Source organism: Pecten maximus, chromosome 16, assembly GCF_902652985.1.
Source record: "Pecten maximus chromosome 16, xPecMax1.1, whole genome shotgun sequence".
Classification (NCBI taxonomy): Eukaryota; Metazoa; Mollusca; class Bivalvia; order Pectinida; family Pectinidae; genus Pecten; species Pecten maximus.
In genome coordinates, this window is record NC_047030.1 from 10,230,487 (window position 1) to 10,302,575 (window position 72,089).

A 72,089-nucleotide genomic window follows, 5' to 3' on the forward strand; every position below is an offset into this window, starting at 1 on the left:
CGAACAAATTCACTTAGACTTTGGTAAAAATATTTTAGGAGTTCGTAAATCTACAGCAAATGCAATGCTCTATTCTGAACTTGGTAGATTTCCTCTTCTCATTTTGCGCAAAATACAAATCTTCAAGTACTTGTGTAAATTGTTGAGGTCCAATAACTGTATATTAAGTGCATGTTATCAAGATATGTACATAGGCTGTGACTCAAATCCACATTGTAAAAATTGGGTAGCTTCAGTTAAACAGGACCTATGTGCCATTGGCTTGGCCGAGTACTGGCAGGCGCAGGGTAATTTTAATACTAGAACCTTTTTGGCCTTAGTAAAACAACGGCTATTAGACATTTTTAAGCAAGATTGTGAGTCTTTCTTTTTAACCTCGTCCAAATGCACATTGTATCAACATATTATTGACTATGTATGTCTACAACCTTACTTAAGTAAGCCTTTTCCTGTTAAATATAAAAAGGCAATTGTCAAAATACGTTTGTCTTCACATAACCTGTTACTTGAAACTGGGCGGCATAGACAAATTCCTCACAATTTAAGATTTTGTCCTTTCTGTAAAAATGACATAGAAGATGAATACCATTTCATTTTAAAATGTCCCTCCTTTAACGGTCTCAGAATAAATATATAAAGCCTCATTATCGGGTTAATCCCTCTGTCTATAAGTTAATAATTTTACTATCAGCGGGTAATGTTAAAGAATAACGTAATCTGGGCAAGTTTTTATACCAAGCATCGCTACTACGTTTTACTCTGTTGGCTTCTAGTAACTAGCAGTTTGATCCATACTATTCATTTCCTTATTGAGTCACACACACACACACACACACACACACATACATATATATACAAATATGTGCATGCTATAATGTCATATGTGCATTGCTCTACCCGAGCTGACTTGTATTATTTTTGTATTCTTGTAATTGTATTATTTCGATGTAATTCTCAAGATTAATAAAGAATTGAATATATCAATAAGGTTTAACACTTGAAAAGTCGGAAGTAGGGGATGAGCTTCGATTCACTTTGAATTTCAATTCAATCCGACTAAAATATCAAAAGCACACAAACGTCAGTAGACTACTGTATATTGGTTGTTAAGTTCATATCTTGACTTCTAGTTCCCTTAAATGCTTGTGGTAGACTTAAAACCTTTCCGAATAGAAAAGAAATACTTACAATAAATGCGAAACAAACTATATCAACCTGTATTTATCAGGCTTGTTGGCCCGGATAAGGGGCTCCGTGGGTCTTACTGTGCGATGTAACCAGAGTAACCCGGGGATATCTACGTGGTTAGACAGCTGACCTCACATTTTTGTCACGTGCGATCAGGGAATCGAACCCCGACCGCATAGATAAGGCAAGTGCTTTATCACTGTGCCATCCGGCCACCCACACCTATCTGTAATACCATACTTAAACATGATAACATATCGCCAGACACCAGCGAGCGTCTATGAACTGAGGATGGATGAGGTATAAGTTGATACATTTTTTAAAGATTCTATTATAACGATAACAAAAGGAGGATAGTGAAGAGACGGTGCCTACCTAAATGCTAAATGACCTCTGTATTATACCAAGCAGGGAGCAACGTGTGTCATCGTATTGTCACATCGAACGCTCAACTAAAGGTAAACTACGAAAAACGTTCAGAGGAAATTTCAGAACGAAAACGTTTTCCAAAAAAGAAGAATATAGATGACTCAAATTCAGTCGCCTCTTTCGAATCATGCAATAGAAAGAGTAGGTACAATGGAAGCACCTTACCGACAGGGAAATATCATTGTAAGACATTTGTTTTAATTAATTTGTTCAACAATAAAGCTTGATAACGTTAAGAGAGGCTTAACAATAGTTTCATTGGTGTTCCAAACACTTTAATTAGTTTTGTTGTGTAAAAAGAAAAAAGAAGCGAAAAGAAGCTTTAATGGAATGAATGGACCATAACCAACATTGACAGGCGTTGTAGTAAGGTGATATATTATCAAAAAAGGGATTCTTAATGTACAAACAGAGTGTCTATCATTTACACACATAATCCGATGTAATAAAACGGAAATAAACATTTAAACAAAATCTTAACGGTGAAATTTGTATAAACACACTGACCTAATATATAAACAGAATTTAGAAATGGGGATTCCGCCTGTAACACTAACACAATACATCAGTCATTTATTATGTATAAATAATCATACAATTTTACATTCGAAGAGAATCCATTGACTTATTTATTCTATTAATTTTGAATTTGTTGTGTGACGTTGATTAAGACAGAATCGTTACAGGATTGATGTGCATTGATATGATTTCAGTCTTAGTTAAAAGAGTATTTTACTCTATTTTAATCATTAATGGATGTATCATGCAATGCTTTTAATAAGTTACTAAGTATATTTTCGACAATCATATGACAAAACTCATTATCTGTGTTAATGTGTATACAAATTAATAGCAGTGTACGTAACCAGGTCATTACATGAACACATCACGTGATTTCTATTTCTAAATTAAACTGTGATGATTCAGTCATTCCCATATCTATAAACATATTACAGTCATTTCACGTGGTGTAGTTCCTAAGTATAGGCTTTATGTACTGAAATCGCATCCATGACTCTGAATTGATAAGCTCTTTGGTATTTTTTACATTTCCTTTTCATAAAACTATTGAGCGTCGAATTCTCTCTGGTGGTTTATTACACGTTCTTTCAGAATCATCATTTTAGCAATATTATTCGGAATTATTTCCGAAAATCGGTCACACTACTTAGGCAGTACTTGTGCGGTAAACATTCAGGTGTTCTCTATATGGTTTTTTCACTTGTCTTCTTCAATTTATACCCTAACAGTGTTACTGGTGCTAACCAATATATAACAGGCAAAATGAGCTGACTATCCCCAGATAAAATGTGTGGCACCTTACAATTGGCAGTCAAAGAAAGGACCTTAATGTTTGAAATACCGGAAACAATCGGTCCCAGTGTGTCGATTACGGATATCAACTCTGCGATAATTCAGTTTTCTAACTTAAGTTCGTCTACTGAGTATATTAAACCGGTATTTCTTATTAGTTTAAAGTAAAGGGTAAGGTGTCCTTGTTCTCATTATTTTCAAGACAAAGACATGGTATAATTCCCGCCCGAACTTTATTGAAGTCAGCATTTGTGATTTCTTTGCAGTTTCAGCTGTTCATGTTCGTGCACGAGCTGATGTCCCCTCTGGTACAATGTATGCCTCTTTAAGTAAATTACAACCATGTAGAATATTATCTGTAGAGTACGAGTACGAAATCGTAGAAGATAACACCTGTCTTGTACGTAAGACGCCAACGTAGACTTACACTGGGGAGTTTTGATTAGCATTATTATTACAGCGCTCTCTCGTACCACAAAGGTAATTAAAGAGAAATTATTGAATCGTGTATGAATTCTGTTGAACATTAAAATGTTGAAAAGTAATTATATTATTGAATGTTACCAGACTTTTCAAATTCTCTACCGGGATGTATGATTTCGTAACATTAAAAATATATAAATATAACTCAATATATTCAGGTGGACTTCAAGTCAATAATGGATCGCTACAAATGTAATATTTGATGTCGCTTCGTCTTGTTTTCGTTTCATACAGAGAACAAGGCCACAGCTGATTCTATTACTTCTGACTGCTAATGCCACTAACGACATTTTGTCGACTAAACGCAAATAAATGTGGAGACCTTTTGAACATGAACTCTTGAACTCACAATGGAAAAACATAACTCGTCCTCGACAAATCACACATACCTCCTCGCGTTTGGTTCCAAAGTAAAACTGGCCCATCAAAAATTCGTCCATATGTTGGGTTTAAAAGATAGGTAACACTTATAATAAAGCAGATGTATATATGATAGGTGCCGAAGACAGGCCCGGTACTATGTTATTATGCAATATGTGTTGTTGATCCGAAAATAAACATTGAATTTCTTGTCGTAGTTGAAGTGTGTTGAATATATGTAATATGCGTACAATTTGAATCTGTGTATTGTATACATTGTTATCCATGTATTCATATCATCAAATAGACGATTTGTCACTATGATCATGTCGGGGTATCGGGCCGACTATAACTGTGCCATTGAAACATTCTTTTTTAAGGACGTGGATGTGGCGCAGTGGTATGAGATGCCGGTATTTCTGGCTAGGCGATTTGGTGCTGTAGATCGTGAGTTCGAGGCCCGATAGGGTACAGTCGTAAAATCGTCTTTCTACGCCATCTGTGTTACTATATATAAGTAACAGTTAACAGGAAAAATGGCGGGCAAGTAGTTCGTAAAATGTAAATATTTGGCATCCACAGACTAATGAGTTGAGCATCGTCGTATTTATCCTGCAGTTTGTGGTATTCAAAATCCTAGCCAAAACTTCTACAAAGGTGTTAGTTATACTTCAGTTAAAATTGTGTGTCCAATGGGGCCGCGATAGCTCAGTCGATTAGTCGATAGTCGATAGTTAATGATTACTGAAATCATAATTATATGAAGAACTACATCATTAAAACGGACATCCCTGAAAAAATATAATCTATACAGATACCTCTAGAAGCTTGGGTACCCGCTACCTATACACTACTTATACAAAATAGGAAAGTGAAGTCAATTCTCCGTATACGTACCTTGCCGACGTGACGTGCTCAGTTATAGTTGTGTAATAATTAGATATATAAATTGAAAAAAAAAAAAAACATGTTATTTTGCTAATTACAAATGTCCTCACTGACCCGAGGGCAAAATGTTCATTTTCGAATCCAAGCCGACAGTTACGCACTCTTTGACGTCGATGTAGAAAAAATACCAATTATTAATGGTTGTTCCTTCGTGTGAAGTATGCGGCGTATCTTTGATCTTTCTGAGTTTATTTTTATTGTACCGATCAATTAATTTGTCAGAATGATTTATTATTAAGCTCATGGGTGGTCAGTGTTAAGGCGCTGCTGGGCCACTCCAGTAACAGTTAAAGAAAATAATAAGGCGCGGTAATTGATTCATCAGTTGGGAAACCAGCTAAAACATGAATAAGACTTTGCAAACGCAACAGCAACAAAAGGACACGTGCGACTATTAATTAATACATATGTCCCCATACAACTAACTGTCAACGTACCTGTTTTGGAAACTCAATTTTTAGGGTATTACCAAATTCTAATAAATCAGCACTGTGATTAATTGGCAAACACACACACATACACATCTTTTCTGTAGAATAGTATACGGAAAGTGTGATTAGCACAGTCACAATTTAACGTTATGTCTTCAGCGCAAAAATCGCGAAAATGAGATTTCCGACAAAAATGTGTACGAGTACAATACTGGACTTTGGGTTTGGTCGGGGATTTGTCCGCCACTGACAGGCAGTGTGAACGAAGGCCATCGCCCAGCATTGTTGAAAGATTTCAGCGAGAACTCTGACAAAATATTTAGCAAATCGTGTATTTTGAAGCAGATTGGTGCAATTATTATGCTGTTCACATTTCGGATGAAATGGCTACCGATTACTGAAATCTTGACATGAACAAATGTTTTGCTTAAAAGGGTTACTCTGGAAATGATCACCCGTATAAGGACATCTTGTATCCTCGAAAACTGATTAATTTCTACTTGTGGTCATACTTCAATATAATCACGTCAGCAAAGTGAGAAACCTGGTAATGACAATACAACACGAGTCATAGTCGTGATCGTCACAACAGAAACAAATACATGCAATCTTCGTTCGCAAACCCCAATTTAAAGTTGTTCATGTACTTTGCCTTTTCCTGCTCAAAATATGCCTCACGAAAACCTGTTCTGTAAATTTGTTCCTCAGTAGCGATAATTGTAACTATGCTATTCCAAACACACCTTTAAAATCAAATCAAACATACAGTGTAGCATGGAAGTACTGTAAATAAGATTGTAATATGGCTGGACTGTTTCCTTAATTTCATTGGCCAATTTCCTGTTTTCCTCACAAGGACCTTTCAATGAGTAGACCTGTTCGTTCTAAAAATAGCTCAGCTGGGGAAATTCCCCAGGCATTGCCGACCTGTTATAGGGACCACGGAACCAAATGATTTCCCATAGACGGTAATGTTAACGTTTATCACTGTACTGCTTAAATGGAGTTTTCAACACTGGTCCAGTAGCAATAATTTTGAAGTATGTCATCTCGGAAACCTCTAAATGGAATTATAAAAAAATCTACCAATTTGAACTTTTTTTATATGGGGGCGGCCATCTTGTATTGAAATCAGCACCAAAAATTCATCTAAATTAACAACAAAATACACACTTACTTACCTCCCCCTGACAAAAACAGGCTAGCAAAAAAATAACTGTTTTTCTATATATTTTACATCTATATGTATTGCCCGACCCACATATTAAAACTTTGGAAACTTCTCTCACCTTAATATCCAATCAGTAGGCCCCGATGTATTCACCTTCCTATTAAATCTTCTGCCCAAACGGGGAAAACCCACATTCTATTTTTGATTTGGTTCTGTGGTCCCTATAACACGAACAGGTCGGCAATCTTTGCCTCCAATCACGCAACGTGTTACTTTGAACAGCAGCCAATCACAATACGGGAAACAAAAGATTGTTCGGCATCACTTTGTTTACAAAATGGCAGACGAGATACCCCAACAACGTTTCGCTACAATAAACGAAGAGGATTTACCAGATATTTTGAAGAAAAAAGACTTCTAGAACATCTGGAAAAAAGGTGCAACAAAGCTATTTCTGCTATATTTAAGTGCCAAATGTCAGTCTGCATGCCGAATTTGAAAACTTTATTCAGCATGATTTGGACGGAAACCTTAGGATAGTTTTTTATGCATTTATTTTAGTTGGCCATATTACAAAACAGTTATTGCCTTTTGTGTTCGGTGTACACGAGACAATAAAAACCTGGTCAAGAGTCATGATGCCTCGATGAACAAACTCTTGACCAGGTCCGTATAGTCTCGTGTACACCTCCACAAAATGCAATAATTGTATAAAGCTGACCGCAATAGACATGTTGATTGTAGATAATGATACTTGTATGGTATTTGTAGTGATAAAATGAGGACTTTAATCACGCAGTGACATTTTGAAAAGTTTTCTGAGGCTATGTGAACGTTGCAGATTTTCTATTAAACAGTTGAAATCCCATTCATCGGCTATACATAAGCTCATAACTTTTATCTCATCCTTCATATACTGTTGACAAAGGGAAAGCATTACATAACATACGGTATTAATCTAGCATATAGAATGACGTATTAGTCTCCCTGACGACCTTAAGTGTATTTTGATTCTCAATAATAATTACATAATAGAATGGGTTCCATTACACCTGCATCAAGTTATTAACTTCTCCGTGCAATTTGACTGTTTTTCTATACTGTTTTTTTTTTTTTTTTTGTAACTGTACAAGAGCTTTCTGTTGTGTTATACGACCATCATACCACCATACGACGATCATCAGTTGTTCATAGGATCAAATGCTAACCGTTATCGATACACTAGCTCAAATTAAACAATGAAAACACAACTCTACTCCTCCATTTCCTGATCCAAATGTTAAGGCCACAAAATGATCGGTAATTGACCATTGAATATATGTATTTTTTTTCATCTTAACGACTTATGGTACTTTTTTTTTTAAACATACATAATACAAGGTGCACACACTATCAACTGTCAAGTGATTGTTTGGTTTGGTTTATTTTGTTTAACGTCCTATTAACAGCTAAGGTCAATTAAGGACGGCCTCCCGTGCGTGCGACATGCATGCGTGTATTGAGTGCGTAAGTGTGTTTTAGGAGGCTGCGGTATGTTCGTGTTAAATCTCCTTGTGCTAGGCCGGAACTTTTGCCGATTTATAGTGCTACCTCACTGAAGCATACTGCTGAAAGTGATTGTACAGACAGGATAGTCAGATACCATTTTACATACATACATTTTGTTTGCATGGTGAAATATACCATCATCAATAAACGGGACTGGAATCTGCAAACTTATCACTTTTGGTGGAAATGGTGTCCAACTGAAAGCACTCTTATATGCATGCGTAAATGATGACCGTGCCTTATACACACGTGCAAAGGTGTATTGCATGACCGCCTCGTATACACAATCACAAGCGATGCACACTTGCAAATAATATCGGTGAGTACTGAGATTGAGATAAACAAACATTTAAGAGGCTTTGATTTACAAGCGTTTAAGTGACAAAGATTAAAACAAGAAAATGCAGCAAAGCTGCTGGAAAGATTCATTAAAACTTCGAAGACATGTAAATCATGTAGTTGTTTTATGTATCACTAATGACTAATCTCATGAGATAGTTACTATTCGCGATTCAACATTTTAGTGTCCTACGTATACTCTGACTTCTTTAAGTGCATGTCCATCCTGTAATTACAGTTACTTTTTCTTGTTTGTTGAATCTGCGAAATACAAAGTATTCAAATTTTTATACGTTGCAAGCATATAAGTGTGTTATAGTTTAAAGATAAAAATATTAATTTCATATGATACAAAATTTCTTATTGGATTTATTATCCTTTTAAAATGACTAATCAATAGTGAAAGTAGTCAATCACCAAATTATCTCTCTTTAGAAGTATCTAAGTTCTAAATTGTGTGTTACCTTCATTTACTAAATATCAAGGATTCTAGCATGGTGCTGTTGTTCGATTCATGGAAAGCAATTCTCACAAGTAGATATAAATAATTCCTCCTTTCCTCACCAACTAATTTCATCAGCACAACCATTAAGCCATGAAACCAATCCATTTAATTAAAACTATTGAAAATTCTTTTCTACAATCATAAAACTTTCACTATCTAAATGTATAACCATCCATCAAAACTATATCATTATTTAAGGATGTAAGTTGCAAGACCAAAATTAGCTGATATAAACACTTATAAACGAACGTGCCTTTCAAATTGTTGCAAAACAAACTCTCTTCTCTCTACCGCAGAGCGTGTGCTTCCACTTGGCAACAATGACACCTTGTCGATTTCCGGCTTAATCTCGATCCAGATGTCCGACAGATATTTCTACTAAAATACTAAAGAAATTCAACTACGCATTTACATTTATTAGAAAATATCTTTTGCATGAGAATTATCTCGATTTTAGCACTTGAAATCAGTTTATTCATTTTTGTATTCATAAAACCCGCGAGATCTTGAAAACTGCGATTTCCGGTTTACAGTTACTTCCGTTACCTTCGGCCGATCTTTGCCGCGCGCGCTTCGCGCGCTGAGGCTTTAAAAAAAAAGCGTTACAGAGATAACAGTTTACAAACTTTAAAGGGACAAACATAAAAAATGATAAAGCGACTGATATTTCCAAACGTTTAAGCGACAAAGATCGATAAAAAAAAGTTTCTAATGAACCCTTGTTTACAAGCGTTTAAGCAACTAAGATTGAGAAAAAAAGTTCCAGATAGTGACTGATATACACGAGTTTAAACGACAAACATTAAGAAATAAGTGTTACAGTAACCCTAATTTACAAGCATTTAAGAGACAGCCATTGAAAAATAAGCGTCACAAAGATCCTGCTTGACAAGCCTTTAAGTGACAAAGAAAAAATTAAGCATCCTAGTGTTCTCCAAGATGTGAAAAAAAGTATGCATTAAAAAGCGTAACACCCCTGCGCCCGTATAAATGATCGAAGTTAACCTCCTAATACCTATTGTTTCGTACATGTCAACAATAAAGGATCGGTACATAGTAGTAAGAGTATAAGTAGTACAATTAAAACTCGACACGATTCGTGTTCATTTGAGGGCGGTCGTGTTGACGTTCCGCATGGCTTTCAGAAGGTCCACTAGATATATTGAGGTCATGCTCATTGACTAAGTATGACACACCTCACTGCACAGATACTAGGCAAGACTCCCAACTCTACGGACAATATATTGATGGTAGTACTTGGTTTGAAGTAGCAATGGCATAGCGCATTAAACGATATACGTGGACTTGGCATTTGCTGCCAACCTGAATGGGAACATGGTCGCTAAATGGTAGCTAAAATCCAAGGAAGTTGCACACATTTGAAGCATGTGGAACCGTTTAACTGAATCAACTTACCTTACTGAGATCACAAGCCGCAGCATCTGGTTAGTTTTATAAATAAATCCTATAAATATATCAGATAGTATATTACCCTACTCCTACTATATCAACAAGGTGTGACTTAATAATTGGAGAGTGAGCTTCGAATCATTTTGAATTTCAGTTCCGTCCGACTAAAATAACAAACGCACACATTCTTCAGTAACGTACATTGGTTTAGAATGCTTACTTATCATCGCATAGTATACTTTTGTCGCGGTACTATGATTCAAAGATAAGCAAAAGGACCAAAAGCGATCGAGCTAGCGGACGATGCATCGACTGTGGAACGGAAGTAGAACATTCTTCGCAGAATAGTTTTATAACGGGCAGTCTGATTAAATATAGTTACAATTGTCTATAAAGCTGTCGACCAATTAAACCTTCGCATGAAGGTGCTGGTTAAGCGGAGTTGTAAAGATTGGTGTTGTCTAGTGGATCCGCTGGTGATGGTGCGAGTTGTCTTGCATGTCCGTTTGTGAAGGTGCCAGTGGATTAGCGGATTCGTGAATGTGCGGGTTACCTAGCTTGTCTTTGGAGATTATAGTGGGCTGTTGGGTCCGTTTGTGAAGGTGCGGATTGTGTCGCGGATTCGTTTGTGAATGTACCGGTTGCATTGCAGGTTTGTGAAGATACCGGTGGTCTAGAGGATCCGTGTGTGTGTTGAGGAAGCACTGAGATGTTGCTGTTGTTTCCCCCTTGTTCTGTCGTGTTACCTGTTGGCTTTCTTTTCCAATTATATGCGATCAAAACATTTCATTTATGAACATTTAGTTCAATAGTAAAATAAAATCGTGGTTAATCTGTTAATATCTCTGTAAGGTTTGTCAATTAATTACCGACCCGTGAAATGTTAAAATGCAGTTGTCCAGTCTTCTCTTCTGGGGAATTACAACCCTTTATACATATAACGGGACTATGGGACGGCGCTTTGGGAACTCGTGTCAAGTTCCTGTGTCTCGACATGTACAACATATGAATTGAGAAAATAGCTTCACTTCCGTTGTCGACGCCATTGTCATTTTAGTCTCTATTATTATCTCATTCATACCAATATGACACTCTCATATTAGCAACCTTCAATACAGTCTATACGGACTGGTGTCCCTAGCCGGGGCACTAGTTACGTTCAAAGGAAACGTCAACGTTGTTGATATGCAAGAGAAAGAGATATAGAACTGCATTGTGTGTACAGGGATACAGGCACGCCTCTACCCAGAAACAAAATCTATTTCCATAACGATATTATAGGATTACTTATAAAGTATCTTATCAAAATTAATCTTATTTACAATTCTTATGGAATCTTATGAAGACTAATGTGCATTTATATGTAATGGTTTCATGGCTTTTATTACAGTTCCGTGTATATCATTCCACTCCGACTCCATGCCTTTCACTTATATCAACTCCTAAATGATGCCCGACTATTAGAATAATAATAATTCTTACACAAAATCGATAAAAGGAGTCTAAAATATATGAAGAAAAATATATGTGCATGAAGACCCTTAAACGCACCAGGATAATAAGACTGGGTCTTCCGTCGACATTTAACACAAAATTTCGAGAGGAATGAAATATTGTCGAAGACGCTTTCTCCTCTGAAACACCAAGGGACATCTACATCTAAAACCATTTCATTTTTTTTTTTTACTTCAAAACGAAAGCTTTTTAACTTGCGTTGTCAGCTTTATAACTATTTATTATTTTCTGGAAAATGTTTTTGGTTAAACATATCATTACTGCTCTACATTATTTCCGTTACCTGATTATGGTGATGTGTGATATACATAAATATCAAATCAGACAAGTGCTATGTGACCGGGTGTATTTTGTAGACAAATCTCGGACAGCTTGTGGAACTCACACACGTATAATATTATATGTTAACAGAAATATCACAGAAATAGTCGATTTGATATATAAAGCATGCGAATGACATTACTTAGGAAGGAAAGATTCAGATGAGCGAGTAATTGGACTCGCGTATCTACCAGGAACCAATTCTGTATTAACACACAATAACTACAGTCTTCAGAGAGAATAATTTGTTCACTACATGTCGCCCTACCCTCGGGCAGACGCATTTATTTGCCTGTGATATCCTGGAAGTGATTAGTTTGTCGTACAATAATGACCTATGACCTTGATTCTAAAAATACATCCGCCAACATCATCACTCTAACAAACGCTGGTATGTCCAGTCCAATGTCCTGAATCTTATTAGTTTTTACCACACATATTGGAAAAGGTTGTCTACCCCTTATTAGAGGTGTTTTTCGATGACCGCAACAGACAATTTACATAATGAACGGTTTTTTAAATCCATTCTGATGTACATTCAGGATCAGTGTGGTTAGGCCAAGAGGTTGGATAATAAAACGACCTTCGTCTAATGCATTAATGCACAGCATTCTTTCTTTCAGAATAAGTATTCAGTTGAATGAATTGGAATATTCATAAACATTTCGTTACCATGAAGACCATGAAAAAATCTGAAGTCAGGATACAGCCGATAAAGGAATTAATCATACACACAATGAATCGAATTTCCTCAACCCCGTCGTCAATGTCGTTGAAGTTTTGAAATTCAAAATAACTATCAGGAAAATAACAGTCATGTTGTCAAGCTAACTGTTCCTCGAACCCACATCTAGTAGGATTAATGGCGCGTAAATCTAATTCCTTTCATTCGTATGTAATTCGCTTGTTTGGTATAACCCGAGAGGTCCCGAGAGACCCCGAGAGATGGTTGCTGACGCGTCCCGGCTTAAAAATCACTTCTCTTGTTGAAGCTGCCTAATAGGCTGGAGCAAATGAGCAGCCAACAACGGACGATGTGCAGGCCATTGGTGATTAATTGTATGGCAGTCTGACCGATGTTGACTGACGCTACTACATCACAGTCCCGCTAGCTTCCTTAGATACAATGGAGTGGAAACCTACCGGTGTCGAGTGGACATTGAGTGGACAATTGACCAGGAGAAAGGGGGTTCGTTTACGGATCTGGTCTTATTGAAAAGATAATGTTTAATTATTTGTCTGCCGACGATATATCCTTACGTACCTGATAAATGTACAGAACTATCTCGATTAAGTCACGTGAGAAGATACCGACCTATCAACATTGTGTAAAACTGCAGCTACACACAGTGCTAGTGTTTGAGTCTTGATCCAAGAGTCTTGAAGCTTGTGGTGACAGTATAAATACAGATTACACCACGAGTGTTTTGGGGGTTTTAGTTAGTATGGTATTTATTTCACTTTAATTACTTATTGTTAAAGCCTCTCTGTGTTGTTATTGATAAAACTGCATAATCTCCGATGGGTTTATCTTCATTTAATTTCCGTCAGGCCTGGTCAGTTACATCAACAATTCGTAAGTAAAGTATGTAAAAACATCTAAGAATAGAATATGAAGCGCGCGTCTAGTTACATATCACCTGATGCTAAACAGAAAAAAAGCATTGGTTTGTTTATCAAATGCCGAGATATTTCCCTGCATTGTGTGCAACGGATGAGGAGAACGAACAGTTTCTGATACCGCGACAGATCTAGATTCCGTAGCAGTATGTTCATCGTGTTACAACCTGGACAAGACTGTACGACGTCTAAGCGATTCCTTGTGACGTCAACAAAAGATAACATGACATGAAGCACGCGCGGGTCAATGTTCAAAATCTCAACCAATCAAAAGACCGGAAGTCCATATACCACCGGTTGTATATGCATTTAAAAAAAATGTAATTGGCGGCAAGTTTACAACACAGTGGCCCGAGAGAGGAATAGAACATATTATGATGGAAGTCTGGATACCCATGTAGATCGTGTGAGCATGCATATGTTATTCGATCCTGATAACTGTTCTGCCTTACACACAGAACATTCAAACTTATGCTTAACTCCACTGGAAATTTCGAAAAACAAATTCCTCCTACTATTTACTTTATATTAGGTCTTCAATTTTCATTTTTCATGTTTTCCTCCACAGAAGACAACTGTTTATTCGCCTCCTACAAATGTATATATACGTGGCAACAATTACTTGCCTTCTAAGGCATAAAATTAATAGAACATTTATGTCTTATTGGCCACTCCTTAGTGATGGTAAAGGCTGATGAAAGCTTAATTAGTATGCCTTCACCTAATGGCAATATACTGCGTTCCTGCATTAGTTCAAAACTGTGTCTTATCAACTAGTTGTTACAATTAACACTACGAGTGAATTTCGTTTTTACTTACACAATATTCTATTCAACTTGTAGTTAAATATTTAGCTGATGCAGCAGTCAGACAATGTTAGCATGATTAGTTTCATTTTTAGATAATATCCTTTGCTTAGTTGTCACGTTTTCCGATGTGGAATCCAAACTGTCATACTAATGACTTGAGAGTCTGTGTTTAATTTTAATTATTTCCGTCAAATGGCACACTTTCGGGGACCAAGATTAAACCATTCGTAAATCTGAATTAAATGGTAATTATAATTGATCAATAATCATTCAGAACAGTAAATAAACAGTCGTTTTTAAACAGAATGCACGTTTAATACAACAATGCACTATTACACGTAACAGTGTAATTTTGTATGTGACATTTTGCAGATATTTCCCGAGATTACATACCCCCACGTTTAACACATTATACGCTTCATCAATCGTACGTACAATCCAGTTGGTATTTACTCTATTTCGACAGCATATACTTCTTGTTTACACAAGTAAATTATAATGTTGACTTCAATCCGTTTGTATTTCTCCACTTATATTTTTTCAGATATGCGACAAAAACAAATAAAAAATTAACAACAGCAAGATAATATTATCCCCCTTATAAATAAAATCGAAATAATTGATAAATGAAAACAAAGTTTTAAGAAATATATATTTACACGGATACCCTTCAGAAGGAAGAGGTGTTCCGAAAAGGTTTGCCTCAGAGTTTATCCTATTCGTAACTCTCATGCTTTATCGAGCACATCCGTGTTGTAAACTATGTTATTTAAGGTCGCGTTCTCAAAGAAAAGAGCTTGGTTGGAGGCAACTATCAGACATATCAGCAATCTTCATACATGTATAAGTGTCGTACAAGGAAGTATGATCCTTTCCTATAATATTGCTGACTATGCAACTTTCTCGTGGTCGTAGATAGCCCAGGGCTTACCTCTATAGAAAATGTCTCTATGGAGTCGATATTATACTGTTTAGATAGTGTACTCATTGTGTAGGGAGCTCAATTAATCCCTACTAGTATTAGGTATTTTTTAATTTCTTACAAACGATCTAAATTTAATGATCCAATGGATTTAGTATATAACGCATCTATCTGAGATGCAAACTGGTCGAAATTAAAAAGGAATCATTGGTATCGATCTTACGCTTTGTTTTCTATAACAATGGAATGGGATGGAGACATCTCTGTAACATCTCAATGGTTTGATGGCTTGAACATCGCCCAGCTGTTACAGGGATTATCAGTGTCAGCTTTAATAATCCATATTTTTTGTTGATAACCGGATCATTATATAACTATGCTGAGATAAGTTTGAAAGTACAAATATTATGAATATTTTTGGTTTTGATGACTTGATACATTAAAGTAAGATATAACGCCACTCCTTTTATACCATATCAACACTTCCTGGTCCAGCTAAATCAGCCATTCCTCGGCAAAGTATCACCCTGCTCCACACCTACACGTTTCTGATTGAAATGGAAATAGACGCCGTGGATTTTAGATACGGTTTTATAGATATACACATATACGTACTTAGTGTGATTTGCATAGATATCAAGATTTCTCTTGTAAATTGTTGGTGAACTGGGCACAATACAATTATTTCCTCTTTTTTTAGAATTCTTGGGATCTCTATTTCCCATGGTATATGCCATTAATGACTATCGGTGGCATCAAAGTTTCCTGCATCTGAAAACCTAGCACACCTCGCATACCTATCATACCTACCATACCTATCATACCTATCATACCTATCATACCTATCATACCTACTATACCTATCATACCTACCAGACCGACGGGACCGAACAGACCGAGCAGACCGACTGAGACCGAGCAGACCGACCATGACCGACCAGACCGAGCAGACCGAGCAGACCGACCAGACCGAGCAGACCGAGCAGACCGACCAGACCGAGCAGACCGACCAGACCGAGCAGACGACCAGACCGACCAGACCGAGCAGACCGAGCAGACCGCCAGACCGACCAGACCGAGCAGACCGACCAGACCGAGCAGACCGACCAGACCGACCAGACCGAGCAGACCGAGCAGACCGACCAGAACGAGCAGACCGACCAGACCGACCAGACCGACCAGACCGAGCAGACCGAGCAGACCGAGCAGGCCGACCAGACCGAGCAGACGAGCAGACCGAGCAGAGCGACCAGACCGACCAGACCGAGCAGACCGACCAGACCGAGCAGACCGAGCAGACGACCAGACCGAGCAGACCGAGCAGACCGAGCAGACCGACCAGACCACAACCAGAACCGACCAGACCTACCAGAACGACCAGACCGAGCAGACCGACCAGACCGACCAGACCAGACCAGACGAGCATACCGACCAGACCGACAGACCGACACACCGACCAACCTACCAGACTACCAGACCGACAGACCGACCAACCGACCATGACCTAGCAGACAGAGCAGACCACCAGACGACCAAAAGAGAAACCGACGACAAGACTACCATACCTAGCAGACCGACATAACGACCAGACCGAGCAGACAGACATACAGACACCAGACCTAGCAGACAGACCACCTACCAGAGCATACCGACAAGACCACAGACCACAGAACCGACACAGACCGAGCAGACGACCAGACCGAGCACAGACCGAGCAGACGACAGACCACAACCGACCCGACCACCATACGACCAGATCGAAGACCGTACCAGAGACCAGACACCATGACACGAGCAAATAAACCGACCATACCTACAGACCTATCAGACCTGACCAACCGACATACCGACAGACGAAGACGACCAGACACAGACACAGACACGACCAGACCGAGCAGACCGACCAGACCGACCAGAACGACAAAACAAGACCACAAGAAGAGAGACCGAAAGCAAGAACCAAGAACGAGCCAGACCGACAGACCGACCAGAACCGAGCAGACGAACCAGACAGCAAGCAACGACGCAGAACCGACAGACGAACGAGAACCCGAGACAGACCAAGACCGAGCAAGACACAGAGCAAGACGACCAGACCGACCAACCACAGACCGACCAGACCAGCAACAGACCGAAGACCGAGCAGATCAGACCGACAGACACGAACACAACAGACCAGACCGAGAGACCGACAGAACCAGACCGAGAACCGAGCAGAACCGACAGACCGAGCAGACCGACCAGACGAGCGACGAGACCGACCAGCGACCGACCAGACCGAGAACGACAGACGAACGCAACCGACAGACGACCAGACCGACCAGCGAAAAAGAATAGACCGCGCACCAGACCACCAGACCGAGCAGACCGACCAGACCGACGCTAAAGACAGAACACAGACCGAGCAGACCGACCAGACCGACCAGCGACCGACAGACACGAGCAGACGACCAGACCGAGCAGACCGACCAACCGAGCAGACCGAGCAGACCGAGCAGACAGAGCAGACCGACCAGACCGAGACAGACCGAGCAGACCGACCAGCAACGACAGACGCGAGAGACCGACCAGACCGAGAAACCGACCAGACCGACAGACCGACCAGACGAGCAGACCGACCAAAACCGAGGACCGGAGAGACCGGCAGACCGACCAGACCGACCAGACCGAGCAGACCGACCAGACACCGACAGACGAGCAGACCGACCAGACCGAGCAGACACGACCAGACGCAGACCGACCGAGCAGACCGACCAGACCGAGCAGACCGACCGACCGAGCAGACCGACCAGACCGACCAGACCGACGAGACCACCAGACAGACCAGACCGAGCAGACCGAGCAGACCGACCAGACCGACCAGACCGAGCAGACCGAGCAGACGACCAGACCCGAGCAGACGGGAGCAGACCGACCAGACCGACCATGACCGAGCAGACCGAGCAGACCGAGCAGACCGACCAGACCGAGCAGAGCGAGCAGACCGACCGGACCGACCAGAACCGAGCAGACCGAGCAGACCGAGCAGACAGAGCAGACCGACCAGACCGAGGCAGACCGACCAGTACCGAGCTAGACCGAGCAGACCGACCAGACCGAGCACCGACCAGACCGAGCAGACCGACCAGAACCGAGCATACCGACCAGACCGAGCAGACCGAGCAGACCGACCAGACGACAAGACCGAGCAGACGACCAGACCGAGCAGACCGAGCAGACCGAGCAGCTCAGACCAGACCGACCAGACCGAGCAGACCGACCAGACCGAGCAGACGACCGGACCGAGCAGACCGACCAGACCGACCAGACCGACAGACCACCAGACAGACCAGACCGAGCAGACCGAGAGACCGACCAGACCGACCGACCGAGCAGACCGAGCAGACCGACCAGACCGACAGACCGAGCAGCCCGACCAGCACCAACCTACCAGACCCAACCACCAACCAGCGCCACCAGACCGACCAGACCGACCGACCATAACCGACCAACACAGACCGAGCAGACCGACCAACCAGACACCAGAGCAGACCACCAACCGAATCCACCAACCACTACCGACCAGACCGAGCAGACCGAGCAGACCGACCGACCCACCAGACCGACCAGACCAGCAGACCGACCAGACCGACCACCAGCAGACCACCATACCGAGCGACCGACCAGACCGAGCAGACCTAGCAGACACCGACCAACCGAGCAGACCTAGCAACCGACCCATACCCACAGACCGAGCTATATCCGACCACACTACCAATACCGAGAACCACCATACCTATCATACCTATCATACCTACCATACCTACCATACCTATCATACCTATCATACCTATCATACCTACCATACCTATCATACCTATCATACCTACCATACCTACCATACCTACCATACCTATCATACCTATCATACCTATCATACCTACCATACCTATCATACCTATCCATACCCACCATACCTACCATACATGCCATATCGTAACACATTGACCATATACTTCCGCCAGGATCCGTGTGTTAGAAATATTGTCTTGTTTACAGGTAAACTATCTACTATTGTCTGTGTTAAATCTACTTTGGTTTGACTTATTTAATAACAGCTTGATGATTAACTCCTTTTCTTATAACGAGTATTTAAAAAAAAAGGATTTAAAGCATGACGTGACGGAAAACCTCTCTCTCTACCAAGATTTCTTTGTAAGTTTAAAGAAAAGGCAATGTCACATAAAACAGACCTTGTTAGCTGTGCCAGTAATATATGATATCAATCATTTTATAAAAGTCATGCCTTATGCTGTTTTCAAATAAATGCACAGTTCAAAAGCAAGCTCCACGATACCGTTTTATGTGCGAGATTTAATGCCGACATAATGTTTGTGTCGATTTATCGACAATGATGGCCTACATCTCGCCCCGACCCCATTTTTAAAATTTAAAATACCAATTTCAATAGACAAATGCTTTTTAAGTGTATATTTTGAATATCATAAAACTAAATACAAACATAAACTGTGTATGTGTCTAAGCAGCAGTTGATGAAATTCGCATCATAAAGAAAATCTCCTTCTCTTGATTCCTGTATTTAGAGTACATACCTCTTATATATGATCGATTTGCCCTTTCTTATGAAGCTGCGTTTCTGCAATTTCTTATAAGTATGTTGGTTTTTGACTTTTGAAATATGAAGTGAGGATATTGGTTTCCTTTTCTGAGTCTAAAAATGAAAGGCGTGATTTGTTATTTACTAATAAGGGTCTATATAGATTCAGCTGCCATGGTATATTTTTCAAACCATTAAAGAAATATTAAACCTGTTGTCCTCTGTACTATTACACTGGTAGAAATAGGCGGTAAGCGTGGCATGCCGTGACCTACAGGACGAGAACGACTAAGGCCAGGACATGTATGACAGAGCTATTGGGATAGATAAATCTCGCTCCAAACACACTAATCTTCATAAGCACGCGTCCAGACGACTAAGACCAGCATACAAATACCCACACCGGACATGGACATAAAATTCCGGAATATCAGATGTACTGTGTAACCTACGTCGCTGACAGTCTCGGATAACAAGTCCTGGTAACGTAGGCGCCATTTTGTTTTCAATCCTCAAATTATTCCAAATAGGTGACATCATATGTTTCGAATACTGAAATGAAAATATCGAATTAGTGATTAGAAATAAAAAGGATTTAAAAGTAAAAAACAACGTTCAGAAAGATTCTATTTTCAAATATCAAATGGAATCAGACATGTTAAAACTCCAGATCGATCGGCAAGGCTATAAATATAAAGAAAATGTCATTAGTAACAGTTTTGTCGGTATTCTCCTGGTTTTGTTGGGGGTGAAAAGCAAACAAAAAATCATATTTTCTTTAACAAAACAATTGCAGATATTTGTTAGAAATGTTTATTCCACCCATGTATGTCGGGGAGACGAAACTGGACTACACCTTCCATCACTGGGCATTATTTGGTGTCGTCCGCTTTGGACATCAATGGGTTAACATATTCCCATTCTTTTTTACTTCTCATTAATTTTCCCTAACGCCACATCTGGCAAAATCAGATGTTGAACCACAGGGGCATGGCTAGTCTTACGTGTATACTAAAAGAAATAGTCAGAAATACCTATATGTAAAGTATTTCTGGATTTTTTTTTTTATGCAAGGCTAGACATGTCCCTATGGTTTGACCATTGTGATGAACTCTCACCAAAGCGGAGGATCCATAACACTGTTCCGTGGCTGACACAAACTTAACTTTAGAATAATAATACCGTTGACTGCCGAAGGCATTTGTCTCTGTTATGTGAGAATATGATATCATATTTCATTGTCCGAGTATGATAGTTCAGTGTGCTAGCACTTTATCACCCTAGAGAGAGTATGTGACGTTTATTGGAAGATGTAAGAAGACAGCAGTAGACGATAATTGGACGTAACGTGATCTAAGTTCTACCAGTTAATATGTATTACCCAGATAACAGCGGTAATTTATCCTGTTCAGGAATACATAGATATTTTGTTTATTGAAAGACGAAGTTAGTTTGATTACATCATGAGGCTTGAGTTAAGATATTCTAATAATTCAAACTCGCTCTCCAAAATACCAAGCTGGATGTTTACCATGGCCATGTAAATCATTATCGGATTAGATATGCCGTTATGACATCAAACATATAGCAGAGGAAATGATTGTAAGTGTTAGCAATGTAATTCGATACAAAACAAGGAAACAATGATGTGATAGATTTCATGACATCCTACCATTGCCTTACTTAATCACATGCTTTTACATCTCATTTCCGGCATTTTATATTTTAGATTAATTTCAAAGTTGAAATTCGTCTACTACTTGCTTAGTGTAAAGTACAAAATGTATTTTGGAATGAACATTTTTTCATGGTAGACCTTACATGCAACACAGCTTGTATATGTTTTTTTCTTTTTGAAATTATTGACAAATTCAAATACACATCATTTTCAGTTAAACTGGAATTTTAAGCGTCACTCTAGATGGTATGCATATGTACATAAATGTCATGACATAATTATGGAACAGACAGAAAGGCAACACCTTATATTTACCATTGTATGGCACTGCCACTATATAACCCTACCAATTCAGTTGCGAGTTCACCAGCTTATGAACTGCCAACTGAAATTTGAATTTGAAAATTTCAAAAAAAAATCGCACGACGAATAAAAAATCGCAGATGGTAAATATAAGCATTGAACGGCTTTCAGTTGGCATTCATAGTCATGAATGCCAACTGAAAGACGTTCAATGCTTAAATAAACACACGAACCGCATTCGAGTATTATATGTCCTTGTGTCAGTCAATTACAAATTCAACCAAGAAAGAAGATTGTATTCATTATAATGCTTTGATATTTAATCCAATATTCCAACTTATAGTATAGAAATCTTATAGTATAAGGACCTTGCCATGCTTTACCACCTTTCCACCTTGGTACAATGGTTTCAGCCGATTTTTGTTATTCACGATTTCATAATAAAGGCCCATGTTTCCGGTCCCTGTGACGAGTTCCACGCGACAAAGCAAAATATGTTTAGTCCGTTTCATTTATAGATAGGTAAATATAGTATTTACATTTTATTATTAGATAGTATCCACATGGACATTATTCCTTTGTCTTTTGAAAATCAATTTCAATCGAGTAAATACAGAATGGCATTCGTTCAGTGTAAAGTTAATAAGTAAACAAAATGAATTGTATATTGATAGATATGATAACAACCATATATATCTATGATTATAATAGACAAACTAACATTCTTTCAAATTTCTAGAATGGCTTTTTTATTTCTTTTCTTACTTGTGTTTTTAAATCCCACGAGTGCATAAGCAAGGAAAACTGTTGAAGCCTTCAGTCTGCGAATACGTGTTTGACATTATTAACTCTTTCGCAAAAACATACACTCGTTATTTACAAATGACTACAATCATTAGCACGTTTCATGTTGCAAGACTAATTCTAATTATTACTTAAATTATTTTTCAAGTATGTTGTGTTGATGTGATTAGAGATTCCTAGCACAGGTATATTAGTAGTCTCCCAGAGAATTATGTGTGCAATGTGATCAACAGTTATGTCACTTCACATTTAGCAAGTTTTACGTTTTGCTTGATTTGTCCCGAAAGTCAGCAGCTTACATTCCTCAAACTTGTTTTCTCTTATGGCTTAAATTACAATGGACCTAGGTATTGTTATTTTAGAACCTAATTAGTTGCAAATGTAACGTAATTTCACTTCTGTATCGTGTCTTCCTGATTAAAACATACCCTACTATATTAGTTCTAATAACTTATGTATGTTTGTCTTCTGAAAATTCTTTTAATATAGTAGTTGCACTTACACTGACATTGGTCGTAACAAGAAATAGGCGAATTCACTAACAGCTTAGAAAAATTGATAGGAACAAACGTTTATTTGGATAGAGCCATCATGAAATATTGGCGGACAACTGATGATGTTCAAGATGTTGTTATAGATGATGTCATAGATTTCATTGGAGATGATGTCAAAGATGATGTTATTGATGATGATATTGAAAATGTTATATTTAAGCATTGATGTGATTTCTTTTTAGTTTCATCGGGGTATGAAATTTTGTTTACCCCTATGAAACTAAAAAATAATTGACATCAACGCTTAAAATTAATTTTTGAAAAAATTTTCTAATTCAAAACATGTTTTATGTACAATTTTATTGGTTTTATATGGGATTCTTTTTCTCAAATCAATACGCAAGTCAATTGTATTGTGACTTCACATTTTTCGCGCCAATTTGTTCATAGTGGTATGAAAAAAAAATCTCAACCAATCAGAGAGCCGCATTCTGCGTACAAACAATGGAAAATTAATTATATGATGTTAATGATGATGTGATAGATGATGTTATAGATAATGATATTGAAAATGTTATATATGATGTTAAAGATGATTTGATAGATGGTGTTATAGATCATGTTATATATTATGTTAAAGATTTCATTTCAACATATTTGATTGTATAACATTTATACAAATGGGTAAGACAGCAGGCTAGGCTTATATGAGTCTTCCCTCATACAAACAGAACAATAGTAGAATTATACTCTAACAATTGAAAGTGAAGAAGTATAAGAAATATGTACATGTATATCAATCAAGTCAATGGAGATGAAACATCTTTTATGAATATAATGATTTTCATTGTCGAAGGGAGGTAGAACTAACAGTTAGTGAAAATGAAGAGGCGAGGCAGTAAGGTTATAGTATATATATCCTTTGTCAAATTGTGATAATGTTGTTTTAGAGTAACAAAAATTTTAACAGCTATTGCTTAGATACAGGATTGGCACCCAGTCTTAAATCCAGCAACGCTAACGTTTCAGGCATAAATGATGTTAAAGATGACGTCAAAGATGATACCATGGACAATATTATATGCTGTTGTAGAAGATGTTAGAGATGTTATAGATGATGTGATAGATTATGTTATAGACGTTATAGATGCTGTTATATATGATGTGTTTTTGTACATAATGCGTTTGCTTTTCCTCTCCTGTATAACAATACACATAAGCTATGTTTTGAACTATTGCACGGCTCAATGACTCAATTATTGAACACCTGTGACGCTTTGCAATTTGGTCACGTGCAATAGAAAATTGATTTGATGGTAATTTGAATTACCTCCCTTGTACCAGTTGCTAACACCGTTGACCTTTTGTTTTGCACCGGAAGTGACCTTTCGGTTTCATATCGTCGCGGTGTAAAAGAAACCCTCCCACCCTTTCCCATGTTTTAGAATAGTTTTCTGTGCTTGTTTTCTCTTTGTTCCAGACACCTTGGATTGTTGCTGATCACCATGTAGATGGTCATTTATGCTGATTAAGATGCACCTTTTGGAGAATTTACCTATCCACTTGTGGGGTTCCATCAGGATGGACAAAATGTTCAGTGCTCAATCAATTTCGGGACATTTAATTTGGTCTGTATACATTTGTGTCTGCTTCGCGCTATTTAACAAAAAAAAAAAAAAAAATAGCTCTTGGATTTGTTACCAGCTTAACAGCACCTGCGGTCCTTTGGGACTACATGTGGCAGGACTTCGCTAACATCGGTGCAGTGAATAATCATATATTATATTTCATTCACATATAAGTTTAAATAAATTGGCATAATATGGGATGATCATTGGATTCTCCTTGTTCACCAAATGTCTTAATTTTCAGTCAACTTGCATTGTCATTATATTTGTTTCTTGTACTGGTATTTATGCATATTGGGCCGTTATTGACGCCTTTGATTTATGTACTGTATGGGGCGTTATTAACGCCCTTTCTTGTGCAGGCCGTTATTGACGCCTCTTGAATTGTGGGGCGTTATTGACGCCCTTTCTTGTGCAGGCCGTTATTGACGCCTCTTGAATTGTGGGCCATAATTGACGCCCGTTTAAATTGGCAATACAAAAAATAAACACCGTGGCCATTACTATCAGTATTGTGTTTGTTGTTTTGTTTAATAATCACAACCAATCACATAGGTATAAATCTTTAGAAAGTGACACAGCCTTGAATTGACATAGACTGGCATCGCTGGTGTCATCGAGGAGAGAACGAATATCGTTTCTAAACCACGTATTTGTGAGGATTTAGGTTTCTGTTTTTACGTTTTGTTAGACAAGCAAACGGTGATATTTGGCGTTGGTAATGAGAAACATAATCGGTAGGTGACATTATAGCAGACATATTCAAAACTGTGAAAGGAGCCGACTTACGTAACCTCTAGGGAGGATATTATGTAAGTGGTTATATATGCTTACCCATGACTGTTCAGGGCTCAGCAGGTAGTTGAGATCACGGACCATCATATACTGATGTTAGATTTTCCGCTAGAAAGCAGGTGTTATACTCCAGCGATGACAAGATCAAACAGAAATACACCACTGTTATAACACGACAACAGCTGGACAGAGGGAAGCAAAATCAATGAAAGGTATACACTAATACGAAGACAATTGAGTTTGGACTGAATGGTCAGACAATAGATTAGCCCTATTCCAGAACTGTATTGCCTGACCTTCACACCACCAAATGTATGCTTAATTTACCTTGGAAGTACAAAGGCACGTTGATCTCTTCTTGTAAACTTTCCGTACTATAGAAGACCAATCCTTCATTCCCATGCCATCACAAGATAGTCTTTACCCTCATATCTCAGTACAAGAACCTTGAAACCTCTACAATAATGCATAATTACCACGACCAGACAATAGCTGTATTCCAATCCTCTATACCAACTCGTAACAACCCCACCTTAACACTTTAGTACCATTACATGACATATCCTCTGTGTCTCTGTGTAAAGGTAAGACAATCCCCCTTCTGCCACATATCAGTGCCACACCCAGAAATTCCCCTCGTACACGTAGCAGTACCACGAACAGAAAACTTCTATGTTACAGTCTACTGTAAGGACAAGATATATCCTACCTACCCACCCTAGAACAACGACTAGGTAATGTGTACCATCTGCATGTTTGGACAGTTAAATTGCTACATTCAAAAGTTAATGCCAACGACACGGAATCCATTTGGTCATACAATATTATCATTATCAACAATATTACTATTTCTCTACATTACACGTACAACAAGAAGACAATGTCTACCTACCCACCCGAGAACCCATTATCATTATCAACAATATTACCATTACCCTATATTACATGTACAACAAGAAGGCAATGCCTACCTACCAATCCGAGAACCCATTATCATTATCAACAATATTACTATTACCCTATATTACACGTACAATAAGAAGAAAATGCCTAACTACCCATCTGAGAACCATGACCAGGAAAATATTATAGTTAACGGACATAATTTAGCTGTAATCGTATTATGGCGCTGGAAGCATAACGCTAAATAATGATTGCACTAATTAACATTATATACACTATTTCTATAAAAAGATATTGTGGGTGTGCCAGTTCTTTATTACGCTTGTCTGACATTTGGTAATGCGAAAAAATGAAGTATAAGAGAACTAGTACATTTACAGTATTAATTAAATGATGGAAATTTGTGTACTTTTATAAACTGCAATATCACTACAACATTATTGTCTCAAAGCGGTTTACAAATCATTATCCGTTGTTATTGGGTATGTTTTAACCAGTCAATATCTCTCTCTACTCCCTAGAGAGCATACAGCCGGAGCTGCCATTTCGGCGCTTACAGCTTACGCACTACCTTTCTTGCACTACTCTACCTCGTACGCCTTTATAGCTAATTCGAATGGACTACAACAGAGGTATTGATTGTTACGTCATCAGTTTGCGTGAGAAAATTACGTCATTTTCTCACAAATATATGACGTTGCACTCACAAACGAATGACACAACAATCAATACTTCCTAAGAAGAGCAGACAACTCTGCATTAGGCAACGACATAATATATCCCACCTTAAGAATACATGTAACCTTAGTATTACCACGACAGGGTTATCTCTAGATGTCAACTCGTCGGGTATCACTCTGGTCAATTGTATGACATGTAGCACTTTGAACTCGTAAAAGTATGTCTCTTCTTATTTTAAACTCAGCAGTCAAAGACATTTTCTTTTTAGTTGTATTCATGGAAGCAAAACCGTTGTTTTGAAAATGGATGGAACTACTGCTTAATTAGGTCAATCAGTAAGGATGAAATTAGGTCATTCCAAGAAACACCGACAAAACCTATGTTGAAGGGTAGTCTGTCATCGTCTTTGTAATCAATTGTTTAACACTGAGCCTAAAGTATAGACCCCGTAAAATTAGAACACAAAATTGAGTTTAACTGAACTGAGCCCACCTAAATAAGAACGAAATGGTGCCGCCACAGACGGAAGCAAATTAGGGTATGAGTATGTCGGAAAAGTGTCCGTGATTACTTTGACCTGGTCCCACTTTCATTTCACATTGGAAAGTATTACAGATTTTAAGGAAGGTCCCTTAATAAGCTTTCCCCGTAAATCCAATAACACTTTCCTATGGAAAATTTGAAGTTAGGGGATAAGCTTAAGTTAACGTTGATGAAACCAGGGCCAAACGAAAGTATCATACTGTATACATCACACTTGGTGCTGTTGTTGTTTGTCTACTGTCACGTGCTACATTTGTCTGTCTACTGTCACGTGCTAAATTTGTCTGTCTGCTGTCATGTGTTTTGTCTGTCTGTCTGTTGCCACATGCTTTGTTTGTATGTCTGCTGCCACCTGTTACGTTTGTCTGTCTGTCTACTGTCACCTGTTACGTTTGTCTGTCTGTCTACTGTCACGTGTTATGTTTGTCTGTCTATCTACTGTCACGTTTTACGGTTGTCTGTCTGTCTACTGTCACGTGTTTTGTCTGTCTGTCTACTGTCACGTGTTACGTTTGTCTGTCTGTCTACTTTCACGTGTTACGTTTGTCTGTCCATCTACTGTCACGTTTTACGGTTGCCTGACTGTCTACTGTCACGTGTTTTGTCTGTCTGTTTACTGTCACGTGTTTTGTCTGTCTGTTTACTGCCATGTGTTTTGTCTGACTGTCTACTGTCACGTGTTTTGTCTGTCTGTTTACTGTCACGTGTTTTGTCTGTCTATTTACTGTCACGTGTTACGTTTGTCTGTCTGTCTACTGTCACGTGTTTTGTCTGTCTGTCTACTGTCACGTGTTTTGTCTGTCTGTCTACTGTCACGTGTTTTGTCTGTCTGTCTACTGTCACGTGTTACGTTTGTCTGTCTGTCTACTGTCACGTGTTTTATCTTTGTGCTCTCACGTGCTATGTTTACCTCGATCGATGTCGTTGGTTTCGGACCGTGTGGTGATCGTGCATCAATGACAATGATAACTGTAGCTGTCGGAGTAGTTTTGTTGGAAATAATGTTGTTATTGTCAACAACGCGATAAAACGGGTGATACTCTACTGTATTGTTGGGCCTACTTTTACTACACATTAAGTATCGTAATCACTATTTTAATAGTTAACAGTATTACCCTACCTCATTAGATAACATCCAGTAATGCAGTAACTACCTGTACTACTCAATCAATCTATTACTCAATGTGTCATCTTCAACCCTATACTACTGTGTAGTATTACAATAAGATATAGTACATTGTACTACAATACCATATTAACACACTTACCAGGTAAAGGGGACATCAATAGTCCGTAACTAAGGAAGCTCCCTAACCTATTCCACAGGAAATATTATAGAATTTAAGGACGGCTCCTGAACGAAGAAGTTTAACTTCAATCCAGCAATGCTTCCTATGGATAATTTAAAGTTAAGGGATTTCTTCAGTTAAAGAATGTTGATGGAAACGGGACCGGATTGGTAACATTTATCGCGGGATCGCCATTTTGAAGCAGTACATAGGTTGTTGACCTAATTAATAAGATAACTACGTATATAGGTATGGGTTTCAAAGCTAAATTGTTGTAATATCGAATCCAGGAGAAAGGAAATAAGTGTCTGTGTTTGAACATTTTCTATCGACTCCAGAGTAATGTAAAGATTACAACTAAAATTGACTTTCTTTTGGAATCGCTCAGTAATTGCTGGGAACACCTGGCTAATTGTATGACAAGCGCCGTGTTTATGACGTGAACGACAATCATTTGACTAGGGATATTAAACGCCAAGCGTCCTCGGTGATGGAACACCAATAAGCGATTCTCGGTATTAGTTTAAACATTTCAACACCATGAATTAGAAAAGTACAATCAGCGGAAACTCGATTTACACTCTTAAAACACATTGCTAATCAACTTTCTACGTACCACTAAATACTAGTCAGCTTGAAATGGTAAAACTCACATATATTTCGATTAGCCGTTTAAAATGTGCTTATTATAATTTCAATAGGTTTTGGAAAAGATTTGAATATTTGAGACCAAATCATTTAAAACCCAAGACAGCCGTTCAAAAAACCGCATCTCGCTGACCTTTCATAAAATGAAGCTTATCAGGCAGCTTGATAAATAAAAACATTCCTGAATTGGGATCTACTAAGGCCGATTTAGATGAGAAATAAATTCTAAATAAGATATGTTCGTCTGTGGTGAGAAAATAAAATTTAAGAACAAACCTGTTTTCAACATACCGTTGATTGAGTAATTACAACTGTTTGTCCACACTTAACGTGTGGGTTACATATTGTTATACGTGAGGCGGTACAGCATTATATATATCATATAGACAGCTAGATGGTATAGTCTCGTGGTTTACACTTAAATTGGTGTTGTCTTAGTGTTTGTATCCGTACGGATTAGGAAAACTACACTTACACTGGATGACAATCCAAAGATGGAATAGATATCTCCCCGATATCACAAACAATATCTGACGGGATTATGATCATTTCAAAGCGTGATCTTTCGATAGTGAATCAGTTCTCGTCGAATTGCGTACAGAATGGAACTGGAATTGTCCACTGAAACACTAAATGGTATTTCAACCTATTACATGAAACGTTAAATAAGCTGATGATGAAGTTTTTCGTTTCATATTTGTGACGATAAGAATTCACCAATTTATACAAATATTTATTGATGTGACCATTAATATCTAATAAATAACGATATTTACGTTGCGCTAATATATTAAGCGATGTGATACTTCTTTAACAACATACTGGACCCAATGAAGGTTGTTGCTGTGTTGAAAAGACAAGAACCATGTAATCAAAATAAAGATTGTTTGTTTGTTTGTTTTTGTTTAACGTCCTATTAACAGCCAGGGTCATTTAAGGACGTGCCAGGTGTGTGTGGTGGAGGAAAGCCGGAGTACCCGGAGATAAACCACCGGCCTACAGTCAGTACCTGACAACTGCCCCACGTAGGTTTCGAACTCGCAACCCAGAGTTGGAGGTAAAGAAGAGCTTTTGTACTTTATGGCCATTTATTTCAAATGTGTTTCTTGCTTGAAATAAGCAATCTTATTAGATTGACCTTTTATTTGTTATTAGCCCATTACGTTTTAAATGGCGTCGCTGTTTCTAACGTCCAATTTGATTGGCTGAAACAGGGATTGTGTACAGTAGAATAAATTATAAGGGGTAACTTGATTGTTTATGTTATGACGCCATAATAAAACAACGAAAGCTTATTCGTGAGGAAAACATTTGTCACATGAACGAGTAAAAAAAGTTGTACGAACGAGATAAAACAAAACAACAACAACAACAACAACAAATAAAAACGGAGTGTACTTTCATTATAATCCGCTTCGTTATTTACTTAGAGTATATCCGTTTAGTTGTTATAAGCTCTATGATATAAAAACATATATACAGTTTCAAGTCAATCCTTAAACAATATTATTATATTAATATTCCTATGTATCGTCGGTTTAGTATTATTTCTATTGGTTTCCTTTGTCGTTGGTATTAAACTCTCTACCATAAACAAATGTGATTTACTTGTCTACTTACATATATATGCCTTTAGTGTTTCATATTTGTTCATCTTTGTAAAGTTACACATTCTGATAGAGGGGAGACAAATCTTGTAGTAGTGAAGGGAATTGTCAGTTATGGCGTTCAATGGTGACATTTATTATATTCCGTGTGTAAATACATAGCAACAATCCAATATCACATTTTTTATTGTCAATAGCTTGATCCATTGTCAAAAAATTGAAATTATCCACTTAACAATATCTATAAATATATTTAACTGAATATTCCTATTGACAGTGTTACTATTTACATTACAAAGGAGGGACATCCCTTTATTTCAATCTCGTATCACCTGTTGCCACCTTAGATACCAGATTTCCGATCCTAACGGCTAATCTTTCCCGCAATAAAATATGTGAAAAATGGTCAAATGAATACTTTCCGTTTTGATGCGGTGTACTTGGAATATAAACATGGAGGGTGAATGAGAAAGATTCAATATTTTCCCCAGATTCTCATACTTTCCATAAGGGATACTTTTGTATAACAATACAAAAGAATACCTGCGTGATTTTGATAAAGAGTCATGTGGTAATGTTTCAATGTTTATATTTTTGATATTGTTGTATTATTTTCTTGTTTTTTTGACGCCACTTTTTCGTGTTGAAATTTTGATATGTATTTCCTTTTCTGTTGTGATGTGTTTTGTGTTATTTTGAAAAAAGATTAAAACTGACAGACTGTTGTATTTTTGTTTGTCGACAGATAAGTGTCAGCATGTCATTATTTCTTTTTTTCCTGTTTCGGCCTCTTTTTGCTGAGTTTGTTTTACATTTTTTTTCCCTAAACGCGTTGGTACTCTATAATTTTTAGATCACTTGAGCTTTGTGACCTATTCTAATCGCCTTTTGTCCGTCGTCCGTCATCAGTCACGCGTCCATAAACAATTTACATTTTCGACTTCTTTTCCAAAACCGCTGAACCAAATTCGATTACATTTTGCAAGAAGCTTCTATGGCTAAATGTCAACCTAAATTGTGAATTACATGTATATGGTCCCCGCCCCAAAGGGGCCTGAGGGGCGAGGTCAAAAAGGGTCGAATTGACTAAAACTTCAAAAATCTTCTTCTATACTCTGATTTATGGTGGCTTCAAACACTCTTCATATATGGAAGGGTCTTAAGGTGCTTTATTGTGAATTGTGAATTTCATGACCCTGGGGTCTCATGTTTGCACCAAGGGAGGGATTTTTTTTACTATCATTTGTTTGATTTATATTCGAATTCATTCTAACTTTGTTAACATTATCAGCATGGGATGACAGCTGGATGGTATGCACATGTTGGCCCTGACTGACTACCTGGGCTTATGGGCGGGGCCAAAAATGGCCAATTAAATTAACTTAAATACTTCAAAACGCAGGTGACCGTTAAGGCCCTAGGGCCTCTTGTTTATATTTCTATCAGATCAAATGCTATCTTGCTCTACTATTACTGTCTGAGTACAAATACTATCTCAGCGATTGCTTGTAGTAGGAATATTATTATATCACTATAATCTGTTATTCAGATAAACGTCAAAGAGACTGTTTTGAGAAAAGTAAAGGACTTATTCCCTGAACGAAATACGAGAGGATTCAAAGTACGGGCATCTACAAATATACCTGCTTTTTACAGGACCACACTGGTCACCTTGATGTGACTAGCTTGACTGCCGAGAGCGACATTTTGCAGATCTTCTGACAGGTTAAATTAATTTGATGTCTATTTCATCAGCTAAGGCGCTAAATAAACAGTAAAACGTCACCCAGTCAGATCTTTTCATTCCAACGACAATTCTGTGAACTACGATTTACTTGATTCTGTGATTTTTGTACTGTTGTCTGAATCTTTGAGTGGGCATTAAAACATATAATAAATCAGTATTAAAGAGGCTTGCCCGCAGAGAGATCAGAAAAATTGTTTAATAGAAAAAGATTTTTTTTGCACATGACAGATTGTTGGAATTGTTGAGTTTTTCATTTTATTTTCCTTATAAAACGCTGAAAAGTGATATTAAAACCTCATTTTTTAAATATTATTTATTAAATCGCAACCCGCAATAGGTCCCCGCTATAAAGAGTCTAATTTGATTGACACATCAAAGAAACAAGCACGTGCACAGTGCCGCACAGTGATAACTTCAAAGGCAGCGGCGATTTACAAAGAAGATTTGCCGTTATATTCCATACATTTCCCTCTCAGGTTGAGTTTTAAAACGTCTATTTTTCGTGTTACTTCAAAACTCGCTTCTGAATTATCGAATGATAATTGGCAATCTATATCTCCAACGGTTTCATCAATTGTAGGAAAAACTACAATTTGATTAAAAGGTAATGTCAGAGCCGTTGTTCCGTGCGGTCTTTACTGACACACTGACCTCAACATCAACATCAGCTGACTGCTACATTGTCCATTAAGATAAATTCACTCTAGTGTCACAGCATTAAATTAATTGTCCGCATTGCCAGCTATACCGAGACACCTTAACAACTGACCATATATCAACAGTTATACTAATTAATCATACATATATGTAATGTATCAGTTCAGAAAAGCCACACATGTGCAGCATTGGTTAGAATATCTTGAGGTGATTATTACATTTTAAGGAGTTATAGATTGTACTGAAGTCTTACTCAAAACTATTAAACTGTCTATGAGTTGTTATTATTACAGTTAACGTTCGTTATATCGGACTCTGACAAATCGAAAACGGCTCTTCACTCGAAGTAAACATTCACTCCCGACGATAAAAATGTATAAAATATACCCAGAAACCTCGAATGATCGGGGGTATCTCATATTTTTTTTATTGTCCCATTGACTTCAAGATAATAATGTTCGATTGTAGTTTATTTGTGAACCATTCAGCATAAAATTATTAGAGACAACTAATACTTCTTTCGTATAATACCAGTAATAACAGTATCTGATAACTATTTAAGTCATACTACCGGTATACTGTACTAATAAAGTAAGCAATATATAAACATTTACTATGTATTTATTTGTAGATGGCGCATATCGATTACTGTCATTTAAATACAATGCCCTGTATCGACCATATATGTCTTTGTGTTGTTAATTACTTGTGGCATAATCTTTAACATTTTGTCATTTATAAAATTTCTACTCAGTTCTGAACGAAGAAAGAATTTCCATTGTAATCATTATTTGGGACCAATCCTTAACCAAAATAAATCTCTTTTCGGAAGCAATATGTAACACTTTCGACTAACCTAGCTATAAAATTTGATAAGCTAATCTGTAACGTGAACGAAATCGTTTTCCTTTGTTTTCGTAGATACTTGTATCAAACAGCGCAAACATCATATTGCTGAAAAGCGGATGCCATCAGGGAGTCTTTCTGACCATAAAAGATAAACATTAGGCTGTTTTTAAAAAAACGGACGATGAATCACGCCTCGATGCCGAGTTTTACAGTTTGACCAACTTTGAGAAGGATTCACAATTGTTTATTAACTAAAAAAAACATCCAATAAAAGTTTTGATAAGAATTCTAACTATTTTTGAGTTCGACTTTGTCCGAGTCAGTTTAAGTGATTTTACATCTTGCCATGATCTTTAGTGAATTGTAGTCCGAATTTTCTGACGAGCTTACTACGTAGACACAAGGCAGCTTGAAAGGCGATATTAACATCAGAACCCTTCGGATTAGTGATATTGATGATCCATAAACGACAGTGGTTATCAAAAAGCGAGATTGGTTACATGTACCTTTGGTGATACGTAAGTTGAACAAAAAGGTCTAATATAGGCAGTGTGAATTATACAGGGCAGCGGATACTTGTTTCCATTGTATTACTTCAATAAACACCCTTGAAACTAATATCGTGTTTATGTTTTGCTTTCGAATTGCAGATTTTGAGTTTGAATTACGCCTTGAATCACACGTTTGTACTTTATCATTGTATTTTTGTGCTGCGATTCCTCCGGAGTTTTGAATATATTCTGTTCAGATGTTAAATATCAATTGGATGTTCGAACAGAATTTGTGAGGAATTCAACCTATCTCGTACGGGAAAAGAGAAGAAATTAGATCGTTTTATTTCATTTCAAAATATACCGATATATATATACTTTCCTGATGAGCAGCAAGAGCTGCGAAAGCGCTTGAAAGTCAGTCGTCGAGTTTTTTTTATTATTATATCTTTATTCTTACTTTCACATGGAAACACACTATTTTTTCACTATATATAGATATATATATACAATATAACTGTCACCGAACTGTGTTGTCCGCTGCTTGGAAAAGCCTAGAACAGCTTGACAATGTATGGTCGCAAGGTCATTAACAAGTAATTGATAATCGCCGTAACTCTCACATCACATGAATAATTAGTGTCATATCAAAGTGTTAACCATGTTATGTAGATAATTTAGTTTTTTGTTTATTTTTGTTTTGTTTTTTGTTTACGCTGATTAATGGACACGCATCATGATTTTGTCTATGGTTCGGTAAACAATGTATATCAATTCTGTTCTTGATGACGCTGTGTTGTTGTTTTCTTACTTGTTTTTCACCAAATGAAAATTATGAAGGTCAATAGCATTATGTTAATTAAACCGTTTTTCACCTTCTTATTAACCTCTGCTATCTTATTATATTGGAATTGGAACACTTTGTGTTTCTAACATATGACCTCCGTCCCATTCATATCATGTATGTAATATATTTGATTCTATACTGTGACAAAGTATAAGTCGTATTACTAAAATATATACAGCCATTTCATGCTTATCCATTTTTAAAGTAATTTCAACACGTACATCGGCTTCACTTGGATAAACTAGATAGAGTATTACATTACATAAGTAACGGAAGAAATATTGTTCACTGATGTCATTATTGTGTAATCGTAAGAAACATTTACATGATTATAATATTTTAGGAATATCGTTTACAGTGGAGATAAGCATCGTTTCTAATCAAATTATGTTTACATTCAGAAATACATCAAACCACTTTCGACGTTTACTTGCTTCATATCGGTGATCATATGTTTTAAATCTTATAAATGTAGTAATTTTACGTTGTTCAGTAATAAAATTGAGTAGTACTTTTACGTTGTTCAGTAATAAAATTGAATCAAATCTAACATCGTGATCACAAGCGGATCCAGGGAGGGGTGGGGGGTTCTGGGGTCGCGTTTCATTGGTAATACGGCTTCGTTGGTGGTCAACTGTATCAAATCTATCTTGGTGGTCTAAAAACGTACATTGGAAGTATGGTGCTTTACATCTAAGTAATCCACAAACGGGGTATAGTGTGGACAAAATATATAACGAGTAGAATTGTACATTTGTAAATTATCGTAATGGAATATATACATGTATCATTCGGGATTTGAACTGTTCAAAAAGTATGGTCATAGGTTCTTGCACAACAAATATTTCTGACATAAAACAGTTCGTCAATTGACAATCAATTGATAGGTTTGACAAAAGTGATAAATCAATGTTTAACATACCAAACGATTTATTTAAAAAAAAGCATAAACAAAATCACAATTATAAAAATATGAATGAAATATGGACACTTGAATATCGTCGTGACAACTACGGCGTGTAGCTTAGCAGCATGCGGACCACATAATCTGGTCAGTCTGATATCGTGATATTCAAAGATACTGGTATTTGGGGCTACGAGTCAGTAATGTTAACAATATGCACAGTTCAACGCAAAATTTGCAGTCCACAAAATCAAAGTCCGAAATCAAATCCCATCATCATCGCCAACATCAAGTCATTATTCATAGCATTGTTGTTGTAGTTGTTATTCGTCGTCATTGTGTTGGTGTTGCTGGCTCCATTGTCCCAATTGTTGTTGTAATTGAAATCGTTAAAGAGCAAGTCGAAAATGCTATATGGCTGTGTCTGAGGTAGAAGAGCAGGCTGGTTGGCAGTGATTGGCTGGCCAGTTGGTGTTGCCATTGGTACCACAAGTCCACCGGCACCACCTCCCCCACCGAGTGATGCCCCCGGTTGGGCTGGTCTTGATTCAGTGTTGCCCTGACCTTAAATGCAAAAATACGGGTTATATATATTGTAGTATTACATTTTTTTCAATTACAAATGATTGATGTAACATGATCTCAATTATAAAATGGAACTTCCATTAACATGTATCAGAAAATTGCTCTTATTCGAGCCGTGTGTGCTGACAATTAAATTATATAGACAGTATTCCATCATACATTCTTATGAATATTCAATTTTGATAAAGGTTTGTTGTGACAGAGACCGTATTTTTCGTAACTTAACGATAATCAGTTTGTGTTCAACAATACTGCATACAACGACTGCACAACACACACACAACTTAGGCAGCGCTCACAATAAATTGAGAATAAGATACATGTACAATTGAGCAAATATTAATGTAAGTGCACTGTACAGCTGTTCCGTCCTTCTAGGAACCGTCACTGTGTTTTTAGCGCCTAAAGTGATCATTAGAGGCACGAAAAATCTAAGCCAGTCGAGACAAATGCAAAAAGCTGGGCGGGGAAGGTGCTTAAGACACGTAATTCAATATATTTCATAAATTTCGACATTGGATTTCAATCATACAAGTTTGTGACATCCTATAGTATATACAATGTGTCGGCAGATTAATAGATTAATCTGATAGTTTTTTTGTTTTTGTTTTTTTTTATAATGCCATATAAGTAAGTCATTGTACAGTTACTCTTGGTGATAAAAACAAACAACTAAAACTCACGTTAATTTAACACCATAATATGTACAGCGATGTGCATAACGCATTGGGCAGTTTCATTCATTTTTTTGGGGGGGGGGGGGGGGGGGGGGGGGGGGGGAATCTAAGTGGACTATCTCGAAAGTTCATGCACTAATAGACAATGCATGCGCCGTAATAAAGTGTGACGCATTTTTGTTCTTTATTCTTATATACAGTATTTATATCGGTTCTAAAATTGATAAAAAGATAACATGCAATATCTCTTTTAATCAGTTACTTACGGATAATTATACAAATATGATCAGAAGGAGCGAATAGGTGTCCACAGTTTTGTAAAAATAACTTCTTTACAAAAATATAATCATACAAAAAAAAAAAAAAAAAGAACACTGGAAATTGTTCAAAATTTACATTAAAGTTATTCCGAATTCTTTTTGCATGTCTCTGTATATGGAAACCATAGTATATATATAAAAAAAAAATTCTTTGTTGGTTAAACAGAGCGTATATGTAATTTACGGTCGCGTTAATGTAACATTATTTTAATTTTGTAAATCTAGTCACCAAATACGATACATGATAATGTAGCATGGACATTAAATATGTTGATATATTTGGAAATTAAAATGCTTCATTAACCTATTCAAACTTTTTGATTTAATAAGCTAATTGATACAGTGATTAGGGTACATGCATTAATTAGTTTTGCATCAATATATTTGTCTTCCTTACCTTCAACAAACGAGAGTGCCACAAGGGCGAGAACACACACAGTTTGGATCATGGCGGAGATGTGATACATTCGGCTGTCCAGTTCAGTATGCGGGTTGTTTAGTATGAAGTTGTGTCTTAAACGCAACTCACCTCCTCATCTGTTAATAAGATAAACTGCCGACAAGCATGGTTTACTTTCCATGAAGACAAACTCAATTACCATGTCATGGTATGTTTATCGGTATATATTAAATACCACAGTGACAGCTGCTTGATTAATTCTCTATTTCGGTCCTTTATAATATTTACTCAGAAGAATCATTTTAATTAGGATGGTCAAGCGAGCATGTCAAGTTGATGGTAGGCTCTAAGGGGTGACTTACTCTGCTTGTTTCGGTAATGAATTCGGATTATAATAGCATAACTCAAATTCCTATTACTAGTATGTTAGCCTTTTTTCGTATGCCACGGATCAACTAACTATTCATCCATAAAAGTGTCCTTGAAATCAACGTATAAATACAATCAATAGATGATTCCGTAGGTACATCTTACTTACACCAGAACAAATACTGGTCACATATCATCAATCATAAGCCACATCAAAGTCTAGTTGGCGTGAGGCTGACTTAACACCTATGTAAATGACAGTGCGGCCGTACTAAACCGGACATCTTTTGACCTGAATCGGCTTGGTAGATAATTCATATCTTCATTTAAGTAAACTAACGTGCGACATGAAGTAGAATCATACATACTTGAAATGACTAGATTTACATGTGGTGGAAAACACGCGGGACATGGCTTGTAGCTATCAGGTACTATCAGGCATGCATAATGTTGTGTACTATGATCTGTACATGCATCAATGATCCAGCCCTTATGACCCAAGGTGATTCCTTGATTTAAGTTTATCCATGGGTAACCAATTTTTGAAGTTTAGTTAACGAAGTGTTCCTTAGATTCTAAGGTGAATTCCTATGGTAAATTTTAGTCGAGAAATTTCCTGATGGTTAAAGAGAGCTGGGACACATTTTGTTTCTAAAAACAATTCATTTTGTACTTGGGGAATGTAAAGAAATACATGTGCCAGGTGCTCGTTATCCCCAGGCGTGTTATATGTAGATGAACCGCTTGCTTGTTAGTAAGATAATTAACATGTTGATTGTTGTATAGCGAGGAGACCACGTCCTGTAATGTCCTAATGATGTACAGTCTGTACACCTAGCGGGAGGTCAGCGTTAATATATTACATAACGTGAAGGTACTGTAACAATTCAGGAAAAAAGGTTTCTATCAAATAGTCAGGTTAGAAAAATGAGATGCATTAAGTAGTCATATCTGTTGGACAATATCACGATACACAGAAGCTCCGAAAAAAGAGTGATTTAAAGGGGATTTAAAGGACTATGAATGACACACAAGGGTGGCCATTACACAAAATATCATAGTGCTATCAAGACAACATTGCATTGTCTAATGTCTGTGTTATCACGTTGCCGATAATGAATAACTTTTAGATACATTCGAAACATAATCTGCATTAGACCTCAGAATGTGTAGGAAATGCCAATGTAAGAATTAAATTGCGTTGATGATTCAAGGTTAGAAAATCACAGAGATTTGCAGGCAAGCATACATAGGGCAATGCAAAGTTTTCTTATAAATCCGCAGCAATCATTAACGACAATAACTACCTAACCAAGGCAGAATAATAATGTGATTGGTACATCTGTCTAAGATAAAAAGATACACTCGCCTCAATATGGAAAATGATTGTGTCTGTAGATATAGACAGACATAACGTGGTGAGATCTCGTGCAAATCTGCTGCCTTAAATGTGTATGGTCTTAATATCATGTGTAGAGAATATCTAACAGTGTCTTCAGTAATACCAAATATATTTCACGAGTGTGGCTAAAATATAGAGGATATATCTAGCAGTGTCTTCAGTAAAACCAAATATATTTCACGAGTGTGGCTAAAATATAGAGGATATATCTAACAGTGTCTTCAGTAATACCAAATATAGTTCACGAGTGTGGCTAAAATATAGAGGATATATTTAACAGTGTCTTCAGTAATACCAAATATATTTCACGAGTGTGGCTAAAATATAGAGGATATATCTAGCAGTGTCTTCAGTAATACCAAACATATTTCACGAGTGTGGCTAAAATATAGAGGATATATCTAGCAGTGTCTTCAGTAATACCAAACATATTTCACGACTGTGGCTAAAATATAGAGGATATATCTAACAGTGTCTTCAGTAATACCAAATATATTTCACGGGTGTGGCTAAAATATAGAGGATATATCTAACAGTGTCTTCAGTAATACCAAATATATTTCACGAGTGTGGCTAAAATATAGAGGATATATCTAGCAGTGTCTTCAATAATACTAAATATATTTCACGAGTGTGGCTAAAATATAGAGGATATATCTAGCAGTGTCTTCAATAATACTAAATATATTTCACGAGTGTGGCTAAAACATAGAGGATATATCTAGCAGTGTCTTCAGTAATACCAAATATATTTCACGAGTGTGGCTAAAACATAGAGGATATATCTAACAGTATCTTCAGTAATACCAAATATATTTCACGAGTGTGACTAATATTTTGAAATTGTTCACGAGTGCGTAGCACGAATAAAATATATTTGGGATTACTGAAAATACTGTTAGATATTATGTTTAATACATTTTATAGCAATATGCATTATGTGTATGTCATTTATATATAACGATATTCTCTTTGTCGTAATATAACAACAGTTTTCAAAACATGATCAAATTATTAAAATATCACGTCACACATCATTTATTTCAAAGAAAACAAACATTGAACTATGTCGTCCTGCGGTGGCACTTCATTGTAGAGAGGTGATTCATGCTAGAAAACTTCGCCATTTCATTTACATTTAATGTTTTTGTTTTCCCGATAATTGTAAATAGTTTTATTGAAAACAAACAGAACAAGATGGAATACGCTTGTGATCGATCATGATGAGGAAGTCGGAGGTCAGTAAACTGTGAGGTCAATATAGAGGTTAATAAACCTCAGGACATTAATCTGACCGTATGATGACCGAGAGAGTATCAGCTCCTCGTAACGCTGACAACGCTCAGGAACAATACCTTACATCTTATTTACATATTATTGATCTAAAAAAATATCACTTACGTCATTATCATTTATGTACAACATAACTAAATTGGTGTCTGATTTAAAAGCTTAGCCTCATTATTGCCTCACTAAAGCATTGTCTCACCAAAGCATTGCCTCACAAATAAAGCATTGCCACACCAAAGCATTGTCTCACTAAAACATACTGCCGAAGATACCTATCAGGACACTCCACTTTGTCACATTATTATGACAACAGGCGAACCTGTCGTCCCACTCCCAAAAATGCTGAGCGCTAAGCATGCGTAGAAACTACCATTTCTATGGTATGTCTCGGACAGGGCATACGATCCAAGGATTTCTTCACAATGGCGAACTACAGACCATGGTCACAGGGGTCAAATATACTAAAATCTGTAACTGACTTCTTCTTGATAACCAAAAGGCCCTGGACCCAGTATTAGGTATGTAGCATGCTGGGATGAAGGACTACGAAGTTTATTCAAATAGATGACCTTGACCACCTTCATTCAAGGTCATAGGGGTAAAATATGTTAAAATCTTGAAACAACTTCTTCTTGATAACCAAAAGGCCCAGAGACTCAATATTAGGTCTGCAGCATGCTGGGATAATGGGCTACCAAGTTTGTTCAAATGAATGACCTTAACCCATTATTCAGGGTCATATGGGCCAAATATGCTATGATATATCAAAACTCGGGTGACCGTTAAGGCCCATGGGCCTTTTAAATATGGATCTTGAATCAATGTGCCATATGTTCAAAGCTATTATCTTGCTGTATTTACATGCCACATATCAATAGAGTGCATACATACATGTACATATAATCCGGAACGTAAGCTTTAATTCCACTTTTATTAGTTTCCCCTTATTAAAGAGTGTGTACTTTAAATCACTTAACTATATGAGGCCATTAACATAAAACTGTATATCTAGTCAAATTTGTGACTCCAATGATTGTTCTAATAGCCTCGTAATCATTACAAATAACTACCATTGCAGTCAGGGTGACATATCAAAAGTAGACATGTGTTGTACTCAAAAGAAATGGCAATAGGGAAGCATTTAAAGCCCCCCGAATTACAAAGATTATTTCTTTCGTCGATAAAAAAAAGGGGGGGGGGGGGGGGGGGGATGAAAATTCATTCTTGATTTTAAAAAAAAAGAAAAAAGTGTGTACTGTCATTGTATTTATTAAAGAAAATTAAAATTAGACATGACCATTTCACAAGTTGGTCGATGAATACACCAAATCTGGTAGGTGACACTGAATGTCTTTATATGGTGAATACATTGAGTACATTAAGATTGATGGATTATGAAGGATTGTTTATATTTACCTTAATTGTTTGAATTGTTTGTCGTTCATGGTGAGGAGCATTGTTTTGGGGGAAAAAATTAGATAGAAAATGTTGTTGTGAAAACGAAATCAGGTGTTCAGGGCGGATACGCTTATCGTCTTCATCAATGACAGAGAGTATATCTGTATGTATGTGACGTTTGTTTGCAAAGCTCTGGCATCTATATCGACAATAGACAGTTTAATTAATGCTTATATTTACATTCTCGACATATTCGTTTTGTTATTTTTGAAAATTGAAATTGAGTTGGCATAAAAATGCGAATATTCAGCGATTTCGTCAATGGGGTTCGACAAATAGAACAGCCTATTTTTTCAAAATTAATTTGTCACGTGCAGATTGGCAAACAAAAACGTGCATTGAAATAATACGAAAAAAAACCAAAGTCTGTTCAATTCTTTTTTATTATTTGTGTAACAATATTGTATAAAATGTCTTATTGATACTTTTTAATTAACATACAAAACGATTTACGTTAGTTACAAGTAGTTCCGGTGGGTGAATATACATGTATTCATGCGCGGCATGGATTGTTGTCACGTTTGGGTGTCAATTATGGTCACATAGACTGCAAATCTTTTTACTAAGTTGATATCGTGGCTTTGCCACCAAAATGTAAATATTCAAAGTATACCGTGATTTAAGTACAAATCTGTTGTGTTACTTACAATGCTGTCGAGCTGAAATCATCCTACGATGCATACTTCCGCAATCCCTTGATTATCGAGGATGTGCTGAAGTATAATAAACAATTTATTATAATACTCATACTCACTTTAGCGAACTTTTTTTTTTCTTTTGCTACGTTCTATGCAATTCTACTACATCTGACAAACAACATAAACATTTGGTCAATAGAAAAGCTCGTTTCAAGCAGAATTAACTTAAAACTAAAACAATGGTATTGTTAATACCTTAATACCCAAATATGGCAATTGTTTCTGCAGATATATCTGTTACGTCCTTAGTGGAAGCTAGAAAGTTATTTTCTTCTAAAAGCTAGTGACTTGCACAGTAAATAATCTAGGACCCCTCGGGGAGATAACTGTTGACTGTTGTGAGAAGTTGGTAAATGAGTATCGTTATATGTTCCATTCGGATGACATACACGAGCTAAGAGTAAACTACCGAGAGATCAGATGTTTACACAAACGGGGCGAGGACTGGCTTGTATGTTGCCGTGATTTAGGAGAGCGGAACTTGTTCCATGATATGTACCTCCATAACTCACAGATACAGCGAGATGTGTATATTAGTTAGTTTCATATTGCAATTCAGGCTTCCAGTGTATATGTGTATATATACAGTTTGTTATATAAATACTGCGCCCCCCCCCCCTCCTTCTAGGACTCGTCAGTCATGCTAAGGGCGGCCTAAAGCGATAAGAGGTGACTAAATTAGAAGCAGATCGACAGAAAAGTCAAAATCGGGATGGTGAGGTGAAAAAGACCCATAATTTCAACAACAACAAAAACCAACACTCAAAACAATTTTGGATTTCAAAAGAACGTTAGGGACATGTATATATTCTGAACTGTGACACTATTCAATTGTCACTTATATATCTAATTCGTCATATCATTATACAACATATTTGAACTGCACTCTGTAGATACATGTGGTATTTTCCCGGGTATGTTCTCGATGGTACAAGCTTAACACAAATCTAACACAAGGAGTTTATAAGCATGGTATGGGAGGTGTGAATGTGTACATCATTCCAGCAGTATAGAATGTATACCAGCACACCAAGTGTTAGATATCGCTGACCCCGAGGCGAGGGTGATTAGTCAACTGGTGATGTTAATGGCAGGTAAGCGCTTTTAGTGACATTCTTCTTGTTCTAAAGCTATAGTCCACAATGTTCACATACTAACTTACATGTAGCTATTGGTCTTTGACAACAAAAGGGGCTGGGGATCTAGTTTTATTGCTACAAGACTATGATAAAATAGCGACAGGAAGCCCACAGATAGAACAAGAGCAAATAATTTAATTTTTTTTTAAGCATTTTGATTGGCTTAAAAATTTTGTAATCAAAACGTAAAAAAAATTACGTCACCGTTTATAACGTCGCTTTTGATTGGCCGATGGAGTAGCGTAATGATTTGTGAGAGAAAAGAGTCCGTCAATAAAATGAATTTTCATGTTATGGAATTTTACATTAAAAAACGGGAGTATACTCTCAGCGGTTTACTTAGTCTGTGGCCGATTTAAAGAGAATATTGCACGTGCACGTACGTACGTTACTGCACTTTTTATTTATTTTTGTATGTGTGTTGTTTTTTTTATTTATTATTTATCTTTTTCTATCATTTTTATTCTATCTTTGCAAAGTTATATATAGTAAGAATTAGAACAAAACAACGCCACACTTTTGTTACGATGCATGATACAATATTCGTGAAACTATTCAAAATGGTCCGATGAAAGAGCTGAATTGTCTACTATATACTGTATGGAATTTCCGTAAAATCAATTGAAAAATAAAAGCCACAAAAATTCATTGAAGTTGTGACGAAATGCGTGAAATGTGTGGTAAACATATGGTACGTCTCACCAGAGATCTATATGTTAACTATATATTGTTATATAAATCTCTAATGTACCAACCGAGCCAAAGAACTTCGGCAATCACGGTGAACAGTTAAACGAAGGGAAGTAACTCGGATAGATCAGAATGTAATTTCAATGACAGAGACTATATATGTGCTGTAGATGTACAAGTCACAGCGACCCGTTCCTTTTAAACAATGTAGTTTTAAAATAATTAACGCTCTGTCTGATTGCATGTGTATCGATATTCTTGTGTTGACCTAGCAATTTGGTAACTATTTTTGCACCATAATTGTGATTTGTGCGAACAACGTGTATTTCATATATTTGTTTTCTCTCTCTTCAAGTTGTGTCTTTCTTAAATTAAGAATGTAGTGTTTTTCTTTAATTTGTGTAACAAGAGAACAACATGTACGCGCCGTTACAGGAGTGACGTAATTCGTTACTTTTATTATTTTTTTACAACATTTTGAGTCTCTGGGTATCTATACATGCTTTGTTTGGTTCTCAAAAAAGTAAGTCTTTATGCCCAGTTTTATACCATACCTCTATTTTCTTATATCCTGTCACCTCCGTATATTTTAACGCCTGACGTTTATGGAGAACTCGTAATGTAGCCCTATCCTCGCTCTTGAATCTCTATTACGCAAGTGCGACAATTTGTCTTTTACCGGAAGTTTCGAATGTTTCTATTTGGATTCACATTTCGGGTTTTTAGATTAGGGTGAAAGTGAAATTGTTCACCATGTTAGTGTCAGTGACTACGTTGAATGACCAAATCTTCACACTCGAAGTGTCTGACGAACTAGAATTAGAGAATTTCAAAGCTATGTGTGAATATGAAGTGGGGATACCGGCGAGGGAGATTGTCGTTATGTGGAACGGCCGGCCACTTCATGATAACAAGCGGACAATGAAACAATACGGAATAAAAAGTGGAGATATGTTATTGTTACAGCAGATCCGAGGACAGCAAGGACAGCAGCAACCTATGGATTCGTCCTCATCAGGTCATTGAAAGACACATAGATAACCATTTTGACCGCTGTTATATTCTTTGACAAAAAATCATAGGCACTTGATTTGGTAATTAACACCCAGAGTTAAAATCCATCACAATATCCTCGATATATACTATATCAATTATACTGGATTTTAAATCTGTGTATTGATTACCAGATACAAGTACCGATGAGAGAAATTAAAACGTAATACAATTTAGATCTTGGCTTGAACTATAATACGGTGTCAGACCATGACTCATATATAGGATCACATACCTAAAATTAGATACAAGTAATGTAGCTAGAGTATCTGCACATGATAAGTGATAGCAGCCAAAACGTTGACCCAGTTTACTTCTCAGTTAGTTTTGTAACCCTGGTAAATACTAGCTGCAATATACCGCTCGGCTAGAGAGATCTTCTCTTTAGCTCGATCGGTTGAGCGTAAGACTAGTAAGCCACAGGTCCTGGGTTCGATCCCTAGCGGAGGCAGTGATTTAAATTTAATTAATCCTGCGCTCTGTTACATTGGCACCCATGTAGGGACTCGGGGATGATACTCATCGCTGCTTGCGAAAGCATCGCTGTTATCCTCTGGAAACTCGAGGACGAGTTCTTTCCTGGAGGGGGAGTATGTAACCCTGGTAAATACTAGCCACAATATACCGCTCGGCTAGAGAGATCTTCTCTTTAGCTCGATCGTTTGAGCGTAAGACTAGTAAGCCAGAGGTCCCGGGTTCGATCCCTAGCGGAGGCAGTGATTTAAATTTAATTAATCCTGCGCTCCGTTACAGTTTAAATAAACTTTTTTCTTGATGTTTACATAGAAAAGTATTTTGCACATTTAATTTTGTATATCTATATTATTGCATCAATAAATGTACTCCAATAATATTAGAGGTTTGCACGCACGACAGGAAACTTTTGACAGGCTGTCATGTAATCCACCAAGTAATCAGGTGGAACAAGACCTCATATATGTATAGGAGTACAATAAATGCAGTTATTAATTGATGGCATTGGAAGTTATGTATATCTTTCATTTTGAACAAAAAGCTGTTTTATAACATGTACATCTATAACCAAGCATTTTTTCTCATTGATAGGGTAAAGCCTCACAGTGGCTGAACAACTAAAACTATCAATTCAATAACTTTACTTACTGTACAAGTTAATTGTTAACCAGTAGCTTGGGTGTATTGATTCAGGTGCTGGTGTTCCAAACATCGACTTTGGTCAAATCCAAATTCCTGGTATGATGGGAGCCACATCATCTAGTCATCAGCAACAACAACAGGCCACATTTCCAGAAGATGACCCTGCTGCTGTAAGAAAACTACTCCTGGCAAACCCCCATGAACTGTCTCTTCTGAAGGAACGGAATCCACCACTAGCTGAAGCCCTTCTTAGTGGTGACTCAGGTCTGTATATAATTCAACAATCTGAGGAAGTAATTAGATGCAGACATAGAATTCTTGTTTTATTTCTGTCCGATAAGATGTCTGATGGTTATTTTATTAGCTTTAAAATAGAAAGAATAATCTTCAAAGCACAATCAGGAAAATATGTGTAAGAAAATATCATAACAAAATGTTATGTGAAATCATGATCATAACCTCATAAGAACAGATAATATCAAGCTTATTATACACAACTGGGAAAATGTGATGGCTTGAATGGGGTGTAAAACATGTTCAAGATAAAATGACAGAATAGCAGTAAATTCTAATCATCATTTGGTTGCATCAGTCTGATTTCATATTTTCATTGCTGCATCTAATTAATTTTACTGGTAGAAAACCTTATGTAAATTTGAAGTTGTTGTACATGGAAAATTATATAACTGTAAACTTAAAATATGAATGGAATCTTTCATCCCCTTTTTGGTGAGATGGGGCTCTAAACACAAAAGGTGTGTGTGTGTGTGGGGGGGGGGGGGGGGGGGGTTGAGCTATGTTGGGTTACATGATTGAATGGTCAATGTCTGATGTCATTGTATTGTTGCCACAGCATCATACAATTATTGTTGAAAATGTTCCAAGAGCATGTGCAGTTGTGCAGTTGTCTCATCCCTAGAGTGAAATTGATAAACTGTCAACTTCATTTAGGGTGAGACAGCAGGGGAATATCAACCCAAGGGCAAAGAAGGTTAAGTTGCAAACATGAGGCTAAGGTTGCCAAGTGTTTAGCAGCTTATAAATTAAAGTATCTTTCCCAGAGCATTGAGATTCCCATGTCTCACTTCTGTGGTTGTGAATTAATGATTATATTAAATTTTCTCTTACCCAGTTTCCCACTTAATTACTGGTATGTGTCTAATATGGACAATCAATGCAAGGAAATGTTGATGTGACATGACTGAATTGTATATGTGACATTGTATTGTCACTGTGACGTCATAGTATTGTTGATGTGCATGACGAAATGCAATTGTTGAGAATGTGCTAAGAGCATGTGTAGCTTATCTCAACCCAGGGTAACATAAGAAAAATCTCACACCGGTAAAACTGTGGATATCCCTGTCCAGTGTAAGGGGGAAATCTCCTGTCCACGGTAGGGATTTCACACATGTATGCCCATCAAAGATTTCTGATGCTGTAACAGTAATTTATATTGTATAATTAATTTTAAAACATTGTATCAATGTGTGGGTCACTTTATATCATATTGTAACCCCTACTGTAGAATAATGATGGCTAATAGAATCTATCATGGGTCTGTTCCAGATCCGTGGACAGGGATATCTCAACCCGAGTGTAAGAGTTTGGCCAGTCAGCATGAGGTTTGCCGAGTGCTGGCCAGCCAAACTCTTACCCCAGGGTTGAGATATCCTTGTTCGTGGAACACACACATGATTGATTATTTTTCTCACATACTTGCAACCAAATCTAAGTTTTTATGAAAGTTTTTCATTGCGCCATCTTCAATACTCCTTGGAATGTGCGTCAAAAATTATGACGTCATCATTTACGACTTGGTTACTCAACGTAAAATGATAACGTTACGTTATAGTGAGCAGCGGCTAGGAATCACCAAGTAACCCTGTGAAGTATGTGAGAATATAAGATCAAAGACTTTCACCATTCCATCTCTACATACTTTGTCAAATACATGTATCATCTGATGTTAAAACATATATCGCCTTCTTTTTTCTTTTAAAGAAAAATTCAACAAAGTGTATTTAGCTCAAAGAAAGGAACGAAAAGAAAAAGAGCTTGAAAAGATCAAATTAATGAATGCAGACCCATTTGATCCGAAAGCACAGGAAGTTATAGCAGAGGAAATTAGAATGAAGAATGTTGAATCCAATATGGAAAATGCAATAGAATTTGCTCCAGAAAGCTTTGGGCAGGTGCTAATGTTATATATAGACTGTCGTGTGAATGGCCATGCTGTCAAGGCCTTCGTTGACTCAGGTAGGTATACATATATATTCCAGCCTTGAATTTGCTTTATATTGACAGATTCTCATGGATCATTTCAATTTTTATGCCCACCCCAATTTATGTATTACCTTTGGCCATTTTCCAACATGATATTTTTTTTGTTAATTATGCTTATGGCTACAATATAGATTTCTATAAAGTTTTGTATGCACATTGTAGTAACTGTTGTATAATGATAATTAAAACATGTAAGTCAAGTTCTGATTTAGTTATGGTCCAGTTACATTTCCCAGAGTTGCAGGGACTATGCAACTTTGAGAATTGTCATTGAAATCATTACAAAAATGGCATTACCAAAATTGGAAAAAAATGAATTGTTTATAATTTACAAGAGAATCAATAACATAAATAGGATTTATACATTGTAGGAGCTCAAATGACCATAATGAGTCAGGCTTGTGCGGAGAGATGTAATATCATGCGGCTTGTTGATCCTCGCTGGGCTGGTATAGCAAAGGGTGTGGGTACACAGAAAATCATTGGCAGAGTTCACTTAGGTTTGTATGGATATCTGTGTCTGTAGTACAGCTCGATCTGTGTCATTTATAATAGTTTGTACTGTATCGCCGATGTGACAAGGAATTAAGGAAGGTTATAGATAATTGTGTTTTATGTCAACCATGGGACCTAATAGTAATAATGACATATTCATATATCAGCTCAAACATAGAATATTCCATGTTAGACATACCTAAGGTAAACACAAAGAATTTTTCCAGTGTTCATACCTATGTGATAAGAAATTGCTACGGCATTGGTATTTGACAATTGGGATGGTCGGGTGGCACAGTGGTAACACACTTGCCTTTCACCTAGGCGGCCTGGATTTGATTCCCTGTTCTGACGTGAAATGTATGGGGTCCTCTGCCCGACCACATGGGTTTTCCCCGGGTACTCCGGTTTCCTCTCACAGTATGACCCCCCGTGCGCTTCCATCCGGGCCTACAAGCGTGATTAATATAATTTTATATAACTGGTTTCGCAATTGTTGTAACATAAAGTTTATATTTTATATTTGTCAATTTAGGCATCGTAATTTATGATGATATTCTTCTGTATTCTGAATTACAATGAAATATAGGTGAACTGATAAAAACATCAGATAAGTATAAAGTCAGATATTTGACCATGGAGAATCTTTCTAGTTTGCCAAATGGTCAGTTGATAGTGACCAGTCTACTACATGAAGAAGGATACAGTAACATGTATGCTATTCATTCCTGATGCTGTAGATATTTGTACATGCAGCTGTGATAAATAGATATGGCTATTATCTGCTATTTTTTGTTATAATAATTTTTTTTTTTTTTCGCCATTTGAAATAAATGGAAAGGTACTGTCACATCACTTCAATACTGTTATGTACCAGCTCACTCAGGACCTCGAATAGCCTTATTCCCTCAGTCTGTTGTGACATTCAGAAGAAAAAAAACTATCTAAATAGGCTTCCCATTTCGGACACCAACACTTCTGTGTGATGATACCCGGTAGAAGAAATAATTTTATCAATTTTTAAATTTTTTTATTAGGTCAAATACAAATCGAAAAAGACTTTCTCCAGTCATCTTTCTCTATACTGGAGAACCAACCTATGGACATGTTGCTGGGACTGGACATGTTGAAACGCCATCAGGTAAGTATCTGACCAGTAGGTCATCAAGTACATGTAAGTATCTGACCAGTAGGTCATCAAGTACATGTAAGTATCTGACCAGTAGGTCATCAAGTACAAGTAAGTATCTGACCAGTAGGTCATCAAGTACAAGTAAGTATCTGACCAGTAGGTCATCAAGTAAGTATCTGACCAGTAGTTCATCAGGTAAGTATCTGACCAGTAGGTCATCAGGTAAGTATCTGACCAGTAGGTCATCAAGTACAAGTAAGTATCTGACCAGTAGGTCATCAAGTAAGTATCTGACCAGTAGGTCATCAGGTAAGTTTCTGACCAGTAGGTCATCAGGTAAGTATCTGACCAGTAGGTCATCAGGTAAGTATCTGACCAGTAGAGGTACATCATGCAGCTGCCTCGTTTCTGAAATATTACCTATATCTTTATTCATGGTCACAGATAAAAATATGTATTAAAATAAATAAGAAATCTTTAAAACACATTCTCCTGATTAAAAATGTTGAAAAATGTTCAAAAGACCTAGAGATACATGATCAGTAGGTCATTCCTGAATTTGATGGCTCTTGGTAGTAGAATGACTGAAACTGTTTACGTCGGTAAACTTTTTGGCAGTAAAGCGCCTCTCTATTTCAAAGGATCTATTACCTCCTAGGCTTCCTGTTTTCAGTACAATTTAGCTTCAGATACATCGGTACACCTGACACATGTATTTATAACAGATGATGTTAATTGTTTGCAGTGTTGCATTGATCTAAAAAGGAATAAGTTAGTGATAGGTACCACAGGAACAGAGACATCATTCCTGACTGAGTCAGAACTACCAGAACAATCTCGTCTTAACTACAACCAGCCTCAATCACCGAAGTCTATATCTCAAGAGGACCAACAGTTGGCCGAGGCTCTCGCACGATCCCAGGACGAGACGAGGGGTAGGTATAGAGGATATACAATTTTTCCCTTAACCAGTTTGGTGTACCAAGTAAATATTGTCAAGTCTGATAGACACATTTTTCTGATGTCTGAAATCTTCACTTATTATTTACATAGTTTATCTCAATTAAATTTTGGGAAGAATTGATTTGTTTTATCATCAGATGTTTTGTGGTGAATATTCAGTTGGTATGGCCTATGCAGCTTTGTTGTAGGTGTTCAAGTTTATGATGATGGCAAAAAAAAAGAATTTTCAAAAAAAAATTATTTTTTTCAACAGGAGCTTCTTCCTCAGCTGGTGCCTCTGGTTCGCGCTCATTTCCTGAACCAGTCATAAAAGAACTAATGAGTAACGGTTTTACACGTGCTCGTGTTATAGAGGAACTTTCCATCGCTAATGGCAACAAAGAGGCTGCTCTCCTTGCTCTATTTGCAAAGGCATTCACAGTACCATAATCACAGTAATATGGATGATTGTCATGACGATGTGTGGATGGTGGACAAGATGTGGTGGGATATGAGAGTGAATATGTTGTGGCGACCAAATATGGGCATATGCTACCACATTCATAAGAAATCTATGCTCAGATATTGAGGAATGGAACAAGTGAAGGATAAAATATTAATTACATTAAGTTATAATTTGTAGATAAAAAGGTGACATTTGGAAAGCACTTCAGGGGTATACTTCACAGAGGATTTATTTTTACCATATCAAAAAAAATGTATAGATGAAATGATTTTTTTAAAATTTTACAACAAGAAGTCTCAAATCGTGCCGAGTATGATTCAAGATCAGGTTGCTGTACAAAAGAAAAAAATATTGACAATATACATTGTATATGCATGTTTTAGAAATATAAGAATTTCTTCAGAAGTAGTTGACAAAAATATATGAACTTAGTGTAAAGCGGATAATATATGGAGAGTATGACTATATTTACATCTGACGATTAATTAATATCTCAGTACACCTTTTACATACTTTTACATGTATACATAACAACAGCAATACAATCAGTCCGATAAGTAAACAGTTACCTAACAGCCACTAATAACATCTTTAAAATGAACTAGCTATCATTTGACCATTCAATATTTGAAATACCAATTATCTCAATCTTCTTAACAATATACCCCTTCCACGGATGTTTTGTTTTAAATTATTTCACATACATTATATAAGTCCATAAGAATTTATTCACTTTAAACACATTAACACACATCTACTTTGTACGAGAAAGACCGGTACACTATAGCCTTTCAAGGTTAAAACAAGGTCACTTTTACTATAAGCAGGATATTGGTGGTGTTATTATACAGACTACATTTTCATTTTATTGTCATAAAGCTTTATTTAATTAATGTTTTTCATTTTAATATATCACCTCTTGTGCAATTTGTGTTTCAATTTTCTTTCTTTGGTAAAAAAAAAAGAGACCATAACAATGTGATAACACAACTGCAATAATTATTTACACATACTTGTATTTCCAGTAAAACTTCTGTCTTAAAAAAGACTCCCTCCTGATACAAGACTTCTACCCAATAACAAATAATGCACATATAATCAACATGACAAACAATTATAGTTTTTGATATTTTGGAGTGTTTTGTTACCAGTTATAATAATCATCTCAAATCCCAAATTACCCAGTGCACTTGTTATTTGATTCTGATAAATGATAATTGTTCCATGGCCATGCATCACAAAATGAAGACCTTTTGTTTGAGTTATTGATTTCATTATCTTACATTATTGTCTTAGAATTTTGTTCAGCCTTTGTTTATTGTGTCTTGTGTGAAAATGAAAATACGAATCTTATGCCATTTTGTAGTTTTAATAGTCATATGTACATTAGAAGTATATGTGGAAACTTCATTGAAAACATGTTTTTCTAAACCTTGTAATTTTGTGTTACCAGAAAACTCAAAGGATATATCAACTGTTTTGAAAATTCCTTACTGTACATCAGTTTGACACATATCTCTTTTCCTACGTTTACTAATAAATATACGGTAGTAAACATGCAACGTCACAAGTCAAGAGGTGGGTCTACTACAGTACTAGTATAACATATTTTTGGTACATTATTTTATCACTGTCAACAATATAATTTGGCTTGTTGTTAGATGAAGATAGCTATTATAGGTACTCCCTATGATAACATATTTGCATTTCTACTGTGCAGAACATGACATGTATCTGGTGAATAAATATTCCTTTTTCTCCAAAAAAAAAAAAAAAAAAGTTAAAAATTCTTTCTTTTATACTGAATGATAAAACATGTTTAGCTGGAACACTCCCAGTGAATTTGAGGGAGGTTTTTCTTCATCGTCGGAGATACATGTATATGACCGTGCAAATGTTATATTTTATTTGATGATGTCATCAAACAAATTCAGATACATTTGTATATATAATATAGGGGTATGTGCTTACTGTAGACATGTTTTTACCACAATGTAGGTGTTAGGTATTTATCTTAATGATTATACCGGTATATGATGGAAATCTGTTTTGAACATTCTTATTAATTTGTCAGATAATGTTCAGATTACAACTTGTTATTATTCAAACAGTAAGATTTAATAGTGTGTTGATATACCGATTGTAGTTCTTGATCTAGTTATAGAATGCTATGATATAAATAGGAAGTCATATTAATTTGTTTGATGTGTATAATTTAATTTATAGATATTAATAAATAACTCTCTGAGATAATCTCTGGAAAAGCAATGAAACTCAGGTTAATTTGATAAGCATATAATCAATTATCCCTCATTGGAAACATGTTTTGTCCTAATTTATTTCAATGTTATTTCCATGATTGAGCTGCCATCTTCCTGTGTGTGACGAGTTTCTAAAAGAGTTATGAATCCAAATGATTATAAAAGTATACATGAACTGTAATGTTTGTTTATCAAGCAGTGTTTGGTTGTATCTGTTATTTTATGATGCAGTGGTGTTCAGTATGTGAAGGATAATAAAAAAATAATACAATTTACATCAATGTTTAGTTTATTATTGCTGAACATATTTAATTAATTGTACTAAAGTCAGACCAAAATGACCTGTGTTTAAATTTGGGAAGAATATTCTTGTTGGGAATTGGTTGACAACATTTTTTTTTACAGTTTAGTAATACAGTACTGTACCTACACAAAGGACATCATGACAGTCAGAACTTATACAGCTGTGATCGTCCCTTTTGAAAGGCAGATTCATAAAATCTCCCATCAACATGAATATTGGCTCACTTGTAGTCACTTTGTGTGTCTGTGCATGATTCTGTTCATCCATGATAACCTTGCGTACTTAATATCAGAAACTCACGAGACCTTGGACAGATTTATTTCATATTCACACCATTCTGTATAACATAAAATGTTTGTGTGTATACTTTCTTTCGAAGTTTTGTGGTTTCAAATTATTTCATGGTAACTTACCGTACTTTCATGGGCCATTTTTAGCTCACCTGGACCGAAGGTCCAGTGAGCTTATGCCATGGCATGGCGTCCGTCGTCCGTCCGTCCGTCCGTCCGTCAACATTTGCTTCAAATCGCTACTAGTCAAAAAGTTCTTATTGGATTTTGACCAAATTTGGCCAGAAACATCCTTGGCAGAATGGGAGCATATTTTGCATAAATGGTGACTCTGACCCCCGAGGGGCCAAAGGGGTGGGGCCCAATAGGGGAAATAGAGGTAATTCCTTTAAATCACTACTAGTCATAAAGTTATGAATGGATTTGAACCAAATTTGGTCAGAAACATCCTTGGTTCAAGGGGAACAGATTTTGCATAAATGGTGACTCTGACCCTAAAGGGGCCAAAGGGGCGGGGCCCAATAGGGGAAATAGAGGTAATTCCTCTAAATTGCTACTAGTCATCAAGTTATGAATGGATTTGAACCCAATTTGGTCAGAAACATCCTTGGGGGAAGGGGAACAGATTTTGCATAAATGGTGGCTCTGACCCCAAAGGGGCCAAATGGGCTGGGCCCAAAAGGGGAAATAGAGGTAATTCCTTTAAATCACTACTAGTCATGAAGTTATGAATGGATTTGAACCCAATTTGGTCAGAAACATCCTTGGGGGAAGGGGAACAGATTTTGCATAAATGGGGATTCTGACCCCCAAGGGGCCAAAGGGGCAGGGCCAAATAGGGGAAATAAAGGTAATTCCTTTAAATCGCTACTTGTCATAAAGTTATGAATGGATTTGAACCCAATTTGGTCAGAGATATCTTTGGAGGAAGAGGAACCTATTTTGCATAAATGGTGACACTGACCCCCAAGGGGCCAAAGGGGCGGGTCCCAATAGGGGAAATAGAAGTAATTCCTTTAAATCGCTACTAGTTATAAAGTTATGAATGGATTTGAACCCAATTTGGTCAGAAACATCCTTGGGAGAAGAGGAAGATTTGCATAAATGGTGGCTCTGACCCCGGAGGGGCCAAAGGGGCGGGGCCCAGTGGGGGAAATAGAGGTAATTCCTTTAAATCACTACTAGTCATAAAGTTGTGAATGGATTTGAACCCAATTTGGTCAGAAACATCCTTGGGGGAAGGGGAACAGATTTTGCATAAATGGTGACTCTGACCCCTGAGGGGCCAAAGGGGCGAGGCCCAATAGGTAAAATAGAGGTAATTCCTTTAAATCGCTACTTGTCATAAAGTTATGAATGGATTTGAACCCAATTTGGTCAGAAACTTCCTTGGAGGAAGAGGAACCTATTTTGCATAAATGGTGATACTAACCCCCAAAGGGGCCAAAAGGGCGGGTCCCAATAGGAGAAATAGAAGTAATTCCTTTAAATCGCTACTTGTCATAAAGTTATGAATGGATTTGAACCCAATTTGATCAGAAACATCCTTGGGGGGAAAGGGAACAGATTTTGCATAAATCGTGACTCTGACCCCTGAGGGGCCAAAAGGGCGGGGCCCAGTTGGGGAAATAGAGGTAATTCCTTTAAATCGCTATTTGTCATAAAGTTATCAATGGATTTAAATCCAATTTGGTCAGAAACATCCTTGGGGAAGGGGAACAGATTTTGCATAAATGGTGACTCTGACCCTAAAGGGTCTAAAAGGGTGGTGCCCAGTGGGGGAAATAGAGGTAATTCCTTTGAATCGCTACTAGTCATAAAGTTATGAATGGATTTGAACCCAATTTGGTCAGAAACATCCTTGGGGGGAAGGGGAAATAATTTTGCAAATATGGTGGCTCTGACCCCGGAGGGGCCAAAGGGGCGGGGCCCAATAGGGGAAATAGAGGTAATTCCTTTAAATTGCTACTAGTCATAAAGTTATGAATGGATTTGAACCCAATTTGGTCAGAAACATCCTTGGGGGAATTAGGGGAACAGATTTTGCATAAATGGTGGAACTGACCCCGGAGGGGCCAAAGGAGTGGGGCCCAATAGGGGAAATAGAGGTAATTCCTTTAAATCGCTACTAGTCATAAAGTTATGAATGGATTTGAACCCAATTTGATCAGAAACATCCTTGGGGGAAGGGGAACAGATTTTGCATAAACGGTGACTCTGACCCTAAAGGGGCCAAAAGGGCGGGGCACAGTGGGGGAAATAGAGGTAATTCCTTTGAATCGCTACTAGTCGTCAAGTTATGAATGGATTTGAACCAAATTTGGTCAGAAACAGGGGAACAGATTTTGCATAAATGGGGATTCTGACCCCCAAGGGGCCAAAGGGGCAGGGCCAAATAGGGGAAATAAAGGTAATTCCTTTAAATCGCTACTTGTCATAAAGTTATGAATGGATTTGAACCCAATTTGGTCAGAGATATCTTTGGAGGAAGAGGAACCTATTTTGCATAAATGGTGACACTGACCCCCAAGGGGCCAAAGGGGCGGGTCCCAATAGGGGAAATAGAAGTAATTCCTTTAAATCGCTACTAGTTATAAAGTTATGAATGGATTTGAACCCAATTTGGTCAGAAACATCCTTGGGAGAAGGGAAGAGATTTGCATAAATGGTGGCTCTGACCCCGGAGGGGCCAAAGGGGCGGGGCCCAGTGGGGGAAATAGAGGTAATTCCTTTAAATCACTACTAGTCATAAAGTTGTGAATGGATTTGAACCCAATTTGGTCAGAAACATCCTTGGGGGAAGGGGAACAGATTTTGCATAAATGGTGACTCTGACCCCTGAGGGGCCAAAGGGGCGGGGCCCAATAGGTAAAATAGAGGTAATTCCTTTAAATCGCTACTTGTCATAAAGTTATGAATGGATTTGAACCCAATTTGGTCAGAAACTTCCTTGGAGGAAGAGGAACCTATTTTGCATAAATGGTGATACTAACCCCCAAAGGGGCCAAAAGGGCGGGTCCCAATAGGAGAAATAGAAGTAATTCCTTTAAATCGCTACTTGTCATAAAGTTATGAATGGATTTGAACCCAATTTGATCAGAAACATCCTTGGGGGGAAAGGGAACAGATTTTGCATAAATCGTGACTCTGACCCCTGAGGGGCCAAAAGGGCGGGGCCCAGTTGGGGAAATAGAGGTAATTCCTTTAAATCGCTATTAGTCATAAAGTTATCAATGGATTTAAATCCAATTTGGTCAGAAACATCCTTGGGGAAGGGGAACAGATTTTGCATAAATGGTGACTCTGACCCTAAAGGGTCTAAAAGGGTGGTGCCCAGTGGGGGAAATAGAGGTAATTCCTTTGAATCGCTACTAGTCATAAAGTTATGAATGGATTTGAACCCAATTTGGTCAGAAACATCCTTGGGGGGAAGGGGAAATAATTTTGCAAATATGGTGGCTCTGACCCCGGAGGGGCCAAAGGGGCGGGGCCCAATAGGGGAAATAGAGGTAATTCCTTTAAATTGCTACTAGTCATAAAGTTATGAATGGATTTGAACCAAATTTGGTCAGAAACATCCTTGGGGGAATTAGGGGAACAGATTTTGCATAAATGGTGGAACTGACCCCGGAGGGGCCAAAGGAGTGGGGCCCAATAGGGGAAATAGAGGTAATTCCTTTAAATCGCTACTAGTCATAAAGTTATGAATGGATTTGAACCCAATTTGATCAGAAACATCCTTGGGGGAAGGGGAACAGATTTTGCATAAACGGTGACTCTGACCCTAAAGGGGCCAAAAGGGCGGGGCACAGTGGGGGAAATAGAGGTAATTCCTTTGAATCGCTACTAGTCGTCAAGTTATGAATGGATTTGAACCAAATTTGGTCAGAAACAGGGGAACAGATTTTGCATAAATGGGGATTCTGACCCCCAAGGGGCCAAAGGGGCAGGGCCAAATAGGGGAAATAAAGGTAATTCCTTTAAATTGCTACTTGTCATAAAGTTATGAATGGATTTGAACCCAATTTGGTCAGAGATATCTTTGGAGGAAGAGGAACCTATTTTGCATAAATGGTGACACTGACCCCCAAGGGGCCAAAGGGGCGGGTCCCAATAGGGGAAATAGAAGTAATTCCTTTAAATCGCTACTAGTTATAAAGTTTTGAATGGATTTGAACCGAATTTGGTCAGAAACATCCTTGGGAGAAGGGAAAGAGATTTTGCATAAATGGTGGCTCTGACCCCGGAGGGGCCAAAGGGGCGGGGCCCAGTGGGGGAAATAGAGGTAATTCCTTTAAATCACTACTAGTCATAAAGTTGTGAATGGATTTGAACCCAATTTGGTCAGAAACATCCTTGGGGGAAGGGGAACAGATTTTGCATAAATGGTGACTCTGACCCCTGAGGGGCCAAAGGGGCGGGGCCCAATAGGTAAAATAGAGGTAATTCCCTTTAAATCGCTACTTGTCATAAAGTTATGAATGGATTTGAACCCAATTTGGTCAGAAACTTCCTTGGAGGAAGAGGAACCTATTTTGCATCAATGGTGATACTAACCCCCAAAGGGGCCAAAAGGGCGGGTCCCAATAGGAGAAATAGAAGTAATTCCTTTAAATCGCTACTTGTCATAAAGTTATGAATGGATTTGAACCCAATTTGATCAGAAACATCCTTGGGGGGAAAGGGAACAGATTTTGCATAAATCGTGACTCTGACCCCTGAGGGGCCAAAAGGGCGGGGCCCAGTTGGGGAAATAGAGGTAATTCTAACGTGGGCAAATGTGCTACTTGCAGGAAATTATGAGGAATTTTGAACCCATTGTAGAGATATTTGGAGAAGGAACCTATTTGAACCAAATGGTGACACGACCCCAGGGGCCAAAGGGGCGGGTTCCAATAGGGATAGAATAATTCCTTTAGATCTAGTAGTTGCAAAGTTTTGAATGGATTTGAACCGAATTTGGTCAGAACATCCTAGGGTAGAAGGATTGAAAATTTGCATAAATGTGCTTGGAACCCCGGGGGCAAAGGGGTGGCCAGTGGGAAATAGAGGTATTCCTTTAAATCAACTAGGGGTCAATAAAGTTGTGACGATTTGAAACCAATTTGCAAAATCCTTGGGGAAGGGGAAAGGATTTTGCATAACCAATGGTGACTACCCCTGAGGGCCAAAGGGCGGGGCCCAAAGGTTACCCCAAGGGCAATCCTTAATCGCTACGGTCATAAAGTTAAATGGTTTGAACCATTGGTCAGAAACTTCATTGGGAGAGGAACCTATTTTGCATAAATGGTGACACTGACCCCCAAGGGGCCAAAGGGGCGGGGCCCAATAGGGGAAATAGAGGTAATTCCTTTAAATCGCTACTAGTCATAAAGTTATGAATGGATTTGAACCCAATTTGGTCAGAAACATCCTTGGGGGGAAGGGGAAATAATTTTGCAAATATGGTGGCTCTGACCCCGGAGGGGCCAAAGGGGCGGGGCCCAATAGGGGAAATAGAGGTAATTCTTTAAATTGCTACTAGTTCATAAAGTTATGAATGGATTTTGAACCCAATTTGGTCAGAAACATCCTTGGGGGAATTAGGGAACAGATTTTGCATAAACGGTGACTCTGACCCTAAGGGGCCAAAAGGGCGGGGCACAGTGGGGGAAATAGAGGTAATTCCTTTGAATCGCTACTAGTCGTCAAGTTATGAATGGATTTGAACCAAATTTGGTCAGAAACAGGGGAACAGATTTTGCATAAATGGGGATTCTGACCCCCAAGGGGCCAAAGGGGCAGGGCCAAATAGGGGAAATAAAGGTAATTCCTTTAAATTGCTACTTGTCATCAAGTCATGAATGGATTTGAACCCAATTTGGTCAGAGATATCTTTGGAGGAAGAGGAACCTATTTTGCATAAATGGTGACACTGACCCCCAAGGGGCCAAAGGGGCGGGTCCCAATAGGGGAAATAGAAGTAATTCCTTTAAATCGCTACTAGTTATAAAGTTATGAATGGATTTGAACCCAATTTGGTCAGAAACATCCTTGGGAGAAGGGAAAGAGATTTTGCATAAATGGTGGCTCTGACCCCGGAGGGGCCAAAGGGGCGGGGCCCAGTGGGGGAAATAGAGGTAATTCCTTTAAATCACTACTAGTCATAAAGTTGTGAATGGATTTGAACCCAATTTGGTCAGAAACATCCTTGGGGGAAGGGGAACAGATTTTGCATAAATGGTGACTCTGACCCCGGAGGGGCCAAAGGGGCGGGGCCCAATAGGTAAAATAGAGGTAATTCCTTTAAATCGCTACTTGTCATAAAGTTATGAATGGATTTGAACCCAATTTGGTCAGAAACTTCCTTGGAGGAAGAGGAACCTATTTTGCATAAATGGTGATACTAACCCCCAAAGGGGCCAAAAGGGCGGGTCCAAATAGGAGAAATAGAAGTAATTCCTTTAAATCGCTACTTGTCATAAAGTTATGAATGGATTTGAACCCAATTTGATCAGAAACATCCTTGGGGGGAAAGGGAACAGATTTTGCATAAATCGTGACTCTGACCCCTGAGGGGCCAAAAGGGCGGGGCCCAGTTGGGGAAATAGAGGTAATTCCTTTAAATCGCTATTTGTCATAAAGTTATCAATGGATTTAAATCCAATTTGGTCAGAAACATCCTTGGGGAAGGGGAACAGATTTTGCATAAATGGTGACTCTGACCCTAAAGGGTCTAAAGGGTGGTGCCCAGTGGGGGAAATAGAGGTAATTCCTTTAAATCGCTACTAGTCATAAAGTTATGAATGGATTTGAACCCAATTTGGTCAGAAACATCCTTGGGGGAAGGGGAATAATTTTGCAAATATGGTGGCTCTGACCCCGGAGGGGCCAAAGGGGCGGGGCCCAATAGGGGAAATAGAGGTAATTTCTTTAAATTGCTACTAGTCATAAAGTTATGAATGGATTTGAACCCAATTTGGTCAGAAACATCCTTGGGGGAATTAGGGGAACAGATTTTGCATAAACGGTGACTCTGACCCTAAAGGGGCCAAAAGGGCGGGGCACAGTGGGGGAAATAGAGGTAATTCCTTTGAATCGCTACTAGTCGTCAAGTTATGAATGGATTTGAACCAAATTTGGTCAGAAACAGGGGAACAGATTTTGCATAAATGGGGATTCTAACCCCCAAGGGGCCAAAGGGGCAGGGCCAAATAGGGGAAATAAAGGTAATTCCTTTAAATCGCTACTTGTCATAAAGTTATGAATGGATTTGAACCCAATTTGGTCAGAGATATCTTTGGAGGAAGAGGAACCTATTTTGCATAAATGGTGACACTGACCCCCAAGGGGCCAAAGGGGCGGGGCCCAATAGGGGAAATAGAGGTAATTCCTTTAATCGCTACTAGTCATAAAGTTATGAATGGATTTGAACCCAATTTGGTCAGAAACATCCTTGGGGGAAGGGGAACAGATTTTGCAAATATGGTGGCTCTGACCCCGGAGGGCCAAAGGGGCGGGGCCCAATAGGGGAAATAGAGGTAATTCCTTTAAATCGCTACTAGTTCATAAAGTTATGAATGGATTTGAACCCAATTTGGTCAGAACATCCTTGGGGGAATTAGGGGAACAGATTTTGCATAAACTGGTGACTCTGACCCTAAAGGGGCCAAAAGGGCGGGGCACAGTGGGGGAAATAGAGGTAATTCCTTTGAATCGCTACTAGTCATAAAGTTATGAATGGATTTGAAACCAAATTTGGTCAGAAACATCCTTGGGGAAGGGAACAGATTTTGCATAAATGGGGATTCTGACCCCCAAGGGGCCAAAGGGGCAGGGCCAAATAGGGGAAATAAAGGTAATTCCTTTAAATCGCTACTTGTCATAAAGTTATGAATGGATTTGAACCCAATTTGGTCAGAGATATCTTTGGAGGAAGAGGAACCTATTTTGCATAAATGGTGACACTGACCCCCAAGGGGCCAAAGGGGCGGGGCCCAATAGGGGAAATAGAGGTAATTCCTTTAAATTGCTACTAGTCATAAAGTTATGAATGGATTTGAACCCAATTTTGTCAGAAACATCCTTGGGGGAATTAGGGGAACAGATTTTGCATAAACGGTGACTCTGACCCTAAAGGGGCCAAAAGGGCGGGGCACAGTGGGGGAAATAGAGGTAATTCCTTTGAATCGCTACTAGTCGTCAAGTTATGAATGGATTTGAACCAAATTTGGTCAGAAACAGGGGAACAGATTTTGCATAAAGTGGGATTCTGACCCCCAAGGGGCCAAAGGGGCAGGGCCAAATAGGGGAAATAAAGGTAATTCCTTTAAATCGCTACTTGTCATAAAGTTATGAATGGATTTGAACCCAATTTGGTCAGAGATATCTTTGGAGGAAGAGGAACCTATTTTGCATAAATGGTGACACTGACCCCCAAGGGGCCAAAGGGGCGGGTCCCAATAGGGGAAATAGAAGTAATTCCTTTAAATCGCTACTAGTTATAAAGTTATGAATGGATTTGAACCCAATTTTGTCAGAAACATCCTTGGGGGAATTAGGGGAACAGATTTTGCATAAACGGTGACTCTGACCCTAAAGGGGCCAAAAGGGCGGGGCACAGTGGGGGAAATAGAGGTAATTCCTTTGAATCGCTACTAGTCGTCAAGTTATGAATGGATTTGAACCAAATTTGGTCAGAAACAGGGGAACAGATTTTGCATAAAGTGGGATTCTGACCCCCAAGGGGCCAAAGGGGCAGGGCCCAAATAGGGGAAATAAAGGTATTCCTTTAAATCGCTACTTGTCATAAAGTTATGAATGGATTTGAACCCAATTTGGTCAGAGATATCTTTGGAGGAAGAGGACCTATTTTGCATAAAGGGTGACACTGACCCCCAAGGGGCCAAAGGGGCGGGTCCCAATAGGGGAAATAGAAGTAATTCCTTTAAATCGCTACTAGTTATAAAGTTATGAATGGATTTGAACCCAATTTGGTCAGAAACATCCTTGGGAGAAGGGGAAGAGATTTTCAAATAAAGGGAATGGCCCCAAGGGGCCTTTAAGGGGGCGGGCCCCAATAATGGATTGCCCCAGGTAATTTTGGAAAGCCTTGAAATTATGAAATGGCATTGGGGCCCAATTTGGAGAAACCTTTGGGGAAGGGAAATTGGAAATTCCCCAATTTGCAAATACGGTGGGCCTAAAGGGCCCGGGGGCCCAAAGGGGGGCCAGTGGAAAAAGGGGAAAATTTATTATGGCAAATTAATTTTTGAAAATTTTAAACACTTGGGGGGGGACAGGAAAAGGGGGGCCCGGGGGAAAAGGGGGGGAAATGGGGAATAAAGTAATTGCAAATTTAAAATTTGAAAATGGAAAATTTGGGAAAAAAATTTTGGAACAGGGAAAATTGGGAAGGGAAAAAGGGGCCAAGGGGGGGGCCTAATTAAAGGGGTAATTTAAATGCTCCCTTTTAAAAGTTTAAGGAAGCCCAATGGCCGGAGGGGGGAAGGGAATTTTAATAATGGGAAAAAAGGGTTAAGGGTCAAATGGGGAAGGGGAAATTTTCCTTTTGGTAATCTAAGGGGAAATGGTGACCCAATTTTGGGAAAATTGGGGGGGGGGGAAAAGATTTTAAATGGTTACCCAAGGGGGAAGAGAAACCTTGGGGGAAAAATAATTTAAATGGGACTTCTTAAGGTAGGATGCCAAAGGGCGGCCAGATAGGGAAAAGAGGAATTTTTTAAAGTAGAAAGAAAGGGGGGCCCTTTTTGGGGAAAATTTGGGAATTAAAATTTAAATATTGTTTTGGGCCAAATTTGGAGAAAATGGGAATAGAAACTTTTTAAAATGGTGCATTACCTTTTGGGGCCAAAGGGGGGTTTAAAGGGATTAATTTTAAACCCAGGGAAAAGGGGGAAAGGGTTTTTAAACCATTGCACACCCTTGATAGGGAAAATTGAAAAACTTGAAGACCTTTTGGGGAAAAGGGCCGGGCCCGGGGCCTAAAGGGGGGGGGAAAAATGGGGTGTAATTATTTAATGATTCCCAAAATTAAGGAAAAAACCAATTTGCAAAATTTGGGGGAAGGGAAAAGGGAAAAGGGGGGCCCAGGGGAAAGGGGGGCCTTAGGGAAAGAGTAATTTTAAATTTGAAAATTTGGAAAATTTGAAAAATTTGAGGGAAAATTGGGAAAGCAAGGGAGGCCCCCGGGGGCCAAGGGGGAAATAGGGGAATAATTTCCTTTAAATGCTACTATTTAAGTTGAATGGATTTAACCAATTTGGTCAGAAATCTTGGGGAAGAGGAAATTTTTTAAATGGACCTGACCCCCAAGGGGCCAAAGGGGCGGGCCCAAAGGGGAAAAAAGGGAATTCTTTTAAAAATCGTCTGTATAAAGTTATGAATGGATTGAACCCAATTTGTCAAAAAACCCGGGGAAAAAGGGAATTGAAAAGGGTACGCCCAACGGGGCCAAAGGGGGGCGGGATAGAGGAATAATTTAATTTCCTTTAATGAGGGTTAAGGTTGAATTTCCAAGGTGCAAAACATTTGGAAAGGGGAAACGAGCCAAAGGGGCAAAACCCGGGAAAGGGGCCCTTTTGGAATAAAAAATTCCTTTAAATCCATTTGTCAAAGTTTTGAAAAATCCAATGGGTCAAAACCCCGGGGAAGGGGAGTTTGCAAAAGGATACCCTGGGCCAAACCCCTTTATAAATTTTGAATATTTAAACCCAATCCCCAAAATTTGGGAAGGATTTATTTACAAATTGACAACACCGGGGACAAATTTTCAATAGGTGTGATTCCCTTAAAGTTTAAAAGGGGGGGGGGAAATTTTGAATTTTTGAATGGGGAAAATTTGAAATTGAAACCCAATTGCCAAAGGGGGGGGAAAAGTTTGAAAAATTTCCTTTACCCGGAGGCCAAAGGGAGGAAATAAGGGATAAAGGAATCCAATTCTTGAAAGGGATAATTTGAAGGGGTTTCCAAAAAATTTGGGGAATTGGGAAATTTTTTCTTTAAATTTCCCAGGGCCAAGGGGGTCCAAGGGGGAAAAGAACCCTTTATAAAGTAGAAAAGTTAAATGGTGCCAAGGGGGGAAATCCTTGGGGAAAAGGAAATTTTTAAATGGTTTAACCCAGGGAAAAAAGGGGCCCAAGTTGGGGAAATTGAGGTAACCTTAATGTATTTGTCAAAGAAAATTTTTAAAAATTTTCAAAGAAATTGGGAAAAAAGTTTTCAAATTTTATGGGGCCAAGGGGGGGGTAATGGTGAAAAAACCAATTTGCAAAGTTTTAAAAAGGGTTTAAAAACCAAATCCGGGGAAGGAAGGGTTTTAAAATTGTAAATCCTTTGATAAATGAAAGGGCCCCTGGGGAAAAAGGGCCTTTGAAATGTCAATTTAAAGGCAAACCCAAATTTTGGGAATAAAAATTTTTGGGGGAATGGGACAGATTTTGCAAAATTGGTTACCCGAGGGGCCAAGGGCGGGGCCAAAGGGAAAAAAAAAATTTCCTTAACCTTTTTAGTTATGAATGGATTTGAACCCATTGGTCGAAAATTTGAGGAAGGAACCATTTTCATAAATGGGATACCCCAAGGGGCCAAAAGGGGGGGCCAATGGGGAAAAAAGTAATTCCTTTGATGGGCTTTTAAATTGAGGGGTTAAATTTTTGGAAAAATTTTAAGGGGAAAGTTTTTTGCAAAATTCCTTCCCCGGACCCGGGGGGGGGGGGAAAAAAATTTTAAAATCACCAAAAGGGTAAGGGCCCTTTTGAATTTTTGGGGGTTTTTTTAAATTTTTCCCCCCGGAAAAAACGGGAAAGGGGAAAGATTTCCAAAAAATGTTTTTGGGGGGGAAAGGGGAAACCAAGGGGAAAAAATTTGGGGAAAAAAATTTTTTTTTGGGTTGATGACCAAGGCGGGGAATTGGGAAAAATTTTTTTTAAAAGTTTTTTTTGGGGGAAAAGGTTTAAAAAAAATTTAAAAAAAAAATTTGAAAAAAATTTTTTTCCAAACGGGGAAAGGGTGGGGGGGGGGAAAAAAGTTAGGTTTTTTTAAAAAGGAAAAAAGGAAAAGGGAAAAGAAAATTTTTAAATTTTGAAAAGGGGTTAAAGGGCCCAGGGGGAAAGGGGGGAAAAATTTAAAAAAATTTTTGGGGGGGTGGGGGGGGGGGCCCCGGGGGGGGGGAAAAAAAAGGGGGGGTTTTAAAATTTTGCCCGGGGGGGGGGGGGGGGGGCCCCAAATGGGGGGGAATAAGGTGCCCCCCCTTGGGGAAAAGGGGGGCCCTTTAAAAGGGGGAAAAGGGAAAAATTTTGGGCCCCGGGGGGGGTTTAAGGGGAAAAAAGGGGCCCCGGGGGGGGGGGGGGAAAGGGGTTTTAAAAGGGAGGGACCCGGGAAAAGGGGGGGTTTTGGAGGGGGGGGGGGCCCCGGGGGGGGAAAAGGTTTTTTAAACCCCCTTTGCAAAAATTTGGGGGGGGAAAAGGAAAAAAATTGGGGGGGGAAAAGGGGGAAAGGGGGGCCCCCGGGGGGGAAAAAAGGGGTTTTTTTGGGGAAAGGGGAAAAAAAAAAGAAAAAAAATTTTTAAAAAAAAAGGGGGGAATTTTTGGGGGAAGGGGAACTAAAGGGGAAAGGGGGGGGGGCCCAAAGGGGGGGGGGGAAAAGGGGGGGAATTACAAAATGCTAAATGAAAAAAAATTTTTAAAAATTTTTAAACCCCTTTGGGGAAAAAAAGGGGTTTGAAAATGTCGACCCGGGGGAAAGGGGGGGGGGGGAAAATGGTTTCCCCCAAACCCCAAATGGAAAAAATTTTTAAAAAACCTTTTGGGGAAGGGGAAAATTTTTCCCAAAAGGCCGACCCCGGGGGGAAAGGGGGCCCAAAATGGGAAATAAAACCAAAGTCGTTAAATAGAATGGTTTCCTTTTAAAATTTTTTTAAAAAAAGTTTTTGAAAATTGGTCAAACCCCGGGGGAAAGGGGGGGCCCTAAATAAAGGTAATTTTTTAAAACCTACCAAAGGGGGGCCCAATTTGGTCAGAAACATCCTTGGGGGGAAAGGGAACAGATTTTGCATAAATGGTGACTCTGACCCCTGAGGGGCCAAAAGGGCGGGGCCCAGTTGGGGAAAATAGAGGTAATTCCTTTAAATCGCTATTTGTCATAAAGTTATCAATGGATTTAAATCCAATTTGGTCAGAAACATCCTTGGGGAAGGGGAACAGATTTTGCATAAATTGTGACTCTGACCCCTGAGGGGCCAAAGGGGCGGGGCCTAATAGGTGAAATAGAGGTAATACCTTTAAATCGCTACCAGTTATTAAGTTATGAATGGATTTAAACCCAATATGTTCCGAAACATCCTTGGGGAAGGGGAACAGATTTTGCATAAATGGTGACTCTGACCCTAAAGGGTCTAAAAGGGCGGTGCCCAGTGGGGGAAATAGAGGTAATTCCTTTGAATCGCTACTAGTCATAAAGTTATGAATGGATTTGAACCCAATTTGGTCAGAAACATCCTTGGGGGGAAGGGGAACAGATTTTGCAAAAATGGTGGCTCTGACCCCGGAGGGGCCAAAGGGGCAGGGCCAAATAGGGGAAATAAAGGTAATTCCTTTAAATCGCTACTTGTCATAAAGTTATGAATGGATTTGAACCCAATTTGGTCAGAGATATCTTTGGAGGAAGAGGAACCTATTTTGCATAAATGGTGACACTGACCCCCAAGGGGCCAAAGGGGCGGGTCCCAATAGGGGAAATAGAAGTAATTCCTTTAAATCGCTACTAGTTATAAAGTTATGAATGGATTTGAACCCAATTTGGTCAGAAACATCCTTGGGAGAAGGGGAAGAGATTTTGCATAAATGGTGGCTCTGACCCCGGAGGGGCCAAAGGGGCGGGGCCCAGTGGGGGAAATAGAGGTAATTCCTTTAAATCACTACTGGTCATAAAGTTGTGAATGGATTTGAACCCAATTTGGTCAGAAACATCCTTGGGGGAAGGGGAACAGATTTTGCATAAATGGTGACTCTGACCCCTGAGGGGCCAAAGGGGCGGGGCCCAATAGGTAAAATAGAGGTAATTCCTTTAAATCGCTACTTGTCATAAAGTTATGAATGGATTTGAACCCAATTTGGTCAGAAACATCCTTGGAGGAAGAGGAACCTATTTTGCATAAATGGTGATACTAACCCCCAAAGGGGCCAAAAGGGCGGGTCCCAATAGGAGAAATAGAAGTAATTCCTTTAAATCGCTACTTGTCATAAAGTTATGAATGGATTTGAACCCAATTTGGTCAGAAACATCCTTGGGGGGAAAGGGAACAGATTTTGCATAAATGGTGACTCTGACCCCTGAGGGGCCAAAAGGGCGGGGCCCAGTTGGGGAAAATAGAGGTAATTCCTTTAAATCGCTATTTGTCATAAAGTTATCAATGGATTTAAATCCAATTTGGTCAGAAACATCCTTGGGGAAGGGGAACAGATTTTGCATAAATTGTGACTCTGACCCCTGAGGGGCCAAAGGGGCGGGGCCTAATAGGTGAAATAGAGGTAATACCTTTAAATCGCTACCAGTTATTAAGTTATGAATGGATTTAAACCCAATATGTTCCGAAACATCCTTGGGGAAGGGGAACAGATTTTGCATAAATGGTGACTCTGACCCTAAAGGGTCTAAAAGGGCGGTGCCCAGTGGGGGAAATAGAGGTAATTCCTTTGAATCGCTACTAGTCATAAAGTTATGAATGGATTTGAACCCAATTTGGTCAGAAACATCCTTGGGGGGAAGGGGAACAGATTTTGCAAAAATGGTGGCTCTGACCCCGGAGGGGCCAAAGGGGCGGGGCCCAATAGGGGAAATAGAGGTAATTCCTTTAAATTGCTACTAGTCATAAAGTTATGAATGGATTTGAACCCAATTTGGTCAGAAACATCCTTGGGGGAAGGGGAACAGATTTTGCATAAACGGTGACTCTGACCCTAAAGGGGCCAAAAGGGCGGGGCACAGTGGGGGAAATAGAGGTAATTCCTTTGAATCGCTACTAGTCGTCAAGTTATGAATGGATTTGAACCAAATTTGGTCAGAAACAGGGGAACAGATTTTGCATAAATGGTGACTCTGACCCCCGAAGGGCCAAAGGGGCTGGGTCCAATAGGTGAAATAGAGGTAATTCCTTTAAATCGCTTCTAGTCATAAAGTGATGAATGCATGTTCTATAAACAATTCTTGAGGTCTTTCAGACCTTAGAGAGTCTGGCCTTCATTAATCTTTAAAGCAGTTCGGATTCCCACACTATAACCATATATAGCATTGTTAGAGTTTTACAAATAAAACAAATTGAATATGAACATTATTTCGACATTTGGTCTAATCCAACCAGGTGAGCGATACAGGCCCCATGGGCCTCTTGTTGTTTTTATGGTACAAACAGTTTGACCAGTTGGACCGATGTTGTTTGTTTATGAAATAAAGATGGACCTGGTGATTTTATATTTGTTTCAGTCTTAGACCCGCCTTGACAAAGACTTTCAAGGCCTGTATTAACACTCGCAGGTCCGTCAAGATATGTGTTTGAAATATTTCATTTAAAAACTGACAAACCGGTTTGTCCACATAAACCAACAGGCCCATGGTTAGCCTATACCATGACACTAACAGGGTTAGGGGATTTAAAAACTGTATAATGCAACAGAAACTGAAGTAAATTATCTTTATGATAATGAGCAACATGTTATTATATAGTCCCCCTCTTGGAAACACCGGACTGTTTTTGAGTTGTGTCAATCCATATTTTATCTGGTCCTGGAGCTAGCTCTACCTACATGTCACCGATTGAAGTTCATATTTTCGAGATGTTACAGTTGATTTCATCTATAGGTGAGGCGATGTGTCATGTATTTACTATTATAAGTATAAGAAGGTCATCGTCATGACTTTGACCTGCATTTTTCATTTTGACT

The 72,089-nt window shown here is 38.3% G+C and overlaps 3 protein-coding genes across 3 annotated transcripts; 2 read left to right on the forward strand and 1 right to left on the reverse strand.

The window, feature by feature from the left end:
* The first annotated feature begins 16,242 nt into the window (after nucleotides 1–16,242).
* LOC117314616 (cell surface glycoprotein 1-like) lies at nucleotides 16,243–19,415 on the forward strand. The gene is made up of 3 exons (XM_033868685.1): nucleotides 16,243–16,607; nucleotides 17,133–19,021; nucleotides 19,411–19,415. Exons 1-3 carry the CDS (start codon nucleotides 16,243–16,245, stop codon nucleotides 19,413–19,415), a joined length of 2,259 nt encoding a protein of 752 aa, XP_033724576.1.
* Nucleotides 19,416–36,786: 17,371 nt separating this feature from the next.
* Nucleotides 36,787–38,936, reverse strand: LOC117345270 (conserved oligomeric Golgi complex subunit 8-like). The gene is made up of 2 exons (XM_033908316.1): nucleotides 38,758–38,936; nucleotides 36,787–37,342 (listed from the first exon to the last, which is right to left on the reverse strand). The coding sequence occupies exons 1-2, from the start codon at nucleotides 38,825–38,827 to the stop codon at nucleotides 37,029–37,031; spliced, it is 384 nt and encodes a 127-aa protein (XP_033764207.1). The 5' UTR covers nucleotides 38,828–38,936; the 3' UTR covers nucleotides 36,787–37,028.
* A 7,623-nt stretch (nucleotides 38,937–46,559) lies between these two features.
* Nucleotides 46,560–55,832, forward strand: LOC117345271 (protein DDI1 homolog 2-like). Its single transcript, XM_033908317.1, has 7 exons — nucleotides 46,560–46,824; nucleotides 48,027–48,239; nucleotides 49,980–50,234; nucleotides 50,633–50,761; nucleotides 51,794–51,897; nucleotides 52,634–52,823; nucleotides 53,105–55,832. The coding sequence occupies exons 1-7, from the start codon at nucleotides 46,560–46,562 to the stop codon at nucleotides 53,278–53,280; spliced, it is 1,332 nt and encodes a 443-aa protein (XP_033764208.1). The 3' UTR covers nucleotides 53,281–55,832.
* The last annotated feature ends 16,257 nt before the right edge of the window (nucleotides 55,833–72,089 follow it).

Bases quoted from the DNA above. Each gene is read 5' to 3' on its own strand.
- LOC117345271 (XM_033908317.1), top strand. From the start codon at position 46,560: ATGTTAGTGTCAGTGACTACGTTGAATGACCAAATCTTCACACTCGAA. The intron at 50,762-51,793 runs GTTTGTATGGAT...TTTTTTTATTAG, and splicing joins CATTGGCAGAGTTCACTTAG to GTCAAATACAAATCGAAAAA. The intron at 52,824-53,104 runs GTAGGTATAGAG...TTTTTTCAACAG, and splicing joins ATCCCAGGACGAGACGAGGG to GAGCTTCTTCCTCAGCTGGT.
- LOC117314616 (XM_033868685.1), top strand. From the start codon at position 16,243: ATGACCGACCAGACCGAGCAGACCGAGCAGACCGACCAGACCGAGCAG. The intron at 16,608-17,132 runs GCAGACGACCAG...CCATACCTACAG, and splicing joins GACCAGACCGAGCAGACCGA to ACCTATCAGACCTGACCAAC.
- LOC117345270 (XM_033908316.1), bottom strand. From the start codon at position 38,827: ATGTATCACATCTCCGCCATGATCCAAACTGTGTGTGTTCTCGCCCTT. The intron at 37,343-38,757 runs GTAAGGAAGACA...TTTGCATTTAAG, and splicing joins GGCACTCTCGTTTGTTGAAG to GTCAGGGCAACACTGAATCA.